The following is a 70,552-nucleotide window of genomic DNA, read 5'->3' on the forward strand; positions in this document are numbered from 1 at the left end:
TTCCCAGGCCAACCCTTCTCCTATAAATAGAACCCTCATTCCCTTCATTTTATTCATTCCACACAAGTTAGAGATTGAGAGCTTCTCTCTCTAGACCTGGTGGTGGCCAACCCCTCTCTCTCTCTCTCTCTCTCTCTCTCTCTCTCTCTCTCTCTCTCTCTCTCTCTCTCTCTCTCTCTCTCTCTCTCTCTCTCTCTCTCTCTCTCTCTCTCTAGTTTTCTTTTCCTTTTTATTTTGGCACCTAGGTCCACACTTGACCTAGTGTTTTTAGCTCTTCGACTTTGAGACTTGTTCTCGAGTCGTCGTGTTTAAAAGTGCCCACACACTAATTCCTTTCTTTCTCGAGTGATTTTAGTGATAGAACCTTTCGTGGTTGCTCGAGTTCCCGAGGAAAGAAGAGAGACGTGTTGTGAGGGGAGACGAACGTTTCAACCATTCTTCAATGGTGCCCACAAGAAGAGTAGTAGTGTCTATTTATGTACATTTGATGTCATATAGTCTTACGAAGACTCTTGCTTGTAATTGCTTATTCATTTAATAATAAAGTTGAAACGTTCATTCATTCTTTCTTTGTTTGAAGCTTTATGATAAAACCTTAGTCTTTTTAGTCCATAAACAAACTTAACAACTAACGAAGAGACAAATGTAGATTTGCATGAACAAACTCACTATGTGAATAAATGAGACATGCCATTTCACACCTTAGTATTCTCATTTGAGAAAGTCAAAGTTCGGACTCACTATGTGATTCCGAACAAGGCCTATTGGTGAAGTACTAAGTTGTGAGTCTGTCATGAGTAACTTTGTGAAGTTCTCATAGATATGGAATTCATGTACAAGATTGCTGAAATGCAATGTATGTCACCTCATGCTTTGTTCCTTGGAGTGTGAATAAATGAACTGGCCAGTGTCCAAATTGAGTCCTGACTCTTTTGGATGAAACAATGTGACTTGTTAGCTCCTCGTCAATACATTGTTTCTAACTTATTCACAAGCGACAAAGGAGTTGAGGAAATAACAGCTAGAAGGGTAAAATGGTAATTTAGTAAATCCCGACTAGCTGATGACATTCATGAAGGGTAAACATAGATAATATTCAGTGGATCCGCTCATCATAATTTGGTTGAATTCTTGAGTAGAAAATAAATTCATTTGAACCGAGAGATTTTCAGTGTCAACTCTTTAGTGGAGTCAGTTGGCATTAAGCTAAACTTGGAAAAGGTTTGTGAACTTTTGAGTCCAAGTGTTTAGCTCAAGCTTTGTTCATTTGGATCCATGAGGTCACTGTCACGAATCACATCGATTAGGAATAGTTAAACTAGAAGCTAAGTCAAAACAAAAACGAGACAAGTTTTACGAAAATTGTCAAAAGGGTATTTTAGTCTTTTTGGACATAGGACGAAATGAATGTCAATAAATTATTTTTGACATTGTCATATGATGACAAATGAAATAAATATTACTCAGCCATATTAGTGTAATTGGGCCTTGAGGATTAATTTCATTTCATAGAATTTTACTTGAAAATTCTTAATGGGCTTTTCTTATGTTGTCATGAACAATTGAAGAAACATCTAGAAGCTCCTTCTAGAAGCTCAAATTTCGTCCAACCCAAGGAAAATAAGGCTGAATTTCGTTCATGCCATAGTGGGAAAGAGAGTTTATTTTGTGCATTGATGTATGAAGATACTTGCCAAAAGAAAAAGAGGAAACAAATTTCCTTTAGAAGGAAAGTGCATTTTCGGCCAACTAAGAGAGAACAAATGAGGAAACAAATCCAAGGACTTGCATGACATGTCATGAACGTCCAACATGGGTAGAAAAGAGGAAATAAGATTTGCTCATGCCTCCCCTATAAATAGAGGCCTCATTCCTCTCATTCTAGTCATCCCATCTAAGTTAGAGATTGAGAGCTTCTCTCTCTAGACCTTGTGGCCGATCCTCTCTCTCTCCCTCTAGTTATTTTCGGTTTTTCTTTTGGCACCTAGGTCCTCATTTGACCTAGTGGTTTTAGCTCTTCGACTCTGAGACTTGTTCTCGAGTCGTCGTGTTTAAAAGTGCCCACTCACTAATTCCTTTATTTCGAGTGATTTAGTGATAGAAACTTTCGTGGTTGCTTAAGGTGCCGATGAAAGGAAGAGAGACGTGCTGCGAGGGAGACGAGCGTTGCAACTTTCCAAAAGCTTCTCAAAATTCAAGCTTCAAGAAAGGTTAGTAAACTTCTTAGCTCATATTAGTTTTTAATTACATGTACTTGCACTTGTCTAGGTTAGTAAAAACTGTTTTTACTTGAAAAAGAAAATTTTTAAAATTCCGCCGCTTCCCGAAGCGTTAATTATTTTCTTAAACCCTAGATCGATTCCAACAAGACAGCCACCGACCCCAATGCTCAGCATCATTGTCCCGCCACCATTTGCTAAGTGGGGCGTGGACATCATTGGCAAACTCCCTAAAGCGCCAAGACAATATGAGTACGCCATAATTGCCATAGACTACTTCACCAAGTGGGTAGAGGCCGAGCCGCTCGCCAGAATAACTGAAGCGAATACGACGAACTTCATCCGAAAAAGCATCATATGCAGGCACGGTATCCCCATCTCGATTGTGACCGACAATGGCACACAATTTGATAACGCGCGAGTAAGAGATATCTACGATCAACTAAAGATCAGCAAGACATTCTCCTCGCCGCGTCATCCTCAGGCCAACGACCAGGTCGAAGCAGTCAACAAGACTATTAAGAGCAATCTTAAAAATAAGCTCGAAGACAAAAAAAGGTGCTTGGGCCGAAGAGCTACCATTCGTCTTGTGGGCTTACCGAACGACCGCGCGAAACGCCACCGGTGAGATGCCATTCTCCCTCGCATACGGGATCGAAGCCGTGGTGCCGATCGAAACCAAGATCCCCACATTCCGAGTTGAGACATTCAACGAAGAAAACAACGACGAGGCCATGCGCCTGGAGTTGGACTTAATCGACGAAAAGAGGTCAGAAGCGCTCAACCGCCTCGCTGCACAGAAGCGCAAGGTCGAAAAATACGACAACTCCAAGATCAAAAGGCGAACCTTTGCCTTCGGAAGCCTCGTACTCAGACGGGTGTTTCAGAATACACAAGTGCAAGGCGCCGGCGTCCTAGGCCCAAACTGGGAAGGCCCCTACAGAGTCCGCAAGGTCATTCATGACGGGGCCTACTACATCGAACACACGGACTGAACTCCGATCCGCCACCCGTGGAATGCGGAACACTTGAGACAGTACTACCAATAGCTAGCATTTCCCCCATTTTATTGCTTTAATTTTCCATTTTCAATAAGGCCTACGAGCCAATGTTTTAGGATTTTAAATTTTTCGCAATCATAATAAAGTTCGAGATTTCCCTTTCAAAATCCGCTTTATACAAGTTTTCCGATTATCAAAAGTAAAACTTATAACCCAAAAAATCGAGGGGCTAGCAACAGTAAGGAAACCCTCAAGAAAACACGCTCCACCAAAAAAAATTTAAGTCTCAACCCGAACACAAACGGGAATAAGGACCCTAAGACGCCTACATGGCGCACTTAAGACGCCTACATTGCCCACGTAAGACGCCTACATGGCGTAACCAAGTCGTCCATCGGGGCGCACCTAAGACGCCTACGTGGCGCACATAAGACGCCTACAAGGCGCAACCAAGCCGTCACTCGCGATCCCTACATGCGCACTCAAGACGCCTACATGGCGCAACCAAGTCGTCCCTCGGGATGCACCTAAGACGCCTACATGGCGCAATTAAGACGCTTACATGGCGCAACTAAGATGCCTACATGGCGCACGTAAGATGCCTACATGGCGCAACCAAGCCGTCCCTCGCGGCGCACCTAAGACGCCTACATGGCGCACTCAAGACGCCTACGTGGCGCACGTAAGACGGCTACATGGCGCAACCAAGTCGTCCCTCGGGACGCACCTAAGACGCCTACATGGCACACTTAAGACGCCTACATGGCGCAATTAACATGCCTACATGGCGCACGTAAGACGCCTACATGGCGCAACCAAGCCGTCCCTCGCGGCGCACCTAAGATGCCTACATGGCGCACTCAAGACGCCTACATGGCACACGTAGACGCCTACATGGCGCAACCAAGTCGTCCCTCGGGGCGCACCTAAGACGCCTACATGGTGCATGTAAGACGCCTACATGGCGCATGTAAGACGCCTACATGGCGCAACCAAGCCGTCCCTCGCGACGCACCTAAGACGCCTACATGGCGCACTTAAGACGCCTACATGGCGCAACTAAGACGCCTACATGGCGCACGTAAGACGCCTACATGGCGCAACCAAGTCGTCCCTCGGGACGCACCTAAGACGCCTACATGGCGCAAACAAGATGCCTACATGGCGCAACAAACACGCCTACATGTCGGACGTAAGACACCTACATGGCGTAAGCAAGACGCCTGCATGGCGCACTTAAGATGCCTACATGGCGCACTAAAGACGCCTACATAACGCGCATAAGATGCCTACATGACGTGACTAATTCGAAGTTGAAACGCTTAAAGAACGTAAACCATACAAACGGTCGGTGTATCTAAGGCAAAACCCTGCTAAGACAAAATACCTGCCAAGACCAATGGTAGAAGATGCAGTCCATCAAAACATGCAATCACCAAAAAAATGAGCAAACATGTTCATAAAAGAAAGTAATGTTTCATAAAAAGAGGGCAACTGCCCCAAAAATCCTAGAAAGCAAGCACTAAAACAAGTGCGCTGAAAGGAAATTCCTAAAAGAAAGCATGCGCTAAACACTTGCGCGAAAAAATAAAAGAAAAATAAAAAAAAATATTTTCACTCGGTGAGATTGTCACCAAAGGGCTCGACCTCGTCGAGCGGTGGGAACAAAGAGTCGAAGAAGTGGAAGGTGACCCCCCGAGAAACATTCTCGGTAGCAGTAGCGTCCCGACACTCCACCACCGCCGCGTGCCTCGCCTCTTCGATCCCGACGTCGAAGTTGTCTTGTAGGTCAGACGCGAGCTGTTCCGCCGCAGCCTTCTCCGCGGTGATCCGAGCCACTTCCTCTGCCAAAGAGTCGCGCTCGTGCTCTGCCCGGACATGGGCAGCCTCGCTCGATGAGAGCTGACCCTGAAGAATGCCCACTTCTTCTGTACGTGACTCCAACTGGCGTCGAAGGTCCCGCACCTCGCTCCGGAAAACTTACGTCGATCGAGTCGCCACTTCAAGAGCTTGACGTTCCGTCGTTAACTCCTCAGCCATTTTCGCCACTACTGACTGAGCACAGTCACACTTGCCTTGGGTGACTCCCAGTTCCACGCGAGCCTCTTGGAGCTGCTCGCGGAGACTCGCAAACTCTGCCTTTGAGTGAGAACCTCGCTCAGAATGGGGTAGCTGAGATTTCGCTTGAGCAAGCTCCTTTTGGGCAAGGCCCATGCGTCAAATGAGATCGTGAAGAATCTTCTCGCCCTGGGTCGCGCGTGCAAGCACCTGAGAGGGTGAAAAGACAAGTCAGCAAAAGACAAGATCCTAGCAAAGCAAAGTGAAAGGATAAAACAGAGGGAACTTACTCTCTGTGCGTCGGAGACGCCATGGCGGAAGAACTCCACATCGCTGCTGGCCACGATGCCCTTCCACATCTTCATCGAAGATTGCGCAAGCCCCTGGGAACATTCCCCTCTGACCTCCACAGCCTCCAGCTCGATCATCGAGTTCGCGCGCTTCGAATCCGAAGATGTGTCTGGAAGGGCATCGGACTTCTCCAGCCTCCGCCGAATGACTTGCGTCGGACTTCTCCCGGACGTTCCGCGCCGCGATCCGGGAATGGATTGCCGCCAACGACTTTGGGTTTCGAGAAGACTTTGCCAGGCGCGCCCGAGCCCTCGCCCTAGCCGAGGAAGCTACAAAAACAACAAAGTCAAAACTCTAGACTAAAACAAAAAGAAGAGCAAATGCCAAAATTACCTGGAAGACCGCTGCTCGAGGACGGTGACACGGCGCTAGGGGCACTCTCCGCCCGCTGACTGTCGTCACGGTTGAGAGGAAAAAGCGGGAACCACCCGGTAGACGCCATCAGCTCAGGCGAGTGGAATTGCTCACCAACTTTCCAAGCCTCCGACATTCCCCAGATCTCCTTCACAAAGTCGATATCGTCGGTTCCCGCATCGGCAAAGAATTCGGTCAAGGGACAAAACCGGAGTGGCGCATCTCCAAAGGCCTCGGCTGAGACCCACACCCACGCTCTTCGGTTGCGCTTCTTCGAATCCGTGATGAGCTTAGTGTTCCGGCGATCGCGGGCCTTGAAGAAACTGGGTTGTCCGGGCGCAGGGAAGACCGCGACAAGGTTGCGAAAGTCGCTCACGGTCATCGCCCGCTCAGTCAGGCAATGCCACTCCATGTGACACATCGCCACCATGCGGTAAAACGCCGGGCTCATCTGACAAGCGTGCACCCCCAATCGCGCGAGGAGCTACTGGACGATGGGCTGAAACGGCAACCGCAACCAGCAGTTGAGACTTGCGACTGAAACTGCGGCGAATCCACGACGTGGACAAAAAGGACGATCGTCCGGCAAGGGACGGAGAAGCGCCATAGACGACGGAATGGCGTATGCCTCCTTGAGGTTGATGAATGTTCGGTAGATGAGCGAGCTCAAAGCATCAATCCCCGAACAATCGAAGCCCTCGGGAGCAGCAAAGCCTTCCTCGGGATACCACTCCGTCCTAGCAAGTGACCTCGCCGACACTATCGTTTTCGCGTCAGGGGTCTCGGACCGAGCACCTTCTGGCTCGAATAGAGTCCCTCCGTCCTCCAAAACGGTCGCGGCAGTCGCCAGTAGCCCTTCGGGACGCTCCGGTGCAGGGCCTTCGGCCCTCGGGCTTGACTCTAAGTCGCCTCCGGGATCTTCAGACTCTGGCCCAAAGTCGTCCACGCAGTCGATCTCGTCGAGGACCGATTCTAGCAGGGTCGTCATAGCCACGCTAACAACCTCTCCCGGCGCGCCGCGAACGTCCAAGTCGGACTTTGGCGCATCAGGCCGGGGTACGTCGCGCACCCCATCACCAACCAAGTTTATCACGAGGCGATGCACAGCTTCCCCGGTCTCAGGTTGACCGGCACTCTCGTCCGTGCCACGCCCAGTTGGCGCGCACTCCTCCCGAGGCTGAGGAACGGGCACAGTCGCGCCCAGCTCGCCTTCTTCAAACCACTGCTCCACTCCACTTGGATTCTCCTCCATGTGTAAAGGTGTTGGAATCGATCTAGGGTTTAAGAAAAAGTTTAACGCTTCGGTAAGCGGCGGAATTTTAAAAATTTTCTTTTGATAAGTAAAACGTTTTTACTAACCTAGACAAAGAACAAGCACATGTAAATAAAAACTAATATGAGCATTAAAGATTACTAACCTTTTTAGAAGCTTGAACGTTGAGAAGCTTTTGGAAAAGGTTGCAACGTTCGTCTCCCCTCGCAGCACGTCTCTCTTCCTTCCTCGGCAACTCGAGCAACCACGAAAGCTTTTATCACTAAATCACTCGAGAGAAAAAGGAATTAGTGTGTGGGCACTTTTAAACACTACGACTTAAGAACAAGTCTTAAAGTCGAAGAGCTAAAACACTAGGTCAAATGAGGACCTAGGTGCCAAAACTAAAAACAAAATTGAATAGAGAGAGAGAGAGGAGTCGGCCAAGTCTAGAGAGAGAAGCTCTCAAATCTCTAAAACTTGGATGAATCAAATGAGAGGAATGAGGTGGGGTATTTATAGGGGTAGCATTACCTTCAAAAGGTAGTTCCCTATTTTCTATACCCCTTGCACGTCCAAATGAGCTTCTAGAAGCCTTTGGATTTGTTTCCTCATTTGCTTTCTCTCTTAGTTGGCCGAAAATGCACTTTCCTTCTAAAGGAAATTTGTTTCCTCTTTTTCTTTTGGCAAGTATCTTCATACATCAATGCACAAAATAAACTCTCTTTTTCTCTATTGGGCTGCACGAAATTAGTCTCCCATTCTCTTGGGTTGGACGGCCAAAGGGCTTCTAGAAAGCCTTTCTAGATTTTTCTTTATTTGTTCATGACAACATAAGAAAAGCCCATTGAGAATTTTCAAGTAAAATTCTATGAAATGAAATTAATCCACAAGGCCCAATGAACACATCATGGCCAAGTGATCTAGGCCATCATATGACCATGTTAAAAAATTTATTAACATTCATTTCATGCTATGTCCAAAAAGACAAATTTACCCTTTTGACAATTTTCGTAAACTTGTCTCGTTCTTGTTTTGACTTAGCTTCTAGTTTAACTATTCCTACTCGATATGATTTGTGACAGTGACCTCATGGATCAAAATGAACAAAGCTTGAGCTAAACACTTGGACTCAAAAGTTCACAAACCTTTTCCAAGTTTAGCTTAATGCCAACTGACTCCACTAAAGAGTTGACACTGAAAATCTCTCGGTTCAAATGAATTTATTTTCTACTCAAGAATTCAACCAAATTATGACGAGCGGATCCACTGAATATTATCTATGTTTACCCTTCATGAATATCATCAGCTAGTCGGGATTTACAAAAATTACCATTTTATCCTTCTAGCTGTTATTTCCTCAACTCCTTTGTCGCTTGTGAATAAGTTAGAAACAATGTATTGACGAGGAGCTAACAAGTCACATTGTTTCATCCAAAAGAGTCAAGACTCAATTTGGACACTGGCCAGTTCATTTATTCACACTCCAAGGAACAAAGCATGAGGTGATATACATTGCATTTCAGCAATCTTGTACATGAATTCCATATGTATGAGAACTTCACAAAGTTACTCATGACATCTTCATAACTTATTACTTCACCAATAGGTCTTGTTCGGAATCACATAGTGAGTCCGAACTCTAACTTTCTCAAATGAGAATACGTAAGCTATGAAATGACATGTCTCATTTCAGGATTAAGGTAAGCATGATGCAATTCATACGTAGTGACTTCGAGACATAAGAGGTTAAATGGTTTGTTCTTATCTTATCTCTAGAAGTGCACTGGTCAATTCAGTACATTCGAAAGATACCTAGAAGAACTATAGAGTCTCCAACTCTCAATGCAACATAACCAGACATCATAGATTCTCCTAACAATCATACTGAGGTCAATAGTCCTTTGACCCTTAGATTGCGAATATATTGTTTTAAGCAAACTACGAAGAGTTTGTTCATGCAAATCTACATTTGTCTCTTCGTAAGTTGTTAAGTTTGTTTATGGACTAAAGACTAATGTTTTATCATAAAGCTTCAAACAGACAAGGAGGAATGAATGAACGTTTCAATCTTTTTATTAATGAATAAGCAATTACAAGCAAGAGTCTTCGTGAGACTTTATTACATCAAATGTATAAAATAAAGACTACAACTCTTCTTGTGGGCACCATCGACAACAAAAGGAACCTCCCCGAATCCCGCGAAGAGGTCATCCTCTACATGCTTAGACTCCTGAAACAAGAGAGAGAAATCAATCTCGGGATCCTCGGTAGAGAAGGGGGAAGGAATATCCATAATGCAAAAGTGTAGAGAAGAATAAAAGTGTAGAGAAAGAGAGAGAAAAAAATAAAGTGGGAGAATGAGAAAGGGAGGCCACTATTTATAGACTCGTGGGGGTAGGAGTACAAATCCTACTCCCACAAGGAGAGAAAAGGAGAAAAACCTCCAAAAAGTCAGATTTTCCCCGCGCACGAGGCGCGCGCCGCGCGGTCGCCTAAAAAAAAGAAAAGAGAGGAAAAAATACGGGTGGCGATGAGACTTTGAAATGAAGTTTCCTCAAACACCCAACCGAAAGAACTTAAAGTTCATCGCTAGGAGCCTCCCGAGCAACGAACTTGGGGGGCTAATGTTGTCGGTCGTTTTCGGAAAACCCGGAGCACCGAGTAGACACACCGCTCAAAGGGCCGATGGTCAGACCGGAGGTCTTGAAGAGTGGCAAGCCTTCCATCACGAGTCGCTGGCAAGCCTTCGCGCCGAGACTCTCAATCCTTCGAGTCAAGCTTCGCTCCTTGAGTCGAGTCGAGCCTCGTTCCTCGAACTGAACCTCGGGACATTCTCTTCGAGTCGAGCATCGCTCCTCGAGTCGAGCCTCGAGTCACGCTCCTCGAGTCAAATCTCGCTCGTCGAGTAGAAACTTTCGTATTTTGCGCAACAAGCGCAATATCCGAAGCCCAATAGAACAAAGGCCGCGAAGGCTCACGAAAATTCAGCCAGGCGTGCACTACGCCTGGCTGAGCTCGCACACCGCGCGGTGCGGCGCATCCCGCGCGCCGCGCACACACTACGCACCTCCTCTTGACGGTGCGCTCACCCCTAGTCCCACATGGACGAGAAAGGAGCCTTCTAAGGCCCTCAAACAACTATAAATACCCCTCTCATTTAGGGGGAGGCAACCTAGTTCACTCCAATCGATACGCTCGAATTCTCGCTCTCCTTTGCTTCTCTTGATGCCATTTATGGCCTGAACCGCTTTCTACAAGTCTCTCTTTCTCAGAGGTTCCGAAACACTCTCGGGGACTCCCAGACGTTGCTCTCTCTGATCGAACGCCGAGATTAGTGCCAAGGCACGCTCGTAGGGTTTTCTACCGAAAATCCCCTACGCGTCTAACACACTAGACGCGTCCGCGATTTCCGAAGTCCTGAGACGCCGCCGAGGACTCCTCCGTGCTTCGTCTCCTTCGTTGAGAACGCCCTCTCCCCAGGCTCCACGCCTCATTCTACGTTACATATGCCTTGAACTATGTTCTGACCTGATCTCATACACGGGTACGTAGGCAGCCTATACACAAAAGGCACGGTCACTACTCCTCCTCCTCACCCCTTCCCTCCTCTGAGAGGTGGGTTGATCGGAGAAAACCTAGCTCGAGACTTTCGAGTTCACACTTTTGGCCCGGGTGCGATCACTTGGTCCGGCCTTGGATCGAACCGCCCGAGGCAGTTAATCGTTATTCATTTTCGTGCGACAACATTGTACATGAATTCCATATCTATGAGATCTTCACAAAGTTATTCATGACATCTTCATAACTTAGTACTTCACCAATAGGTCCTGTTCGGAATCACATAGTGAATCCGAACTCTGACTTTCTCAAATGAGAATACGTAAGCTATGAAATGACATATCTCATTTCAGGATTGAGGTAAGCATGATGCGATTCATACGTAGTGATTTCGAGACATAAGAGGTTAAATGGTTTGTTCTTATTCTGTCTCTAGAAGTGCACTGGTCAATTCATTACCTTCAGAAGATACCTAAAAGAATTATAGAGTCTTCAACTCTCAATGTCCCATAACCAGACATCATACACTACTAGAAATCATGCTTTTCACAGCACATGTTTTCACGGCGTTCGGCAAAAAAACGCCGTCAAAACATCATTTTTTTTATTGTCGAATCGTAAGAAGACACGTGGCCTGTGAAGAGAAACGCGGTGGAAAACATAAGACAGCGCTTATATATAAGCGCTTTCATTTTATTCCCTCGAATTACAAGAAGCCATGTGGAGAAGACGAGGTTTGAAAAAAAAAAGTTTTGACAGCGTTTATATACAAACCCTGTGAAAAGTTAATTTACAATTATAACTTGACACGTGTAAGTTTCAGAATTTAATTTAATTGTATTTGTTTTATGCATTTAGTTTTTGTTTCACAGCGTTTATGGGAAAACGCTGTCAAAGTTAAATGGATTTATTTTTGTGTATGCGGCAGTTTATTCTTTCATTCCATTTCTCTGAGTATAGAAAAACACCCTAAATCTGAGTATATACTCTTCTTCTCCATTTCTCCAAATACTGGACCACGTTCTCCACGGACGCGCACCCTCTTTGCTCACTCTTTGTCGAGTAATGTCAAGCCATTGACAACCATTGAGTGGTACTTGTTGTTTGCCTCCATAGCCACCCTCTTTGCTCAGCTTCCTAATCTCAATTCCATATCCATGGTTTCGATGGGAGGCTTGAGGAGAAATTCTCCGGGATGAGGCTAGGGTTAGGGAGCGAGCCGTCGTCTTCTTCGGCGGCCGCGGCGGCGCTGATCGAGTCGGCGTCGGAGAATCTGAAAAATAGTCTGTTTCAGGTCATGAAGGCCGTTGAGGCCGCGGAGGCGACGATCAAGCAATAGGTCGAAGAGAACAACCGTCTGAGGCTCGAGCTGCAGAACAGGAATCTTCTGATCGAGAAACTCGTGAGTCCTCTTCCTTCCATTTCGCTATCGATTTCTCTGTGTTTGTTTTTAGTGTTGATAGGTTGAGAGTTTTTGGCGAGAGTATAGTGAGTGAAAAGAGCGATTGATCTTCGCGAGAAGATGAAATGTTAAGATGTAGATTGAAATGTTACTAGAAATTGTATGTGTCGATTGGAATTAGATGGTTTCGAAATGTGAATGCCACATAAAAAGATGAAGAAAAGCGTTAGGGATTCTTGACCTTGTAAAATCAACAGCGAGGGATTGGATGTGAACAGTGCCGGCCCTGGGCTAAGGCGAGCTAGGCCCAAGCCTAGGGCCCCCAAAAAAAAATTTCTATTTAACCTTCCCTCAGCGCGACCTAGACGAACGAACGAGTAGCTCAATCCCTGGCGCGACCCAAGACGTCCCTCTCCTCTGCGCCGTCTCCTCTCCTCCGGCTCCGCGCGACCCAAACGACCCGCTCCGCGCGACCCAGACGAACGCCGAACGCGCCGTCTCCGCCCCGCGCGACCCAGATGAACGCCGAACGCGCCGACTCCGCCCCGCGCGACCCAGACGAACACCGAACGCGCCGTCTCCGCCCCGCACGACCCAGACGAACGCCGAACGCACCGACTCCGCCCCGCGCGACCCAGACGAACGCCGAGCGCGCCATCTCCGCGCGACCCAAACGAACGAGTAGTGCATCTCCGAGTCCGACCGAGTCTTACTAAATCAAGGTGAGGAAAATTAGGGATTTGGAATATTGAGAATTGATTTTGAAATTAGGGATTTGATTTTGAATTTAGGGATTTGAATATTGAGCAGTGCATCTCTGGTTGTATATGCAGGACAATTAGAATTTGCGTGTGAGCTTGGCTGCTTGGATTTGAGTTTGAGTATACACAGGACAATTAGAATTGGTGTTTGAGTTTCAGTGTAGATATCAAGCGATTAGAATTTGTTTTAATTTCGTTCGTCAAGTGAGTATACAACAATTAGAATTTGTATTTCATTATGTTTTTTTTTTCATCTTATATATTTATTAACTTATTTTAATTGTTTTCAGCAGTTAATTTAATGAGTTCAATTAGAAGATACAAGTCGGGCGCAGAAAAAAGAAAAGAAAAAGAGAAAAAAGAAGTTTTACATAAGAGTCAAATTGGTTCTCTCGATAAGTATTTTAAAAAAGATGTGGTTACGGATAAAACAAGAGCTGAAGTCGGGATTGAGAACGAGAACGAGAACAAGAACGAGAACGAGAACGAGAATGTGAATGAGAACGAGAATGTGACCCCGAATGAAGAACACGATAATGAAATAGGTTCCATTTGTTTTGACAAGGATGATCCGGCGAATTGGAAGCAAATAAATCAAAGTCTTATCGATTTTCTTGTTTAAAAAGGTCCTAAAAGAAACGTTGATATGAGATTTCCTAAAGATGAGTCTGATAGAAGTTTCTCTTCAAATCATTATTGGCGAGTTTTACCGAATGGAGAGAGACAAGACAGGATGTGGTTAGTGTATTCAACTTCAGTCGATAAAGTTTTTTGCTTTTGCTGTAAGTTATTTGCAACGAATCGTCATAATGTAGGCCTCTTAGGTGATGGAGGTTTAAATGATTGGCATAATATTTATGCACGACTTTATAGCCACGAGAGAAATAAGCTACACGTTGACACTATTGCTAATTGGGTGGATTTGGAAAAAAGGCTTAAACAAGTGTCAACCATTGATTCGAGTTTACAAGAACATATCAACAAAGAAAAGGAGCATTGGAAACAGGTTCTACAAAGGATACTAGCTGTTGTAAAAAAGCTTGGGAGAAATAATTTGGCATTTCGCGGGGATAATGAAAAAATATATGAAGAGAGGAATGGGCTTTTTCTACAGATGATAGAATTGCTTGCAGAGTTTGATCCCACGATGCAAGAACATGTTCGCCGTATCTCGAAAAAGGAAATTAATTACCATTATTTGAGTCACAAAATTCAGAATGAATTGATTCAATTGATGGCAAACGAGGTGAAACTCTCAATTGTTTCTACAATAAAAGAAGCAAAATATTTTTCTGTTATACTTGATTGTACGCCGGATGTTAGCAATGGAGAACAAATGTCTCTAGTAGTGAGGTGTGTGAATATTTCCAAAAATCCAATTGTGGTTGAAGAGTTTTTTATAGAGTTCATAAAGGTAGATGATACTTCAGGACTTGGGCTCTTTAATGAACTTCTTCATGTTTTGGAGGCTCTTCATCTTAATTTTGATGACATAAGAGGGCAGGGATATGATAACGGTGCTAACATGAAAGGAAAAAAATAAAGGTGTACAAAGTAGAATGCTTGAAAAGAATCCTAGAGCATTTTATTCACCTTGTGCTTGTCATTCTCTGAATCTTATGCTTTGTGATATGGCTAATTGTTGTCCCAAAGCTGTGTCATTTTTCGGTGTCATACAACGAATATACACATTATTCTCAGCTTCTACGAAGAGATGGAAAGTCTTTAATGATCATGTGAAAGGTCTCACTGTCAAGCCATTGTCGGAAACACGTTGGGAAAGTCGCATTGATAGCGTTAAAGCAATAAGATACCAAGCCCCGCAGATAAAAGAAGCTTTAATGTTTTTGGCAAATAGTAACGAAGATGCCAAGACAAAAAGTGATGCTGAGACTTTAGCCGTATACAATATCCAGAATTATGAGTTCTTGTTGGCATTAATTATTTGGCATGATCTGTTATTTGTTGTTAACAACGTGAGCAAATTTCTCCAAACTAAAGATATGCAAATGGATGTTGCCATCAAAGAATTAGAAAGTCTACTTGGCTTTTTGAAGCAATACAGGGAAATTGGATATGATCAAGCTAAATTGCAAGCTACAACGATAGCAATTGAGATGGATATAGAGCCCGTGTTCATTGAAAAACGAAGAGTACAGAGGAAAAGACAATTTGATGACAACGCTAGTGACACGCTCTCACAATCCGAGGAAGAGTCCTTCAAAATTAACTATTTTTTCTACATTGTTGATCAAGCTATATCGTCATTCCATAGCAGGTTAGATTATTTAATCTTATTATTCAACACTTATTGTATCAACAAATATTTTTGTTCATAATTTATTGTCATAATTATCTTTGTCAATAGGTTTGTACAGTTTCAGGATTTTGAAAAACAGTTCGGGCTTTTATTTGATTTGAAGAAATTAAAGGTCGTCGATAAACACACTTTAAAGAGTTTCTGCGACAATCTTGCATCATCAATGGAGCATAATGAGATTTCAGATTTAGACAAGAATGATCTCTTCAAGGAACTGGAAATGTTGAGCCGTAGTGTCCCGGAAGATATAAACAAAGCAATCGATGTTTTGAATTACATAAAGGACTTGGATTGCATTTATCCAAATGCGTGGATCGCTTACAGAATTATGCTAACTTTACCAGTCACGGTTGCCCATGCAGAAAGAAGCTTCTCAAAGTTAAAATTGATCAAGTCTTATCTTCGTTCAACTATGTCGCAAGAAAGATTGAGCGGTTTAGCTACTTTGTCTATTGAAAAAGATATGGTCGAGAAACTTGATTATACGAATTTGATTAGTACGTTTGCATCTAAAAGTGTTAGGCGTGTTATGTTTTGATGAATGAAAAACTTGATTATAATTTTTTGTTTTATATTTAATTTTTTATTATGGCCCCCAAAATTTTTATTCGCCTAGGGACCCGGATGAGATCGGGCCGGCCCCGGATGTGAACTCCTCCGATATGTAAAATCTGATAGACCGGGAAAGTAAGTGAGGACTGAGGAGTTATGGACCTCTAAAACTCGAAGGTGCTATATCGCGTTATGGCTTGTTAAACAAAAAAATAATCTATTTTTCGAAAGTAATGAACAAGTGCCGAGTGAATAGTGTTCATTTTCTCTAAAAGCTTAAGTATCCAACTTTTTTTAATGAAACATCTGGAAAATTCATTATCGGCAGAAACAAGATGAATCAATGTCAGAAAGGCCTATTTCACTCCAAAATCCACCGGAGAGGATGAAGGGGGATAGTGATGTTTCAATGGCACAAAACCTGACGGAAAATCGCTTTGAAGGTGGCAAGATGATGAATGGAACGATTAAAGGGATTCCCGGTGGTCAACAAACTGCAGATAGTGCTGGCTTCTCTTTTCCCTCCACGGGTTCTTTCTCTCCGAGAAGGTACTCGAATTGGAAGTGAATGGTGTTTCTTTGTATATTCTGTTTCATGATAAAGAGTATGAACATGTTAGGTACTATTGTGTTTGTGTATTAGGTTGGATGGAGAGCATGATCAACGTTTAAACTCTGGACAGGGGTTGATGCCGATAACTGAATTGAATCATCAGAATAGCCTCTGGAAGCAGGTAGTTTCTGTGTGTGTGTGTGTGTTTTTTTATTTTTATTTAATATAGCGCTGTTGAGGATAAAACTTTTTTTTTCATCCTTTTTCGTTTTGTAATGCACCAGTTCCATTTTAACTTGTATTTTGTAGGATCTTGGTCATAAGGTACAGGAACATGAAGAAGAAATTATGCTATTGCGTAAACACCTGGCCGATTACTCAATAAAGGTAAATTTTAACACGCGGCAAATATGTCTTTTTTTTTAAAAAAAAAATTATTACCATCGAAATAAATGCATGTTTGAAGACAAACCCCTCTTAAGCGAGGACCTTTGGGTTTCGATAAATCGTTCGATTTCTCTATGGCTTTCAGCATTAGTTTCTTTCCTTTTTCATATTTCTCGGGCAGACTTCATTTGAGAATGGGCACAACCCTCTAGTTTGTATTTTGCTTTGGCTTCCCCAAAGCTTTCTTTTTATTTTATTTGAGCGTCTTATATACAAAAAAATGTATTCTTTGTATCACACTTGTATCTTATTTTTCTTTCTACTCCTGTGGCATTTTGGTCACATGTTACTCAGATTGTCTAATGTCTAGCTTATGACAGGAAGCACAAATACGCAATGAAAACATGTTCTGGAAAAGCGAATTGCTTATATTCGTTTGGTATGGAAGACAGCTTCTTTTTTTTTCCTTCACATTTATATTACTGTTGTCCTCTTTGTTTTCCGTAGGTTTTTCAACTAGCAATATAACTATTCTAAAATTCAGGCTCCTCATTAATAATAGAAGAATTCAATTCCTCTGTATTTGGCTTATCTTATACTTTGGGATATCCATTTAATGGGTTTTATCATTATGCCATCAGGCCTTTGACCAGCGGCAACAGGACCTCGTTGATGCCGCATCAAAAGCTCTATCGTACAGACAAGATATTATTGAAGAAAATATACGTCTGACATATGCATTACAGGTAGTCTTTTTTTTTTTAATTAATGTGGTTTTAGTCCTTTTTTTTTTAATTAATGGCTTTGTTAGTGATACTGAAAGTGAAGTTACAAAAGCTTTTGCTAATTCACAAATGCTTTTATTTGCTTTGTTAGGATGCTCAACAAGAAAGATGACATTTGTTTCATCATTGTTACCCCTTCTGGCAGAGTACTCTCTGCAGCCACCAGTTATTGATGCCCAGTCGATTGTGAGCAATGTTAAGGTCAGCCTTAAATAGCTTGATTTAAATTGTAATATATTTATAAAACAGCTGGATATTTTTATTTTCTGTTATATTTTTTGTAATAGGATTTCGTAGGTGAATTTCACCTAGATGTTACAAACATAGCTCATCTTATACGAGTAGAAAATAAGATAACTGAATACAAAAATAGATTTTGTACTTTTGAAAGGTCCGCTCTCTCCCAAAAGGGAACTTCATTCCCTCCCCACCATTCTCTTACAATTAGCATACCTTCCTTCTAACAGGATAGTTCTATTCGTAGACCAACAACTTTACCTATTCTATTTTAACCCAATAACACTCTACTAATTCTTATAACCTATATTTCGTAGATCCTAACGCTAGATCCCTTGGCACAAAGAGAGCCAGTTATGTACAAGCTGACTTTCTAGCATATATTCTCCCTCGGTGAGACGCATAAAAAGGCCATCACTTCAAATTCTATTCAGATTTGCTTTTTCTTGTGCGGACTGGCCTAGTGCTCTTGATGGATTTTTTAAATATAGATTTGATTGAAAATATCCACATGCCAATGAAGTGCAAGTCTGTGTGCATGTAGAAAGTATAATTTTTATCCACATGCCATTGAAAATATAATTTTTTTCTGTAACCCGCTCTGAATTGAGCTGCTTCTGCAATTTATAGCTGCGGATGATGATCCTTTACCAGCAATAGAAAGTCTTCAGATTGCAGGCGAACCTTATCCAGGGCGAGAACTTCAAGCATCTGGATACTCTATCAATGGGACGACCAGTTGCAATTTTGAGGTGTAGTGTTAATAACTTTTTCTTTTTTATTAATAACGTTCTCTGATACACAACTAAACCAAAATAGTGAATACCATGGTAGGTTTTTGTTTTACGTACTAAGTGCGTACCTGTCGTGCTTGTCTGCACTAAGTGAGTAACACGGTAGTTATATTTATTTTTGTATAACTTTTATATACATGTGTAGAGCATTCGATAGGTTTGTCGGTAACAAGAAGTTTTCATGAAAAATTCCAAAGGTATATATACGCACAATTAAACTAGTATATCAATTACTATATATTTCAGTCTAACATATTTTTTACAGGTACCGAAACAACCTTCGACAATTGAATGTGGCTATTTTGTTTCAATGATGATAAAAAACATTGTTGAAACTCGAGATTTTCATAAATGTTTGCAAGAGGTATGTACACATTTAAATACACATATTCAATACATAATATATTGTTTCACTCACAAACAACTCGTTTTTATATATTATTAGTTTGAAAAGTTGAAGAGTTATACGGATGAGGCAATAGATGCGTATCGAGAAGAATGGTACCAAATGGTGTTAAACTTTATGGACACGGAAGTCAAATCGTCAAATGTGAATGTAAAGTGAGTGTGTTTCCGGTGCATGAATATTCATTTACATGGTTTGATATGTTTCCGTTTAAATATACGGTACAAAGTACGAATAATAGAATTTGATTTTGAAATTATTGAATGGATTATTAAAAATTCGTATTGGTATGTTTAGGATCGGATTTTGGAATATATATTGAAACTGTGTGCATGAATTTATTGTAATATTCAAATATATATATATATATATATATATATATATATATATATATATATATATAAATTACATTACACAACGCTTGTAAATAAACGCCTTTAAAATTTATCACCTGCCAAAATGACACGTGGATGGCACTTTTAAAAAGAATAGACAGCGTTTGTATATAAACGCTGTGAAAACTTCTCACCCACCATGAAGACACGTGGATGCCACGTTGGAAAAGAATAGACAGCGCTTATATACAAACGTTGTGAAAAACATTAGACAGCGTTTATATACAAACGTCGTGAAAACTTTTTCGCCTAAATTCTTACGTGGCTCCTACGTGGCACCACTTTAGACAGCGTTTTTTTTAGGCGTTGTGGAATACTTTTAACCTCATGCGATACAACAGCGTGCAAAAAATGCCTTCAATCATATTTCACAGCGTTTAAAAAACGCTGTTAATCAATGTTTTTGTAGTAGTGATAGATTCTCCTAACAATCGTACTGAGATCAATAATCCTTTGATCCTTAGATTGTAAATATGTAGTTTTAAGCAAACCATGAAGAGTTTGTTCGTGCGAATCTACATTTGTCTCTTCATATGTTGTTAGGTTTGTTTATGGACTAAAGACTAAGGTTTTTATCATAAAGCTTCAAACAGACAAGGAAGAATGAATGAGCGTTTCAACTTTTATTGATTATTCAACAGTTACAAGCAAGAGTTTTCGTAAGACTATATGACATCAAATGTACATAAATAGACACTACTACTCTTCTTGTGTGCACCATTGACAACACATTTGTCGATCCTAAAGGCCTTTTTATAATGGTGATAGCTTTTGAGTTTTGCATACCAGGCTCGGACCCGACCACTTGGTCTGGCTATGGGTCAAACCGCCCGAAATCTTTCATCGTTTAATTTTCTTCGACAACAATAAGTAAAAAAAAATCATAAATATAACTAAAAAATTTGTTGAAATAATATATAATAAATTTGTTTGAAATAATCTAATGACTATTGCCTTTATTTAAAATTATTGTTCAATTATATAACATATTAAAAATATAGCTAGAAGAGTAAGTATCTTCTTAGTTATTGGATTATATACGGTTTAGCTTACGTTGTTTTTTTTTTTCCAAAGCAACTCGTGTGTGACGTTTCTTCTTAGCTGACACAAGAAATTTGCAAAGTCTAATGCTGAACATCGTTTATCTGATTCCACTTGTGTGATTTCTAGTGATTTGTTTTGTGCACACACTTGAATTCACATATCAAGATGACTAGAGATGTATTCTTTGTGCTCTTTATAAAGATCACGAGTTACTGCTCTTATTGCTAATTGATTTTAAAATGAAACCCATAATACTTTAACATGATATCAGAGTCAAACTCATTTTTGATGCTAGGTCACCCGTTTCTACAAATTTCACGCAACAGTTGTTCAATATTAGGCTCTAGAGAGTGTATCACAAAGTCTCATATCGATTGAAAATGTATTGTTTGTACTCTTTATAATGAATTAGTTTTAAGATGAAATCCGTACCGCTTCACATCACTACCTCTCTCTCGATTACTGTGACGACAAGATTGAGAGATCCTATTACTGTATCAATTACCTTTTCTCTTTAATTGTAACGCTAAAATGTTAAATTATCAACAATCATCTTTTTTAAACGCTTTAACCTACAGTCATACACAACCTAATCATTCGCCCCCCACCACAATGTCGCGCTTTAACTTTAAACTGATACATAATCACAACAAAGAAAAGAAAACAAAAGGCAAAAGAAATAAAAAATAAGAATACAAATAAAAATACAAAATCAGAATCAATCTAGACTGACCAGGTCTCTCTCTCTCTACATTTTTTTCATGATATGGCCAACAAACATCACCACCCTTTCTTCAGATTGCAGCCTCTGCCTCCCATTGGCAACCTTATACCAACTCACTGATACATGTCCCCAAAAGAAAGATTAACAATAATTGTTCTCTTTTACTTTTTCCTGTTTGAAGTTAATAATAAAAAGGAAAGGAAAAATTGAGTTTAATGGATTTGAGCAGGAGATCATCAATTGTTGGCGGAAGAGAAACGCCATTGCCGAGCGTAGTCGCTGCCGGTTCGGTTTGGGAGAGCAGAATGAAGATCGACGAAGTCAGAGGCGGTTTCAAGGTCTTCAATGGCGACGAAAATGGCGGTTCGAGTGTTGAAGAGACCATAGCCACAATTACTACTCCAACGAGGCCTAGGAAGGCTCAGCAGAGCAATGCTCAGACTCCGAAGAGGAAGCAATGGAGGTCTGGCACTTCCGAAGGGCTTGAGAGAAGTCCAATCGTCCATGGCGTCACGAAGAAGAGTCCGATCACTCCGGCCAAGTCGAAGAGAGTCCTCAGATCTGAGGTGAGCAATGACATCGAGAGAAAGAGTCCGGTTCCTAGGAGGATCGTGAAGAAGAAACCGGATTCAGATCTTCTGAAAGAGGAAATTCCAGATGAAATTGGATCTCCCGAAAAAGAACACGAAGAAGAAGAAGAAAGTATTTGCAAGGATTTCGAGGTGAGTCGTGAGGAGGAGACCATTGCTGATGATGACGTGGCAGTCGAATCTGATAATGATGATCAAGTAATGGTGGTTGATGAGGAAATCGAGATTGTTGAGATCAAGGAAATCAAGACAGAAGAGACGAAGCCAGAAAAAGATGATGATCAGATCAAGGAAATCAAGAGAGAAGAGACAGAGCCAGAAAAGGGTGATGATCAGATCAAGGAAAACAAGGCAAAGGATGTGAGCGAAGTTAAGAGGGTTAATTTTGAGAGGAAATTGGAAGTTAGGCTTCATAATAAAAACATTAATAATAATGTCAGTAATAAGAGCAAGATATTTCATATAAGACAGGCTGAACCTATTTCCATGAATCTCAGTAGGCAACCTCCGGTGATTAAGCGTGCAACTGTTCACTCCAGCTTTCCCACTAAATCTCAATCAAGTAAGAAAATTCCTCTTTTTAATTACGTAAAATTGTGCTGTGTCAATTACGATTATTTTTTTCATAATGAAAAAGAATATGCAGATTCAGATGCATATCCAAATTTCCCAGAATCCCATAGCAGATTGCAGAGTTTTGGTCAGCTTTCTATGAATTACCCTTTTTTTTCTTTTTTAAAATTATGACACCCAATTCAATTCAATTATGTTTATTTTCTCCTTTCTCTTTATCAGTGGATTTAATTATGTGGAAGGACATATCAAGATCAGTTTTCATATTTGGGATTGGAACATTCACAATTCTCTCATCTTCCTACACAAAAGATCTCAACATCAGGTATTAGCGCATATTTCAGTTTCCAAAAAAAGAACAATAATATATGATAATTCGTTTATTTATATATTTTCTCTCTTTTTCTATAGCTTCATTTCCGTGATCTCCTATCTGTGTCTTGTATACCTGGCTGCCATTTTCCTCTTTAGGTCAATTGCCTGCAGGTATATTCAATATAATTAAATAACATCTTATTTAAACGTGACAATCATAAACACCTACATTTAAATAAGTTCTGACTTTCTTTTTAATCTATTATTAATTCCTCATTATTTAATTATGCAAATATTAGAGGAGTGATAGACATGGACTACAGAGGTTATGTCGTGGGAGAAGAAGAAGCAATTTGGTTATTAAAATTGGTACTTCCTTACTTGAATGAGTTTCTATTAAAGCTCAAAGCTCTTTTTTCTGGTGACCCTGCCACTACAATGAAGGTAATTTGCTTTATTTTGCTTTATTTCTTCTATTAAATATCTTTTTATTGAAAAAGAAAATATCTATAATCGAAGACAAAAGGTTATAATGAAGGATTGATGTTCGTGTGACAATGGCAGTTGGCAGCGTTGCTCTTCATTTTGGCCAGGTGTGGCAGTTCTATAACCATTTGGACAACGGCTAAATTGAGTAAGTTTTTTTTTCTCTCTTTATATTATTTTATTTATGAATTAATTAGGCATGTTTCGTTTAGGCTTATAACCGACACTGGTAACACAAATCTCTTATCCAAATTGGTTTTTCTGAATAAACTAATTAAGTCTCTCTCTTTTTTTTTATTACAAAATTAATTCATTAATTTAAGGGCATTGTAATTTAATAACCAACAAAAATATTCATGTTTTGAAAATAGCCAACGTTTGCAAACTTTTGAAAAAATAGCCAAATAGCATATGTGGCATAAGTGATACTTAATGAAAATTACATTTATAACCTTAGATTTTTAAATCGTCACTTTCTCTCTCCTGGTTTTGAATTTGTCACTTTCTCTCTCCTACTTTATTTTCTACATTTTTTTCTTCATAAAAACATAAAAAAAAATCAATATCTATCTCATATGAACTCGAAATTGAGTGATTTTGAATCCTACGGATTCATGGCGTCGAGATATTCGAAAATAAATCCATTGTGTTTGATGAAAAATCATACTTAATGCATCATGTTTATGTGTGTTTGTAATGATTTTTCAAGAAATATTCAATAAATTTATATTTATTTACAGATGATTTCCGAAATTTTTTTGTTATTTTCATATCTAAGATAGTAATGTGATTTTTCTATATCTATGGCATTAAAAATTATTTTTCATCCAACATAATGGGTCTATTTTTGAAGATATCGGCGCCATAAATTCGTAGGATTTGGAATTACTCATTTTCGAGTTCATATGAGATAGATATGGATTTTTGAAATTTGGATGAAAAAAAATGTTTGAAAAAAATAGGAGAGAGAAAGTGACGAATTTAAAACCAATAGAAAGAGAAAGTGACGAATCTAGAAAAAAAAAAACCGCTAAATTGATTTAAGAGCACTTTTGGAATTTTATCCCATTACCCCAACTGTCACCTCATACATTTGGCTATTTTACAATAACTTTCTAAATATTGGCTAAATCTCAAACATTAAGATTAAGATAGCTTAGTTGATTAGCAATTTCTTAATTTAATCTTTACAACAATATTATATAATTGAATGAACATTTAATTCCTTGTTGTCCCTGAGAATTGATTATTACTATAAGTGGCCATTTAAACTTCAAAATGTCTTAAATCCATGCATTAATGTTGACTGTACTATAAAATTTAATACTTTTATTAAATAAAAGAATAAAACTCAGTCACATAAAAAGTAATTTTTTTGTTACATAAAATTAATAAACGAGTCCAAGTTAAACTAATTTTATGAATTACAATGAGTTTAAAAAATACGAAATTTAAGAAAATTCAATTTTTATTTGAATTTTACACTTTTGACAAGATGTTTTGTTGAAAAAAAATATAGAAAAAGCATATATTTTTTTTTTTAATTTTAAATTTTCCCCTGAAAAAATAAGTCATAAATTCTCAAATTCAAATATTAAATAATGATCTTATAAATTGTACTTAATAAATCTAACTTGATGAAAAAATAGGTTAAATTTAGTAGCGTATTTTAAATTTATCCTCGAATCATTCTTAAATTTACAATCTTGGTCCCCTAATTCCCGTTTATTTGCCTTCATTTTCTGTAGCTAGTTTGGGATCATGTCTTTGAAGTACTAATCATTTTCATAAAGTAAAAAGTACAATCAATATATCAATAAATTGCTAGTTTAATTAAAAGTTAATGACGGCAAAAACACCCAATGTTTACCAAAAAATGGTATTTATTCTTTTTTCACGACGATAATAATACTTAATGTTATATTTTAGTTGCGCTGTAGCTACTTTCTCCGTTAAGTTTGATGAAAAAATACGTGACACCTTCTAATTTGATGAAAAATTAATATTTTTTTTTTAAAAATAGCTCAACATTAAATATAGATATATAATATTTATAAAATACAAAATTAAAAAAAAAACTCTCACCTTATGAATATAAAAAAAAATCTACAAATTAATTAAATATTAATTATATAAGTTTATAATACAAAAACTTTAATAACTATATTTCTTAAAACTAATAAAGATTATTTATATTATTTTATAACACAAAAAAATTATTATGACATTTTCTTAAAAAATAATTAAACGTTTATTATATCATTTTATAATACAAAATATGTCAATAATTTTTTTTAACAATAGTAAAATATTTCTTTTAATATGTTTTGTATTACTGAGGAAACATATTTTTTCTTTTTAAATTTTCTTGCATTATACAGTGATATGATAAATGTTTGTTTAGTTTTAAAAAGAATTAAAAATTTGTGTATATTAGTGAGGATAATTTTTTGAGATTTGTAACTAATTACGCCACTTTAAACATGTGATTTTGGATCTAGCCTATGTTTGACAATTTTTAGGGATATAGCCAAATGACTTATGTGATAATAATTAAGGTCTGATTTGCCCTTATTTATTAATAAATTCGTCACTTTCTCTATCTTATTTTTTTCAAATAATTTTTTTTGCATCAAAACTTCAAAAATTCGTATCTTTCTCATACGAACTCGAAATTGAGTGATTTCAAATCCTACAAATTCGTGGCGTCGAGATCTTTAAAAATAGACCCAATGTGTTTGATGAAAAATTATGTTTAATGCATCATATTTACATTTCCATTTTTTTTATAATTTCAAAAATTTTCCGTTATTTCCATATTTAAGGTAGATTTTTCTACATTATGGTATTAAACATTATTTTTCATCAAACACAATGGATCTATTTTTGAAGATCTCGGCGTCACGAATCCGTAGGATTTGGAATCACTCAATTTCGAGTTCATATGAGATAGATATGGTTTTTTGAAGTTTTTATGTAAAAAAAAGTGTAGGAAAAAAATATGAGAGAGAAAATGACGAATTTATTAATAAATAAGACCTTAATTATTGACACATAATCATGTTGGCTATTTCCCTAAAAATTGTGAAACACAGGCTAAAAACAAATTTCATAGTTTCATTTTGGCTATTTCGCTACAATGCCCTAATTTTTTTCTCTTTTACATTTTTTGTATTGTAAAATGATATCATTAATGTTAAATTAATTTTAAGAAAAGATAATATTTTTTCATTAAATCAGAAGTTATCACGTGTGTATCCAACTTAACGGATGAAATATTTACAGCGCAACTAAAACGAAACATTAGATATTATTAGTGGCGTAAAAAATGAGTGAGTATATAAGTATGATTTTGGGTAAATATTAAATATTTTTGTTACTATTAACTTTTTAACTAATTAACTGAATTCTTTTTATGATAACGAAATTAAAAGATTGCTGGGAAAGATATGACTTTCTGTGATTAAAAAAAAAAAAGAGAGAGAGAGAGTTAAATTGTATGTTTAAGATACTTAACCACACCAATCATTCTTGTAATTAACAACGAAGTATATGTGTTGCCTTTGTCGGCAATGAAATATATTATTTTCCACTCTCAATTTGTTTTCCTCTGTTGTTAGTTTACTATCAGCAGCCAAATATACAATTAAAAAATATATATAGAAACCTGCCAAAAATTCTCTGAACGTAAATACACACTATTTTGTCACAATACTCAGAAGCTTTGTTGTGCTAAATGTGACAGGCTTTTTTGGCGTATTCACAGTGCCCAAAGTCTGCTGTCTCTATTCCACACACATCACTGCATACGGTAAAATTACCTTTTGATCTCATTATTATCCTCTCCTACTCAATTGCATGGGCAACAATTTCTTTTAGTACATAACAAATCTTCTGACACGTGGCCCACAACTTGGACCTTCGGGATTCCATTCTAACATGTAGAGTCAAAGTTACCTTAGCTGCCTGGCCAATATCGGCCCTTTAAATATTTTGGGTGAACTCTTAGTTAGGACCGACTATAATTTTGAAGTAAACCATTTATTGAAAGCGAAATCGAAGAGTATTCAGACAACAAAAAATGAAATCGGTACCGATAGTAAATCACTTACCGCAGAAGAAACCGACAAAAAATATAAGAAATAGAAGAGTATTCAGACAAATATTTTGTAAAAATAAATATATTTTTCATAGTTCAAACTTCATAATTCATACAACAAATATATGATATCAATTCATCATTATAAATCATCATATTCACCATCAAATCATCATATTAAACTCTAGAACACCATTAAACATCATAAGCATCATATTCATCTCAAGAACATCCACTCAAGAACATCATATTCATCATCAAATCATCATCTACAACATAAAAAAAAACTCAGATTCGGATTAAAAATCAACATTTTAATTCGGATTGAACCTAAAAATACATAAAAAAAACCATACAAAACAACCAATAAACTCATATTCATTGTTCAAATCCTTAAAATCATGGATTAAAGTAAAAACTGATAAAAAAATGAAAAAAATCCAAAAATTGGAGAAATCCCCGAAACTTACCTACCGAAAACCAATGAAAGTTGACAAAAAAAAAAAACTTGCAACGAACGAAAACCCCCAAAAAGCACCGAAAACCAAAAACCGTCAAAAATCACCGGAAAGCACCGGTAAATTGGAATGAAAACGGTAAATATCGAACCGGTACCGGTACTCTGTGATAAGGCGGTTTTCGGCCCGTTTTCGATCGGTTTCCCTGAAAAGTCAATCCTTGATTAGGACTTTTTATTTTTGAGAATTTGAAGTTCTTAATAAAAAAAAATATCATGTTTTTTGTTTCTTTCTTCTTGCTCTTGCGGAAGTAGGAACAAGAGAGTGAAGAAGAGAGTGAAGAATGACATAACGGCTCTTTTCTGTGTGGTCATTTAAGTAATTTAAGTGATTTTATTTATAGGCCAAAACGAATGAAAATGTGGTAGGGTCACGGGCTTTTGCAGGGTTTACTGGGTTAATAAATTTTGTTGATGAAGTAAAAGTTTGTTTTACAACAACTTGGAATGGTGAGGGTGGCCATCTTAAAACTATACAGCGATAAATAATCTATTTGCAACAAGAGAAAAAAAAAAACCATTGAAGAATTCCCAAAGAAATTAATTTAACATTAATTATCAATCAAGAGTTTATGTGTTGCACACTTTGTTAGTGTGCAGTCACGGTCAAACGTTATTTTATTATATTAAATAATTTGGTTGGCCTATAGAAATGGGCCATAAATTTATCTCTGACAGCTTTTGGACAAATTAGTCCACCGAACTTCTTGGGGACTATTCTGTCACCCTATAGTTTTTCTTGGGCCATTAGGAAAAAAAAAACAAATATCTGTTTTCTACCGGATGGATGGAATTAGTATCTATTTAATGGGGCATATGAAATTCTTCTTTAGTTGATCAATTTGAATAATAAAAAAATAGTACGCTTCCGTACAACTGAAACAAAGTGGGATAATCATTGGAGTGAAGTCCTTTGAACTTTAGCTCTGTTTCATCATGAGTTCGCTTGGTTCCGGTCCTCTTTCGCCGAAGGTTGGAGGGAATTCGGACCAAGAGGATGTGATGGAGCTCACAATGTCTATTTATGCCTCAGATGTTTCACTTGATGAAGCTTCCTCGACTCAGACCATCGTGATGAGGAGGTGTTATTGGCAAAAGTCCTATCTAAGAAGCCGGTTAGTAAGTAAACTATTACGGCGGTCTTGTCCAAGGTGTGGAGGAGCTCGGGTAAGCGGTCGGTGAAGGAGATTAAACTGGGAGTCTTTATGTTCCAGTTTTCCCGGAAAGCTGATTGAGAGGTGTTTCTTGCGAGACGGCCTTGGACGATCAAGGGAGCCCTTATGGTGGTTTAGGAATGGCCAAAGAATCTGAACCTTGACGAGATTGATTTCACTCGCACCCCCTTTTGGATCAGGCTCTCAGGTCTCCCTCCTGACTGCATCCATTCCCTGAGCATTCAGCGCTACGCAAGTCTGTTTGGGAGAGGTCTGGACTGTAGGCTAAACCAGGACCGGTTTGGCCTGGCGGTTCGCTTTCAGGTGGAGATTTCTACAACGAAGCCCCTGTTCCCCGCGTTTTTCCTGGACCGGAAGGAAAAGCCGACCCTCTGGATACAAGCTAAGTATGAGAATTTGGGATCGTTCTGTTTTCGTTGTGGATACCTGGGACATAATACTTCGGAGTGTCTCCGGAAAGTGGATCGTCTTGTTCAGAAGGAAGGCTTTGCAGCGGTTCCGATCTACGGCGCCTGGCTCGATGCAAGGTCCAGAGTTGAGAGCTGTTTTTCCGGCGGAGGAAGGACAAGGTTTGAGGATGGGAACGCGTGGCCTGAGACCGAGGGGTAGCCTGATGATCCGGCCAAGGGAGTTGTGGCGGGGCACACACGCGCTGGAGGTCCTGCTGAAACCTTAATTCGCGACGATTGAGGTGGGGGGACTTCGAGAGAGAGTGGTTGCGCGGAGCTGGCAGATCTTCAGGACAAGAGAAAGACAAAAATTCCCCATACTGCTGATTTGACTAAGGAACCACGTCCAAAACGGAAAAAGGGAACAATCAGACTTGCCTTTCTGAGAATCCATCTCTTCCGGATTCAGCTCTGAACAATCCCCAAGCTTTGACGCGTTTGGCTCGAGGAGAAACAGCAGGGAGAACAGTTCATATAGGGGATAAGTCAAAGGAGCTGGGCCTGGGCCCATTTATGAATCCAAATAATAGTCTTGGGCCATCCCAATTCCCTCCTTTGGGCCCGGACCCATGCTTGATCCCTGGACAGGGACTGCCCTCCCCTGATCACCAGGATGAGTTGGGCCGTTCGGGAGCTAGGCTCCGGATTGTAGGTTGACCTCTCCCTGACCCAGCAGAACTAGCAAAGGTGCAGGACTCCTTTCGGTTGGCCTTTTCCCCGACTAGCCTTGGTCCTCCCCTGGCTAAGTGCAGTCCTACGACCAAGAAGACAGGTAGAAGCGCCTAATCCAAGACTTCGCGGAATTCCTCCGCGAAGCGACGCAGGGTCTCGTCCTCTGGTCAACTTTCCCCCGAGACACCTGTGAGGGTCGGAGCAGGGTCCCCAACTGTTTCTCTCGCCTCTCCGCCGGTGTTTCCTTCCCATGGGGATTCAATCGACGAAATTTCTCCAAATGTATCGGCGGCCGGCCAGGGGCGGGCTGTCCGGGACCAATGAAAATTATATGCTGGAACGTCCGGGGATTGGGAAATCCCCGGGCGATGGGCCGCTTGCGGAGATTCATTCGCGAGCGGCGTCCGGACTTCCTTTTTCTTTCGGAAACGAAATTGAAAGGAGGCAGGATGACGAGATTAAAACGGAGGCTTGGTTTCACTAATGGTTTTGGAGTCAGCGCAGTTGGTTTGAGCGGAGGCCTATACATGGCTTGGTCAGAGGATGTTGATGTGACCATTCGAAGCTCCAACAAGGGGCACATTGATGCGGGAGTTCAGGACGCGGAAGGTAGGCAATGGAGATTTACGGGCTTCTACGGTGAGGCCCATGAGTCCCGGCGCCACCTTTCATGGGAGTTGCTGAGAAGGCTTCATGATGATGGCAGTATGGCGTGGCTGTGCGGGGGGATTTTAATGAGGTCCTGTTCGACTTCGAGCATGCCAGTTCTACGAGGCGCAAGCCCATCGATATGGCACGCTTCGCGGAGGTTCTTGAAGAGTGTGGGCTGAACGATCTTGGCTTCAAGGGAGAGCTCTTGACCTGGAATAATAGGAGGAGCGGGGACGGAAATGTTCAGTGCCGGCTGGACCGGGCTTGCGCTAATTCGGCCTGGAAATCCCTTTTTCCGGTTGGGTTCGTTGAGGTCCTTGATTTCTGGGGGTCCAACCATCGAGCTCTCTTGATTGATACCGAAGAAAGACCACCGGTGCTTCCGTTCCGCACGCTATCCAGGAAGCGCTGGGCTTTCGAACCGGGATGGCTCACGAGCGCCGATTGCGAGGGTCTTATCCAAAGGGCGTGGAACGGTACTTCGGGCCGGCAGCGGGGCGAGACGTGCACTGCGAGGCTGAATGCGTGTCGTGGGGCGCTGAGAAGGTGGACAAGGCTCTCTTTCGGGCACCGGGAGTCCCGAATGAAAGAGCTTTCAGCGAGGCTTGAGGAACTGAACAATGAGGTATGTACTTCTTCCATTTGTAGGGAAATCAAGCGTGTGGGTGGTGAGCTGGAGTCCCTAATCCTCATCGACGAATACTATTGGAAGCAAAGAGCCCGAGCGGACTGGCTTAAGGGTGGGGACAAGAACTCGGCTTACTTCCACTCGAGAGCCTCAAGGAGGAAGAGTCGAAATACCATCCGTGGGGTCTTGAACGAAAATGGAGAGTGGGTTTCGTCCGAAGAGGAGGTGAGGGGGGGTGTTTGAACGATACTTTTCCACGATCTTTAGGTCGAATGGTGCTACGGAGGAGGAGTTTCGTTTGATCACTAGGGAAGATGTGAATTGCCTCTCACCCCCTTTCTGGGAGGCGGCCGAAGAACTCTTTACTGTTGACGATGTGAACCGGGCTCTCTTATCCATGGGTCCGAGGAAGGCTCCGGGACCCAATGGCTTCCATGCGCTCTTTTTTCAAAAGAATTGGAGTGTGGTGGGTCTGGTGGTTCGGGAGGAGTGCCTAAACGTGCTTAACAATCGGGGGAGGGTGCGGCATTGGAATGAGACTAACATTGTGCTTATCCCGAAAGTTAAGAATCCGAGACGGGTTGCGGACTTCCGACCTATAAGCTTATGCAATGTGGTCCTCAAGATAGTCACGAAGGCGATCGCCAATAGAATTAAGGGGCTGCTTCCTTTCATCATCTCCGAGTCACAGCCTTCGTCCCGAGTCGGCTCATTCCGGACAATTTTGCGATCGCGTACGAACTCCTCCACTCTATGCGGATGAGGACAAAAGGGAGGCGGGGGGTTCTTGCTCTCAAGTTGGACATGAGCAAAGCCTACGACCGTGTGGAATGGGGGTTTTGTCGTGGCTATGTTGAAGAGGGTCGGTTTTGGGCCAAAGATTATGTCGGTGATCTCCGAGTGTATCTCGACTCCCGTCTTCTCCGTGGTCATTAATGGGAGGGTGGGAGGATCGATCCGGCCGAGTCGGGGCCTTCGCCAAGGTTGCCCTCTTTCCCCTACCTCTTTCTCCTTTGCGCGGTGGGGTTCTCCGCTCTTATCCGTGGACAAGAACGCTAGGGACTTTTGAGGGGTTTCTCGTGCTCCACCTCGGCTCCTCCGGTCTCCCACCTACTCTTCGCCGACGATAGCCTCCTTTTTTGTGGTGCTAATGGGAGTAGTTGTGAGGCGATTCAAATGGTCTTGTCGGTCTATGAGAGAGGCTCGGGGCAAATGGTTAACCTAGAGAAGTCGGTCTTCACTTGTTCGAGCAATGTTATGGAGGAGGACAAGGCGGGTTTGGCGGATGTGCTTGGTATGGTGTATACGCCGGAGCTAGAATCCTATCTTGGTCTTCCCACCTGGTTGGGGAGGAACAAAATGATATCTTTTAGCAACATCACGGATCGTGTTCAAAAGCAACTCCGGTCTTGGCGAGCTAGGACTTTCTCGGTGGGAGGACGGGAAGTGCTTATAAAGGCGGTAGTCCAAGCTATTCCCACCTATACCATGAGCCTCTTCAAACTTCCCAAGGTTCTTATTGACGAGCTTCACGGTATGATTGCCAAGTTTTGGTGGGGGGGCTCGGAGGATAAGAAGAAGATTCATTGGAAAAGATGGGAGTTCGCTACGGCCCCGAAGAGCGAAGGGGGGTTGGGTTTCAAGGATCTTGGAGACTTCAACCAAGCACTAGTGGGAAAGCAAGTGTGGCGCATCATTCATTCCCCGGAGTGCCTCATGGCTCGGGTTCTCAAAGCGAAATATTTTCCTTACTCCGGGATTACCGATCTTCATAGCAAAGACCATTTCTCCTTCTTGGTAAAGAGTCTTTGTTGGGGGTTGGATCTTGTGCGGTTGGGGATTAGGTGGCAAGTAGGCCCCGAGAACTTAAGAGCCTTCGCAGCCCCGTGGGTACCTAGACCGGGTGCGTTCAAACTCACATCGGAGGAGCCGGACGATGGGTTCCCGTGGCGAATAGCGGACTTCATGGCCGTAGGAGGAGGCTGGAACCATGACGTGGTCAATGCTCTCCTAAGTCCGTATGATGTCGAGGCCGTGTTGCGGTTGCCGGTGGGCGATGGGACTGGGATGGATCGACTCGTGTGGCATTTTGAAGAGAATGGCGTTTACACGGTGCGCTCGGGCTACTGACTGGCTAGATCTAGGGGCCATAGCGGCCCGTCGTGCTCGAATAATTCGGATTCTCCTTGGTGGAAGAAACTGTGGAATCTTGCAATCCCACCGAAGTTGAAACATCTTTTGTGGCGGTGTTGGTTCGAGGCTCTCCCCACTATGGGGAATCTCAGGCGAAAAGGGATCCCGTGCCTCCCCTTTTGTATGTTCTGTGGAGCGCTCCTCCCAGAGGATGTGCTTCATGCTACGTGGTCTTGCGAGCGAGCTAAAGCGATTTGGGAGGGATCGTCCTTAGGGAAGTGGGTGGAGAAGACCGGTGTGCTACCGTTTAAGGAAGTTTGCCTCCGTGCTTTTCAGTGTCTCTCGACGACGGATCTAGAGTTGTTTTGCCGGTTGGTCTGGGCTGCGTGGTCGGATCGAAACCTGCGTATGTTCGAGAGTGTGGTGAAAAGCCCCGACGCGTGGGTTACCAATACGGCGAATTGGCTATCGAGTTTTAAGTCGGTCTCAGCCAAGCTTGACCCGAGACCGAGCCCCGCTGTCTCTTCTCCACAGTCTTGGGAGAGGCCACGTGCTGGGCTGTTGAAGCTAAACGTCGACGCGACATGGGATGTCGACTCGCATCGGGCTGCGATTGGAGCTGTGGTCCGAGACCACCTGGGAGGGGTGGTGGGGGTTTTGGCGTTGGAAGTTGCCGGTGTGGATTCGGCGTTGACGGCAGAGTGCCGTGCGATCCGGGAAGGTCTCCGCTATGTGCGTGAGAATGGTTGGCAAGTCACTGCGGTGGAATCGGATTGTCTTCGGGCAGTCCAACTGGTCGGGAATTCCCACACTCTCGGCCTCCAGGGACCCACCGTCGCTGATATTTGCACCGAGCTCCGGATCTCCTCTACTTCGACATCTGTTCGTGGATTCCTCGGTGGTGTAACACTGCTGCCCATCGGGTTGCAAAAACTCGTCTTAATCGTGTAATTTTGGATTGTTGTTTAACATCTTGCCCTGCGTGGTTAACTGATTGTAATATTGGGGACCTTCCTCCCCCTGTTTCTGGTTAATGAAGTTCTTTTCCCTAAAAAAAAAAAAATAAATAAATAAATAGTGGGTCATCAACATATTCACAATGCATCTTTAATATATAAATATGTATGTATATATACACATACACATTATGAAGAAAAAAAAGCAAATATCTGTTTTCTACCGGATGGGGCATATGAATTTCTTCTTTAGTTGATCAATTTGAATAATAAAAAAAATAGTGGGTCATCAACATATTCACAATGCATCTTTAATATATATATATATATATATATATATATATATATATATATATATATATATATATATATATATATATATTTCTGGAACTCCCATAAATTATATATTGTTTCAACTAGTAAAACCTTCTCACTCACACATATACTCCTAGATTTCATATCCATATAATGCCAATATGAAAGACACCTATTTATATTGGCTAATGGATTGTCAAGTTCTGGTAAATCATATCCTAATTATCTCAAGACATAATTCATATTTTCTTCATCAAAATAAATTACTCAAATTAATATAATTTTATAAACATAAAATTTTGATAATTTTATAAACATAATCCTGATAAAATAATTACAAACAAGTTCCATTTGGTAGCCGGTAGTAAATTTAGCAAGTTACTCTGAGATCAAGACAAATTTTTATTCATTTACTTATTTAATTATATATACGTGAGCATAGCAGTTTTTCATATTTTTGAAATGACCATTAAATAGATTATGTGCAGCTAATTTTTGGGTTCGACGCTTTCGGGATGCTTGGGACTCTTGTTCTCACAAAAAAGGCGTTACCGTCTCCGTCTTTCTTCTCGTTTGGAATTTATCATCGATCGTCGCTCGAATATGGGCAGGTAAACACAGGAAAAAAAAATGAAATAATCATGAAAATTAAACTAAATTTAATTTTAAGATAATGTACATATAGCTCCATAAAATATAAATGTATGGTCCTAATATATTGTGATTTGAAACAATTTTTTTTCAGTGTTCATGTTATTTGTGGCCTTCCGATATTATCAGCAGAACATGGTGGCAGATGATTGGGTAGAAGATGGCCCAGAAGGTGAGGAAACATTGGATGAGCCCATTGGCTTACCAAAATATGGGCCTGAGTCCATTTCTGTAGAGCATACTAAACAAAAGAAAAGATCTTGAGGATATCATTTGATTTCAAAGTTTCCTTTTATTATTTTATTGTTTCGTTTTTTCCACACTGTAAATAGTTCGAGTTAGTGTCATTTTTATACTCCCTACCTCTCGTACTTGATCACAACGTTTTAATACAATTATGTTTCCAACTCTGTAATTTAATATGAATGAATAATTTGATATTGTATGTCGAAAAACTTAAATTCATCATACAAGTTTAATTATCATTAACGAGGTCTGAGCATTTTTTTATGGATGGTCCGCACATTTTCAAATAAATAAATAAATTTTTATAGGCACTGTGATAACAATTTTATTATCTTGACAAAATATCATTCAGATATTGATTTATAAAATGAACTGGATTAGCGTTGCTATTCTAACATCGTTTTACATTACACGGATAGAGGGCCTTGCTCGGCCGAAGACTGACCAAAAACTCGTCCTACCAATGGCCTGGCAAGCTCAGTCTTCTCTCGGCCATTGGCCGGCCCAAGTCTTGCCCAGCCAATGGTCGGCCCAACTTCCCTCGGCCATTGGCCGGCCTAGGCCTCACCCGGCCAATGGCCGCCTTGTCTTCTCTCGGCCATTGGCCGACCCAAGTCTCACCCGGCCAATGGCCGGTCCAATTTCCCTCGGCCGTTGGCCGACCCAACCTCACTCGGCCGATGGCCGGCCAGGCACACTCGGCCAAGTCTAAGACGTTTGAAGCCCGAACGCGACCACTTGATCTGGCCTTGGGTGAACCGTTATGGGTGTTAAATAGTTGTCCGAAAACGGCGACAACACCGTAAGTTTTTCCTAATGACTCTTCAGTTTAAATCGGTTGCTTGATATTGCTCTCATGCTTATATTAATTAAAGTAAATCTATATCTTGTTACATATAATCAATATTAATTAGTTCCTGTTAGTGTAATTAATTTTCGCATGGTTATATGGGTGCATAATCACCAAAATCTTATTCCTAAGATCTCTAATGAGTTGAGACTGAAGGACTTTCGGCCCGATTAGCCTATGTAGCGTTGCGTATAAAGTGGTGTCGAGGTGTCTTCAGAGCGACTAAAGAGATTGATGTGTCTTGTCATCTCTGAGAACCAGAGCGTCATTCATAAGGGGTAGGATGATTACTAATATGTCATTGTGGGTTTTGAGGGTATCCATAATATGCGTAGTGACAGATTTGGAAACAGAAAGTTTGCGGCGACATTGCCAAAGCTTACAATTATGTTGAATGGGACTTCCTTCGACGGATGTGAGGAATAATGGGATTTGCGGAGGAATGGGTCTCTAAGGTGATGAATTGTATTACGTCCGTCTATTTCACTTTCAACATTAACGGGACCACAAGGGGACATATGGTGCCACAATGGGGACTCTGGCAAGGGGATCCGTTGTCGCCATTCCCATTCTTGTTCGTATCGGAGGGGCTCCCTAGCCGTCATTTGACAAGCGGATGAGCATGGAGCATGTTACCGGTCCGTCTCGGTCCGGTAGATCGACGACGGCCACGCTGGCGGCCGTCCTGAGCCCGGCGCTCGTCCGGGGCCGGCGCTCGCCATGGCCGGCTCTCCAAGGCCGGCTCTCCATGGCCGGCTCTCCATGGCCGGCTCTCCAAGGCCGGCTCTCCATGGCCGGCGCTCCAAGGCCGGCGCTCCAAGGCCGGCTCTCCAAGGCCGGCTCTCCAAGGCCGGCTCTCCATGGCCGGCTCTCCAAGGCCGGCTCTCCAAGGCCGGCTCTCCAAGGCCGGCGCTCCAAGGCCGGCGCTCCAAGGCCGGCTCTCCAAGGCCGGCTCTCCAAGGCCGGCTCTCCATGGCCGGCGCTCCAAGGCCGGCTCTCCAAGGCCGGCTCTCCAAGGCCGGCGCTCCATGGCCGGCTCTCCAAGGCCGGCTCTCCAAGGCCGGCTCTCCAAGGCCGGCTCTCCAAGGCCGGCGCTCGGCCAAGGGGTTCCCCAAACACCCCTTGGCCGCCTATAAATATGGGGGTCTCTCCCTCGACCCAGGTAATCCGAATTTGAGTACTGAAACGCTGTCGAACTCGTGCCTCGCTCGTTTCTCTCAAGTCTCGGCCTCTAAACACTAAACCCTCTACAAACCACCTCAATCCTACTAATGTTGAGCGTCGGAGAGGTAAACAAAGGCAACCCCTCTGTTTCCCCTTTGTAGTTCACACCTTTTCTGCTTGCTTTTCAGGTGCCTGGACGAGACAGATACCATAGATAGCTAAGGGAAGACTTGGGATACCAAGTCCGACACGCTCGAGTCGAGACGAGACCACTTGGTCTGGCCTTGGGTCTAACCGTCTACGACTCCTAAATCGTTGTCCGAAAAACTGCGACAACATTTTGGCGCTAGAAGGAGGGGTTCTCTCGACCTTGACGACGCATTCCCTCTACTAGTTTTCTCCCTTTGTTCTCACGACTCTCGAGAGATGAGTCACATTCCCACCACCTCCGCGGGTACCCGAGCGACGAGCTCGAGGTACGGTCTTCGACGCCTCGCACATCGTCTTGAAGGACAACCTCGCGATAGAGAGAGCCAGCCCCAAGACCCGATGAATGACCCCGAGGCCGAGCTCCGAGAGGACACGGCCCGGCGGCTTACGGAGCTCCTTGACCGTCCCGGCGTCGACGGTACGCTCATAGCCGATCTCCTCGGCTATGACATCGAGGATAGGTCCGCCCAAGACGACTCTGACCCCGAATATGTGGGAGAGTCGAGGACCAATGAGGCAACGCCCAGCCTTGCCCCTTCGCGGCCCGAGAGGTCTAACAATGCTTTGGCCGGGTCGTCGCACCTAGCGCGGCAGCAGGCACGGTCGCATTCCCGGGGACTCGCCCCTTCGGTTTCAAGAGGCGGCCGGACACGGCCCCTCGCCGAGGAGAGAGCGACTCTGGTAGATGATGGGGCCGATAGCCGAAGCGCCCGCCGGACGGTTCGACCAAGGGCGACCTCGCCTCGCCCCGCACCAAGCGTGGACCTTAGAGAGCGCTTGACGGCGCAGAGAAACTCCCGATGGGAGGATCTCCGCCAAAGGCTAAACTCTCGAAGGGACGCGCTCCCCGCCGCAACTCTCGGCCGGCCTCAGGCCAATGTCGTGGACCAAGCGTCCAACGAACGCCAACCGGTGACTCCCGTGGCCCCGACGGTCGGCCCCGCTAACGGGCTCGACATGGTCACGATGATTCAGAGCCTCCAAAATCAAATCATCGAAATGAGGGAGTCAGGGAGGCAAAGGCCGTACGGAGGGATAGAGGAATCATACTCTCCCTTCGCCGCACAAGTCCTCGCGCAGCCATGCGTGGGAAACTTCAAGTTACCGTCCATTCCCCCCTACGATGGACGTACGGATCCCCACTTCCACGTCCAACACTATGAGACGTGGATGACGATGCAAGGGCAGACGGACGCCACCCTCTACCAAGCCTTCAGCCTGACCCTCACAGGGTCGGGGTTTGAGTGGTTCCGAAGTTTGAGGCCGGGAAGCGTCTCGTCTTTCCGGGCCTTACGAGAGGCGTTCCTTGCCCGATTCGCCACCCTCGTGGCGCAAAAGAAACCAAAGACCCACCTCCTCTCTATCCGGCAAGGAAGAGACGAGACGTTGAGACAATACCTCGCTCGCTTCACCGAGGAGTCTCACAAGGTCGAAGAATTCGATGACAGGGACGCCATCACGGCGATCACTGAGGGAGTCCGCACGAGCGACTTCCTCAAGTCTATTGTTGGCCAAGTCCCACGAGACATGGCGGAGCTAATGGCGAGAGCCCGCACGTATATGGGAGTCGAGGACTATCTCGATGGCCGAGATGGCCGAAAGTCAGGATGACAGGGGAGTCGCCGCCGCGACGATCGAGATGAAGATCGTCCCGACCCTCGGAAGAGGAGGAATAAGGGAAGCCAAGCCCCTAACGGCCGCTCCCTTCCCGGGCCAAGACCGCCACATGTCGATAGCTTCCGAAAGTTCTCGACATTCACTCCTCTGAACACTTCGCCGGAGCGAATCCTAGCTCTGCACTGTGACAAGCTGGGGAGTCCAACCCCTCTCACGAAGGATCCCGCCAAGAGGGATCAAAGCAAGTATTGTGACTACCATCAGGATCACGGGCACCTGACATCCGAATGCTATCAACTCAAGCGTCAGATTGAAGCCCTGATTCAAGATGGGAAACTAAAAGAGTACGTCCTTAGAACTATCGGGACGGCCGCGGCGCACGGAGGCCGCCCGCGGCAAGGAAAGAAAGGTCCGGCGACGGTGACTGTCACGGACCGCGCGGCAAACGAAGAACCGGAGAGCTCGCAACTTCACGTCGTGGGCGCGATCTTGGGCGGCCCGGAGTTCGGAGACTCGGCTACGCAAAGGAAGAAGTACGTGCGCGAAGTTTCCCAAGGGAAAGTAGCGCACTACATCAACCATACGTATTGACCCGACCCGCCTCGCGTCTGGGATAGACGAGGAGGGCGAAGGCAGCGTCCCGATCGAGGTATTGACCCGACCCTACGTCTCGAGAGGCGACGTGGGGGTAGTTGACGAGACTCCGCCTCCCTCATGGATGACTCCGCTTGTGGAATTCCTTAGGCGAGGAGTCGTCCCCGAGGACAAAGAAGAGGCCAGAAAGCTGAGAAGCTTGGCGCCGAAGTACACAATGAGGGAGGACAACTTGTTCAAGAGAGGCTACTCTATGCCCCTCCTTCGCTGCTTGACCGAAGTCGAGGCGAGGAAAGCGCTCCGCGAGGTGCACGAAGGGGTGTGCGGGAACCACGCCGCTGGGCAATCGTTGGCATTGAAGCTACTAAGACTTGGATATTTTTGGCCGACCTTGAAAAAGGACTCCCACGAGTGGGCCAAAAAGTGTGATAAGTGCCAAAGGTTCGCCCACATCCCGCGTCAAGCACCGGCCCCATTGTGTCCGATCATTGTGCCGCGACCTTTCGCGAAGTGGGGAATCGACCTCATCGGTGAGCTACCTACGGCCCCAAGGCAATACAAGCACGCAATCGTGGCCATCGATTACTTCACAAAGTGGGTAGAGGCTGAGCCGCTAGCGAAGATCACTGAGGCGAACACGACGAGCTTCATTTGGAAAAGCATCATCTGCCGCTTCGGGATCCCCGCGTCAATTGTAACCGACAACGGGAAACAATTCGACAACGCGCGCCTCCGAGAAATGTGCGAACAACTGCGCATTAGCAAGACTTTCTCCTCTCCCCGCAATCCTCAAGCCAACGGTCAAGTCGAGGCGGTTAACAAGACAATCAAAGAGAACGTGAAGAAGAAGCTGGAGGAAAGAAAGGGGGCTTGGGCCGACGAGCTCCCCATGGTCTTATGGGCGTACCGCACCACCGCTCGAAACGCGACCGGCGAAACCCCTTTCGCTCTCGCATTCGGCGTCGAGGCCGTGGTACCCGTCGAGACCAAGCTACCAACCTTGCGCATCGAGGAGTACGAAGAAGCCACCAACGACGACGCAATCAGGCTCGAGTTGGACCTCATAGAAGAAAGGAGGTCGGACGCACTCACCCGACTTGCTGCGCAAAAGAGGAAAGTCGAGAAATACTACAACTCAAAGATCAAGCTGCGGAAGTTCGCCGACGGAAGCCTCGTTCTTCGAAGGGTGTTCCAAAACACCAAGGTGCAAGGCGCGGGAGTTCTAGGCCCCACCTGGGAAGGCCCGTACCGTGTGCGCCGAGCCATCCACAACGGCACGTACGAGCTCGAGAACATGGAGGGACTCGTGTTCACACACCCGTGGAACGCGGAGCACCTTCGGCAATATTACCAATAGATGTTCGTTCGTCCATTTTGCGCTTTGTTGTTTTCATGTAATTTTCGATTCTAGCAAAGACAATTTAAAATTTCGAGTTCGGCCAACGGCCTGGGATGTAATTTTTTTATTATTTCAACATTATAATGAATTACATTTCGCTTCAAAGCATCGTGTTATAATTTCTAGTCTCCTCTACAAGCACCCAAGAAACTCGGGGGGCTAAGGAGGGTAGAATTAGGGTAACAAGCTCATTTACCCCATTTTTCACGCTCCACCTTTCACGCACCGAGAGATAGCGAAAGGTCCACAAATCGGATCCGCGCACCGGACCTCCGACCCCGCGCTGAGAGATAGTGAAACATCGACAAGTTGGATCCACGCACTGGACCTCCAACCTCGCACGTCTTTCGCTGTGACGCTCTCGCGCAACGTCGCGCCTTGCACACCGATAGGCAGTAAGGCGTCGACGGATCACATCCGCGCACTGGATGGTCGATCCCGGCAGTCAAAACCCAAAACGTGACACGCGTACCGACATGTACCACGCTCACTGGGAACAGCGAGCTCGTCGCGATACGCACGCCGATAGGTAGCGTACTCGCTGGAAAATGAGCACGATGGCCACCCGGCTCGCGCGCCGATAGGCAGCGAGTCACGAATGGATGGCCGAGAATCGCACCCGCCGGATGAAACTGGTCTAGCCAGCGCCCGCGGGAAACTTCGCCGTCAAATGCGGCAGTAAGCCGTGCCAACCGGTTACGCTAAACATAGTAAACCGAGTTCGTAAGACACGCACCAGTCAAATTGCGCAAATCGATTACACTAAGCATAGCAAGTCGAGAAAATAAGACGCACAATAAAAAGAAAACTTCCATCAAAGCAAAACGATGTTACACAAACAACCCGACGAGAAAAGTATGAAAGTACGACACATGTCAAACATAACAGAAATCCGAAAGAAAGTGTAAAGCGAGCGCTAAACAAATGCGCAGGAAACCAAAGAAAACTTGGCTACTCTGAGCCATAGTCGACCTGTTCTTCGTCGTCTTCAGGGCGAGGGGCGCCCGACCCGCCAACGGTTTCTCCTCCGGACCGACAGTTTGACGACTGGGCGGCCTCCGTAGGGACTTCGGGAGGCAGGTCATCCTCAGGCAACTCGTCCTCCAGGGGAGGAAACATGGCGTCGAAGAAGGAAAATGTGATCCCTCGAGATGCGTTCTCCTCCGCGGTCGCGTCTTTGACCCGCATGGCCACCTCGTAACGAGCCACCTCCAGCGAGAGATCCCAGTCCTCCTCCAACTCCGTCTTGGATCGCACGGCGTCATCCTTCTCCTCGGCGAGGGTCTGCACCTCCGCTCGCAACGTTTCCCTCTCCCTCTCGGCCTTGACCCGGGAGATCTCGCTCGCCGACAGTCGGGCGTGGACGATGTTCAGCTCCTCGTCTCGGCTCGAGAGTGCCGCCTGGAGTTTCTTTGTCTCCCCTAAGAAAGTATCGGCCGCCTGCTCAGCCTTCTCCCGAGACGCCTTCTCGGCCACCGCCTTCTCACGAGCTCGCTTCAGTTCCTCCTCAAGCGCCTGAAACTCTTGGACGGTGCGGACCCCCGCCAAAGCGGCGACATGGGCGGCCGCCGTGTTCTCCTTGTCTTTCTCCAAGATCTGCATGCGACGTAGCAAGTCCCGGAGAATACGATCGCTCCGTTCTTGGCGCACGAGCATCTGTGGAAACAAACAACGTACATGCGATCGAAATAAGCACAATAATCACAAATAAGGCAAACAAGCAAATCGTACCTTTCGGGCGTCGCCGATCCCGCTCTGGAAATGCTCAAGGTCGCTCGCCGTCAGGATACTCTTGAAATCCCGTAGAGAGGTTTCAAGGATCCCTCGAGAACATTGGTCCCTCAGCTCCGCCGCCTCCGCCAAGAGCATCGACTCCATGCCGTCTGACGTCGCCGACGTATGAGCGCGCTTGTGGCCGGAGGACGAGCCGGGGAGGATCGTCGATGATGGTCGCTTATTCGAGGAGTTCGCCTCGGTCCTCGCCCGCGTTGGAAGCCCTCCATGGCGGGCCTCAGCTTGTGGTTGAGCCGCGGTCACGGCCTCAACGTCGGGCGCCACCCTCGGTACCTGCGTGCGTGGTCGGTGTCGCCGGGTCATGGTATCTGAAAAAGATAAAGAGATGACAGGTTAGAGTACAATACAACGGAACGTGCACTAACTGGAAGCATGTGTGTGGTTGGTACCCCCCACGTCAGGGGGAGGGGCAGACGAGCCCCCCGCCTCTGATTCAGGGTCCTCCGTAGCCTCCGCGCCGAGGCCCGAGCACGGAGGAGCGTCGTCTCCAGGCGTGAACCACCCAGTCCTTGCCATTAGGTCTGGGGATTCGAAGTGCGGCCCTTGCCGCCTCGATTCCGGGATCGCCCTGATCACCGCATGGAGCTCAGAACCCTCGATATCGCCCACGGGTGGGAAATCAGCCGCGAGACCGAAGAAGAGAGGCGCGACCCCGAAGGCTGACTCGGACACCCATATCCAAGGATATCTATGCTTCGAGTTAACATTGCTGACGATGACGAAACGCTTGCGATGTAGCGCTAGGTAGAAGCCCGGCTTCCCCGGCACCCCTCGTATCGTCATGAGGTCCTGGATGTCGTCGGCGGTGACGGCCCTCTTCTTCGCCCGATAAAGCATCATATGGCACGCCGCGACCAGCCGGTAGAAGGCCGGGGACATCTGTAAAGCGTGAACCCCCAGTCGAGCTAACAACTCCTGGATAACCGGCTGAAAAGGCAACCTTAGCCCCCCGCGAAGACTCGCCTCGTGGACCGCGGCATACCCCTTTCGAGGGCGGGACGGAAGATCATCGGGCAACGGTCTGAGGATTGACACAGAATCCGGGATGCTGTAGCGTTTCCTAAGGCTCTTGAAGCTGACGATGGAGATCAAGCTCGGGACGTCGACACCCGAGCAGTCGAGGTTGCCCCGCACGACTGACTCTCCTATCGGGAAGGTTGACGTCCGCATTTCCTCCCGCGCGGTGGAAGAAAGTCCCCTCGCCGTAGGTGCTGCACGATGGCTCGATGAGTCGCCGGAGCGTTCGGAGCCCGGGATGTTACCCGAGCGCTCGACTGGTTGCCGGCCGGCCGGGTCACTGCCCTCGGGCCGGGCCATCCTGTGGCCGGCAACGCTCCCTCCTGTGTGCACGTCAAGCCCGAGGACCCAGCCCGTCTCCTGGCTGGGTGGCTCCTCCACGCGCGGTCCAGGCGACCTCCGGCCTTCGGCGCGCGCGTCAGGCCCGTCGGCCCGGCCCGGCTCTCGGCCAGTCGGGTCTCCGGCACTTGAGGCCTGCCCGGGCGTCCCAGCGCTCGTCCCAGGCGCGTCCGGCCCATCGGCCCGGCCCAGCTCACGGCTTGCTGGGCCCTCCTCGCGCGCGCACAACCCAGCGGCCCCATCCGACCTCCAGCCGGTTGGGCCTTCCTCGCGCGCACCGGCCCGGCCCGGCTCCTGGCCGGCTGCACTCTCCTCGCCCAGGCCCGGCCCAATGGGGCCTAAGGTTTGCCCTAGGGCTGGGCAAGTGGCCGCCCCCTGGCCGGCGCAACCCGGCGGCGCCACCTCCTGCCCGGTGCCGGCCCCCCCCTGGGCGGCGTCTCCCGGCACCGGCGGTCCTCCAGCGGCGCGCACCATCGCCGGCGCGGCCGGGCCCGGCGGGCTGTGCTCCCGCGCGTCATCTGCAGGCCACCCGGCGGCCGCCACCAGCCGAGCAACGGCCTCCCCCGCGTCAAGACCGGCCCAGACAGCGTCGAGACCGGCCGGCTCTCCAAGGCCGGCTCTCCATGGCCGGCGCTCCAAGGCCGGCTCTCCAAGGCCGGCTCTCCAAGGCCGGCGCTCGGCCAAGGGGTTCCCCAAACACCCCTTGGCCGCCTATAAATAAGAGGGTCTCTCCCTCGACCCAGGTAATCCGAATTTGAGTACTGAAACGCTGTCGAACTCGTGCCTCGCTCGTTTCTCTCAAGTCTCGGCCTCTAAACACTAAACCCTCTACAAATCACCTCAATCCTACTAATGTTGAGCGTCAGAGAGGTAAACAGAGGCAACCCCTCTGTTTCCCCTTTGTAGTTCACACCTTTTCTGCTTGCTTTTCAGGTGCCTGGACGAGACAGATACCATAGATAGCTAAGGGAAGACTTGGGATACCAAGTCCGACACGCTCGAGTCGAGACGAGACCACTTGGTCTGGCCTTGGGTCTAACCGTCTACGACTCCTAAATCGTTGTCCGAAAAACTGCGACAACAGAGCACTCAATGGGCTTCGATCTAGGAGAGAAGGTATTAGAGTTTTGCACCTATTCTTTGCTGATGACAGTCTTATTTTTCTCAAGGCTAGATATGAAGAGGCAAAACAGTGAGAGAATGCTTGAGGATTTGCTCTGAGGCCTCAGGGCAAGAGGTATACTTCTCGAAATCGGATGTGTGCTTCGGCAGATAGGTGGAAGCAGATCAGCAAGAAAGTGTATCATGTCGTCTTGGAGTTCCAGTGACCGAGTGCCACCAAAGGTACCTCAAAATGCCGACTTTTTTATCGAGCATAGGAAGAAGGAGATCTTTGCTTTTTCTTTGGGAATGAGTGTGGAACAAAGTCAAAGGATGGCGTGGCTCATTGATCTCTCGAGCAGAAAGAGAGGTTCTTATAAATGCGGTTCTCCAAGCCATACCATCTTATGTAATGAGTTGTTTCCGCCTTTTGAAGGGTCTCATTGACAACATCCACCACATCATCGCCAGATTTTGGTGGGGAGATATGGGCAAACACTAGAAGATCCACTAGGGAAACTGGGTGCTGCTCTGTTAGAGTAAGGTAGAATGAGGAATGGGGTTCCTGGACATCGAGTCCTTCAACAAAATATTGCTAGCCAAGAATGTTTGGAAAAAGACCCTTTCACTAGAAACCTTAGTGATTAGGGTACTCCGGGCAAGTTACTTTCCTGATGGTGATCTTTGGAATACTATGTGCAGGTCCAATAGCTTGAGTATATGGAAAGGCCTAGTGTGGGAGATAGATGGATCCCGAGACCACAAAATTTTTGTCTCATTGACCCGCTCATACTTTCGGAGGGGCTGAAAGTCTGCGATCTCAAACGAGTGACCGGCGATTGAGATGTCACTCTCATTCAGGCGATGTTTGCTGAAATAGATGCCGATGCCATTCTTCAAATTCTGTGCTCCCAAAACGACCTTCCTGATTCTATCGTGAGGTACTATACATATGATGGAGAATATTTCGTGAAAAGCGGATATTGAGTAATAATGGACTCCATCAATGTCGCTAGCTCCTCAAGTATGTCGGAGAGCATTAGGTGGTGGCCAAGACTTTGGAGACTTGAGGTACCACACAAAGTGAAACTCTTTGCTTGGAGGGTATGCAAAGGTTGGATCTTGGGTCGCACAACCCTCATCCGACGGGGTATGGAAATTGATGCTCGCTACCCTCTATGTGAAACTCACTATGAAACAATATATCATGCCTTATGGAAGTGCAAAGGTGTGCAGAAAATCTAGAAATCGATGAACCTTGGTCCATGGATCTTTGGAATAAGTTCGGAGAACCCGGTGAACATCATTTACTCCGCCGTCACCACTTTGAAGGTCTACGAAGCTCAGCTATTTTTGGTGCTGCTTTGATCAATATGGAACAATAGGAACTATGTGCTCACGCAGAAGCGGAGAAGACCTCGAGAGCGAGGTGGTAGTATGTGCCAACAGTTATTTGGAAGAGTATCACGAAGCCACTATGAATCCAAAAGTGAGCAGGACACCCGACGCAGCTCCTCAGAGATGGCCACCACTGCCGCTGGGTACTTTGGCGGTGAATGTCGATGCTGCAATCCCTGATCACGGGCAATCCTTCAGAGTAGGTGGAGTCAGTCGAGACCATGATGGGAAAATTGTGTTGTCTCGGATCTTGTTTGTAAGGAGAGGCTTCTCGCCACAACTGGCGGAGGCGACATCGATCTTGAACGGGTTACATGCTGCTCTGGAGACGGGATGATAATGGGTGAAAGTCCATTCAAATTGTCTTGGAGTTGTCAACACCATTCGACAAGGGACTATTCCGAGTACGGAGTTGGGAATAGCTGTCGCTGATGTTTTGTCCATTCAAATTGTTGATGTAATTTTTATTCCTAGGCTATGTAACATGGTTGTTCACTGTCTTGCTAAACTCTCTACCGAGGTTCAAGCTTCTATAACGTGGGTGAACTATGTTCCACCTTTTGTTGAGAAGACTGTCCTCAAAGATCTTCTCAATTTTCTGGTATGGAATGCTACAACATTTTTTTTTTTAATAAAAAAGCTATAATAACCATGGTAGTAATTTAAATAGTTTGTTTTATATACCACCATTACAAATTCATTACGACTAGCTTATCAAATATAAACTTATTATAATGGATTATGGATCTATCCGTTAATGATCAACATTAGCTTCAAAATAATCTTCTTGTGAGGAGTTTGATGTAAGAAATTGTGACCTAAACCATTAGTCGGTGATAACTTGAATATATAAGTTTTGAGGGGATTGTTAAGTAAATATATAAGACACAAAAAGTATAATAAGGGATGAAAAGATATTTATTAAAGTTGTGGGCTTAAAATAAAATTTCAACAAAACCTTGTTCTGGCTGTGTAGTAGTAGGGTTTAATAAGTTCGATTTCTCCACCCAGAACTCCTCCTTTTTCGCAGAAGCTCGAAACAGACAGCTTTCTGCATTATCTGTTCACATCAAAACCCTAACCTTAATCTCCCATCAAAGCTTCAACATAAATTCAAACCGAGCCTAGGCGGCGAGCAACGGAACGGTCGATCTGCTAGAATCGTCGTTTTCAGAGCCTCCGTGTATGGCCGCAAGTACAGTCCAGCGAAAAGCCTCTCTTGAAGAGCTTTCCGCGGACTTGTCGAACGGATCATCAGCTCTGTTCCACCGGAGGATCGAGTTTCATCCGGCGAGGAAGCCTTACAGAGGTTTCGTCAATGGCGGCGGGGATTTCCGTATTGAAACGCTGAACCCGAGCCAGGACTTGGCTCGGTCTGGGATTAAGTCGGGCCAATCTGGTTTAGTCGGGAAGAAAAGCGAAGCCTTTGAGGAGAGCGGGTTGGATCCGGAGCTCAGTTTTGCGATTACATTTAAAAGCATTGTGAGCTTTTCGACTTTGTTTTTCTTTGTTTTGTATGCGTGTGGGTGATTTTGGAGTTTTAGTTTGCGTTTTGGTTTCTGATTTGTTTATGTATTTCTATGCTATACTCTTGTCATTGTTTGAGTTTGGGGATTTTGTTCTTGAAAATTTAGATTTCTGTTTTTTAAGGTTTCACCGAGTTTTATGAACAGAATGTGGTCATAGTGTCTTATGAAAATATTTTCGTATGTTTTTCGTTTCAACTGAATACTTGATGCTTGTTTTAATTGATCGTTTTCTCCCTATATTATTTTGTTTCTTGCTTGTCTGAGGTTTATAGTTGAGTTTAATTCTGAATGCTTTGCAATCTCGCTTGAGATTGCTTTCTCGTTATGTTTCTGGTATAGTTGATTTTGATAATATGAAGGACGTTGGTCTTATTTGATAATTTTTGATGTTTTGATGTATGAATTCATAACTTGAATGTGTTCCTTTGCTGTGCTTTTCCATAATGAAATTGTTGTTTTTTTTAATAGCTGTCTGAGTCGGTAAGATTTTTGTCCAATGATCTATTCTATTTTAGTTTAACTCCAGTAATCCTAAAGTTTCTGGTTCTAACTAGGCTAAGAACTTTCTATTGTGTTTTATGATTAGAAAAAATTATTGGAAGAAGCTAATTGTCTGGATTGAATATTTTCAGGGGGCTGGTTTGGAAAATATGGGGAACACTTGCTATCTCAATTCTGTTTTGCAATGTCTGACATACACTGAACCTTTGGCTGCATATCTGCAAAGTGGCAAGCATAAAAATTCATGTGAGTGAATATCTTCTCCTTTTAGGTAAATTCAAGCGGGGATGATATCAGTATTTGTGCATGTGCGTAGATCTTTGGATATTATTAGGTAAAATTTTACAGATTGAAAATGGTGTTTCTAAGCTGACATGCACATGGGTTGCTTATACATCCCTATATTTAGAGTTGACATAGTGATTGAGTTTCCGAGTCTTTTGTATGTAGCTCGAGGGACTAGTGAGGCAAATTGAGAATCTGTTTTGAGAGATGCTTGGTGGTTGCTTAGTTTGGTAGTACGGAAACTTTTGCAGCAGTTATTGCTCTCTGCTGCAAGGAATTGTTTTTGGAAAAAATCTAGCTTCCTTGATCAAAATTGATAGAAAAAGTGCTTCAAATATTATGCACAGCAGCAAAAGAAAATGCTGCTAAAGCCCACCAATTTTACTGGCTATGCTAGTGGGAAGATGTTGTATCAATCATTTACAAATGTCTCTCAACTACAGAGGTTCCTACTGATGGATGTAGCAAAAAAAATCCAGTATTTAGTACCATGGTGCTTTTTTGTTGTTGCTAAGTACCTAAAAACAATATGCCAAAAACAGTGCCATACCTACCCACCACTATACCCCCACTGTCTTATGCTCCTTTTTAATTTGTCCACCTCGTTTAAACCTACAAACTTTGGGATGAGGCTTTTTTTTTTTTTTTTTTTTTTCCCATTTTATCCACTTCGTTTTACTTTACAGACTTTGATGAGCCGATGAGTAAACTCAAGTATATTACCTGGTAGATAACTCATGGGGAATGAAACCCCATACCTCATGAGAGCAAACCCTGTTCTCGACCTTCGACTTTTAGCTTTCATGGTTCCCGACGTAAAGTCCTTACATTTATATTTTGAAGACATTATAGAATTTCCCTATTAATTGAGAACTTTACTTGTTCTCATTACTTTTGTTATGTGTTTTTTTTTATTTCGTCAAGGTCGTATTGCTGGATTTTGTGCGTTATGTGCCATCCAGAAGCATGTTAGTCGTGCGCTCCAATCAACTGGAAGGTGTTTATCTCCTCATGAGATTGTGGCTAACTTGAAATGTAAGTTTATTGCTCATGTGTTGACCGGACTTCAAATTATCTTTAGCTATTGGTTCCTACACTCTAGCCTACCAGAGCTTGAACATCTCATAATGCATGTTGGTTTCCTATTTTGGATTTCATATTCCTCATTTTAGGCATATCGAGGAATTTCCGAAGTTGCAGACAGGAAGATGCACACGAGTACATGGTGAATTTGTTGGAATCCATGCATAAATGTTGTTTGCCATCTGGAGTTCCTAGTGAATCTCCTGGTGCCTATGAGAAGAGTTTGGTACACAAAATCTTTGGTGGGAGCCTTAGAAGTCAGGTAGGTTTTTATTACAGTTTGGTAGGAATTCCTTGTGAGATCGTATTTCCAATTTGCTTTCGTCTAAAGCTACTTCATCCTCTAGAAGTATGGTGACTCTGTACATGGTGAAGTTCGGAATGATCAACCGATATTTTTCAACATTAATTTGTAATGCGTTTTCTTTAGTTTTTCAGGTAAAATGCTTGCAATGCTCCTATGGCTCCAACAAATATGATCCATTTTTAGATTTAAGTCTTGAGATCAATAAGGCGGACTCATTGGATAAAGCACTTTTGAATTTCACTGCTGCGGAATTGCTAGACGGAGGAGAGAAACAATACCAGTGCGAGCGATGCAAACAGAAGGTTAGAGCTCGCAAGCAGCTCACTGTCCACAAGCCGCCTTATGTTCTTACCATCCATTTAAAACGCTTTCGTGCCCACGATCCTGGCCAAAAGATTGACAAGAAAGTTAATTTTTCTCCGACACTGGACTTGAGACCATTTGTCAGCGACCCCCAGGTGAATAAATGCTGACACTATGCTTCTAGTGCAACCTTTATTTATCCTATTATTAGTAGCCTATTTGTCCAGATATTGAAAGATCGTTTGGCAATCTACATATGATATCATAATGTTTTTGAGTTCCAATTGTAAGAATGTAATGTGGTCACGCTGTTCTGTGGTGGCTACAGAAGTGTACATTTTGTTTTGCTAGTTTCATGATCAGTGATTGAAGTGAAGATGTGTCACTTTTTTTGGTTCCTTTAGCTTGAAAATAAAAGAAAAATAGGGAAAAAGGTGGTTAGAAAAATAATAATATAAGCACACACACACGCTCGCGCGTTTCCTTGATGAAATTTGATATTATCAAATTGCTTACCAATCATTGTCTAGTCAAGTGTCAGATACATTCATTCTATGACATGACTGATGATTCTGAAGGCTGTTCACATAGTTCTACAAATATAGAATTGACAAATGTCTAGCCACGTACTTTATCCAAATTTGGTTAACAATTTAGTATCTGTGGAACTTCTCCACAAGTATATATTAAAAAGGTGCAAAACAAAGTTGGATTGTAATTAAAATTAAAATTATCTTGTGAAATTAATGCTGCAATAAAGCTGACATTTGTGTTCATATATTCATTATAATTTGTTGTCAGTTCCATGTGTTATCTGACAAACCATTTGTTGTTTTTTTAACATTTTGTAGGGAGGTAATCTGAAGTATACGCTGTACGGGGTTCTAGTTCATAGCGGTGGGAGCACGCGTTCGGGCCACTACTACTGCTTTGTACGCACATCGAGTGGCATTTGGCATTCCCTTGATGATAATAGGGTAAGAGTGATCACATGCAATTTTGCTGTCCAGTCTTGTAAATTTCTTGCTTAGTGAGATGATCTATGAATAATATTTTATGGAAATGAATTATATATATAATTGCAACCATGAGTCTGGAACTTTAGTGTTACTTTTGTACGTAATACATGCACCGGTTCTTTTCATACAATTTTCCATCTAAAAGCATCTCATGAAGTGTAGATAATAGGTATTGATAGAAAATGATACAGAATATAGAATAGTTTTGCATCTTAGGTGTGCTGCAATAACATGATTTTGGTGCATCAGGTTTCTCCAGTTAGCGAGAAGAGGGTCCTGGAGCAGAAGGCTTATATGTTGTTCTACGTCCGTGACAGGAGTAATATAATTCCGAGGAAACCATCAAATATCTCTATCAAAGAGAATGTTAAAGCAAATGACCCAGGAAAGATGAACAGTTCTGAAAACGGCCGAATATTGAGAAAACCGGTTCTAAATGGATCAAATGATTCCAAAATGAAGCATGTAGACTCTTCTGCTGTTGTGGTTCAAAACGATGTAGCAGGTGTTGTCCCCACACCAATGATTCCCATTATGAGTGAAAGGTTAAATCAGCCAAAATTTGAACTATCAACAACAACCTCACAGCCTAAGAACCCATCAGAATTGGTTTCTATTCCACAAGAAACTCCAGAAAAGAACTTAGAACCTGTCCCTGCAAGCAATGACAGCGGTACACCAAATGTTCCTGTTAATAATACTAATGAGTTAAATGATAAAGGAAGTTTAGATAAAAGTTTGAAAGTCTCAGTACTCACATCTACCGACCCTAAGGAAGTCTGTTCTTCAGCTAAGGAAACTACAACTGGGCCCTTGCAGGAGGTAAGATGATGTTACATTTTTCTTCTAGCGTTGTACTACTTTCTAGTTACTGCTACCAGGATTTTAAATCTCTTTCTTCCGTGATTTGATGCTTTCCCATCAGAATCGTCCTGCCTCATATGTGGAGGGTGCAATCTTGGATTTGTCCAAAGCCACCGCTACAGTCATTGAGAAAATTGACACATTCATACTACCAGACCAACCCGGCTGTCAAGATAGTCGGGTATGTTTTGCTTCGTAGTGTTCTTTGGCTGTAGGTTCTTTCTTTCATCAACAAGCATTTAGTTGCCTGTGCTGATTGAGTATTATATCTTACTGCCAGGCTGAGATTACGACACATGGTAGCGCTGGTGATATTTCCTTGCATAAGAAGACTGATGAATGTAGTCAGATTTTGGTTGTTGAAAAATCAGTTAAATTACCTGATTTATCAAATACACCAAGTAGATCCACAAATACGGATGCTTCTGATTGCAAGCCCTTTGAGAACTCAAAAAAGAAGATTGGCAGTGTTGGTGATAATTCCTTGCTTGAGAAGTCTGATGAAAGTAGTCAGATTTTGGTGGTTGAAAAATCAGTTAAATTACCTGATTTATCGAGTGCACCAATTAGATCCGCGGATACGGATGCATCTGGTCGCAAGCCCCATGAGAAATTAAAGAAGAAGATTGCGAGGCGTCAAGTCGCAAGCTTGGGTTTCAACCCGAGGTTCTTAAGGGTATCCTTGGCTATACAGAAGAAAAAGAAGAATAAAAGAAGTACAAACAGACCAGTGTCTGGCTCTAATAATCTGACTAAAGAACTTCTAGTGGATAACAACTCGGTACCAGAAGTTGTGCCGTCAACATCTGAGATAACCAACATGGTTTCATTGAATTCAACTCATTCTCAGAGAAAGGAGAGCAAATCTGCCTCAAGAATAGAAGCAAGTGGTACCACTTCTCAAGATAAAATTATTCCTGATAGCAATTCCTTGAAGACTGTTGTAGATGATGGGGAGTTAATGAAGAGAACCAGTCAAAATGGTTCCGAACTCGCCCAAGATGACCAAATTTCGGCCCAGCCAGACTGTAGGTTTTCGGTGAACCAGATGATTGGTATGCTTACCCAAGGTCTGGGGGATACAATTGGTGAGTAGTTGATCTGGAAATATTTTTTTTTGTAGCCTAGAAATAATTTTTGTTAATTGAGATTGGCTAGTTTATTGTTCTTGCTAATGTATTGTATAGAGATTGGCAAATTAACCTTTTTTTTCAATCAAAGTTTTCTGGGAAAAAAAGGATTTACCAGTTTTATTATTCGGGGTTAAAAAAAATAGTTAACCAAAAAGTTTGCATTAAGGTTATCCGTAAAATTAAAAGTTAAGGTTAACCGAATTCCCATCTCTAGTGTCATAAATTGAATAAGAAAAGGTTCACTGCTTTTGCAACCCATCATTGAAGTAGTTGCTAAAGAATTGATTGTTTTGTTTCTTGCAGTCCCACGTTGGGATGATGAAGAACTTCCTTCTAGAAATGTAGAGTCTGCTTCTGTGCAGAGTGCTACTATTGGTTACATAGGAGATGACTGGTAAGTTGGAATATATATCGTCTGATTATTATCAATAAATTTTATGTCATAAGTTGGAATATATCTCGTCTGCTTTACTGGTATAATATTGCACGGAGAGAAACTAGTTCAACTTTGAAGCAACGAATATCTGCTGTCCAAGATATTTCTCTCTGTGCAAAATTAGACCACTCTCGTCGATAATTTCCTCATTAGTAACGCTGTTCATTGGTGAGCCGCATCAAGAATCGGGCTTTTTACGATCGATTTTCTCTTTTGCAGGGATGAAGAATACGACAAGGGGAAGAGAAAGAAGGTAAGGCTGGCCAGGTTTGATTTTGACGGAAAAAACCCGTTCCAAGAAATCGCAAACAATAGAGCAAAGAAGGCAAAGATAGACAGATCTCGATCTGGAAACCAGCCATTCAGGATAGGACATGGAAGGTGAATCGAAACCATAATGCAAATTTTGACATATATTTGCCAAATCCTTGTTTGTTGAGCTGAAACTGTGAAAAAGGGTGAGTTTTGATATTTTTCACACATTTTGGTTTGGGTCTCTGTCTGTTGGAGTGAAGAGAGTGAGGGTAAGAGTGAGAGTTTGGACATGCTGTACTTAGGGTAAGGTTAATTTGTCTGAGTGAGTGAACTGAACCTATTGTATCTTGAATTCTGTATTTATTTTCCAAGTTAACTATACTATATTCTTCGTTCCTTCTAGTATGAATTTTTTTGAGTTTCCAATAATGGCCAACTGTTCTATACTTTGATGATATTAATGATTTTTTCTTACATTTGGTTCATGTCTGCTCAACAAACACAATTGCAGTTAGTGGTTTTCAGTTTGTCGCTTGTAAAATTATATACGAGATTTTAAAGCTAAAATTTATAGCTATTGGCCACATTCTTTAGCTTTGGGAATTTGCCCGGGAATTGGGAAGCTTGATTTGTTTCATAAAATAATCTCTAAATTATATTAGTTACTTCTTTCCTCGTTAAAAAGGGTCGAAGGAGTAATGTGCTGTGCTTTACCCACAAGTGCAACTGAAGCTGTGGATTGAGGTAGATGCCACCACCTACACTAAGGTAGAAGAACTCATGTATCTCAAACTAGGGCTCCAGAGATTCTTAAATATTCAGACCATTACGTCGAGATAGAATGCATTAGAAGCCTCTGTGTAAATGAGAAAGAGTTCCACCACATGGAACAAGCATTAAAAATTTGAGCTCCTTATATATATTTTAATTAATAATAATTATTAAATATTATAGAGCCTAAAGAGTGTCACTTGTCACTGTCACTCTTTGTCGCCGTCGGACGTAGAAGCTTTAGTGACTCTTTATAGGCGCATGACGTCCCGTAGACATCGTGGCATGGTGGTTATTTTTAGTGTCCATTTGAACAAACAGTAATGTCGTTTGTGATTATAACTGTCGTGCAAACATGCATGTATGATTGTTCATCGTTATCATTCGCAAATAGGTACAAATTCCTATATAAACCACGCTGGATTTTTGGAATTTGTCACTTGATTTTCAAACCTCCATCTCTCTCTAAAACATGTTCTCCATAAATTTGTTCTTGCTTACATTTGGATTTAACTGTGTCTCGGCGCAGTCAAAATACAGACTAGTCGTATTCTGCGATATTATTGTTCGTGACTTTCAAGACTTTTTTTGGTGTTAAAAAAATATTATAAATAAAACGCATCTCATGCGTGATTCAAGCCCAGATTTCTTCAATTTCGAAGAATTACACAACAGGTTCTCTAACTAGGATATGGAGATACGACCAGTTAGTTCACCTGTGGTCACGCCATGATTGACCTAATGAGAACAACATGGCTCCTGCGCAAGGTATGGGACCTGAGTGCAAAAGTTACTCCCTAACTTGGATATCTGCATTCATAATTTCTATCTATTGGCCACATGAATTCATCTAAAAAAAGTAACACACGACTGTTTCTCGTCCTCTTTGTTTTCTCTTCGTCACGACATTTTGTACGTATTCAAACATAGGAAAAAAAAGGTCCACCGTAGAGTTATTATAAGGTATACGGATCACAGAGAAAGGCTGGGCCAGGCCATTGTCTAGTAATTTAATGTTATCAAAAGTTGGCCCACTAAACGAGAAAATTTGGGAGAAATTTCACAACTAGCATATTTGGAGATGGTGATTCTCTAAATGTTTCAAATTTTAAATGATTCTATAACATCTAATTTATAAAAATTAGACATTGCCATTATTCTAAATAAAACTTTAAACGGTAAATAAAGTTAAAATAAAATTATAAGCATCAAGAAAACTGTAAAAACCAAAGAAATAATAAAGAGCTATTCTCTTAATAAATATAAGAAGTGGAATAACATGATAGCTTGACTATTTTCCACTAGTTAAATTGGCTCTTTTTCCGGGACTCATATATTTTTTTTTTCACCACTTTTGTGGTCATTGCTCATGGTAGCCGTCTTTTGTACTTGATCCCAAGAATAGCGTACTTAAATATTTTATTTCGAAAATAGTACTTCTTAAGTTTTGAACAATCATTTTTCTTGATATGTATAGACTTTTTTTTAAAAAAAATATTTTTTTTGGGCTTTATTTAATTTTATTTACCGTTTATAATTTCATTTAAAAGGAAAATAACTATTTATCGTTTAAAAAAATGTTAATTTTGAAAAGATTTAAATAGCCATTATTTTGAAACTAACACTTCAAAAAGTTATTTTTGTAATTTTCCCTAATAATTCAACAAAATTTAAGAGTTCGTGTTAGTTTGAGACAGATTAAGGATGTAGGTTAAGTGACAAATAGTAAACAGATAAGAGATGGTACACAAGAAGAAAATAAAAATAAAATAAAAAGAGGTAGGGGGATTATGATTAAATGTCCTATAGAGGATATAAATGTAGCATTTCATCATAATATACTGAATAAATGTAATATTTTTTTTTTACAAATAATTAGCTGTTTAGCCATCTAAAACACTAGCAATTTGGTTTTAGCCAACCTTTCGTTAATTTCCCGTAAATAGCCATCTTGCTTACGTGGCAGCTTATTAATTGAATTTGTTTTACTTTTTTGTCCTTACGCTATTTTAATTAGGCATTTTTTTAAAAAAATTTCGAATTAAATATTGAAACCGAATAGGGAAGTTTTCAAATTTGAATTTTGAGCAGATTTTGAAAGATATCAGCCATTAATTGTCATAATTTCCAGAATTTTCGTGCTCAAAATATTTACATAATTTTTCAGTTTATTTACACGAATACACTATAAATAGGCTTTGTATTTACAGTGAATATACTGTAAATAAGCTTCGTATTTACACGAATATACTGTTAAAATGATTTCTATTTACACGAACATACTGTAAATAGGTTACCTATTTACACGAATAAATAAGCAAGCACTTGCACGGGCTTGGCGTGATTATAGACGGACTCGAAGGCGTTCATACACACGCTCGAGAACCCGACCATGCCCTCGAAGACGTGAGGCAAACCCATCTGAAGATTGTTGAGCGTCATCGTCCTCGTCACGCCCACGGACTTGTCGTGCCTAGTCCTCTCCTCCTCGGCCCTCGCCCTCAGCGCCTCGACCCGGGCCCGCTTCTCCGCCACCGGGCTCCTCTTCCGGGCGGGGCCCGTCGAGTACGGCCCGAACTTCCCCTCGAGCGTCCTCAGCTCCCCGGCTCTCCGCTCGAAGTCCCTCGACACCGACTCGGCTCTCTTCCTTTGCTTGAGCTCCTCGGACTGTTGGACCACGATCGCGTGGATCACGGTCAGGAACGAGTTGATGGCCTCCGAGGCGACCCGGTCGGGGATGAAACCAGAGCTCGTTTTTTTTTTTGGGCTTTCGTTTTTGAATTGTGTTTGAATGAGAGAGAAGATGCGTGTATATTCAGTATTAATTACAACGTTAATGAAGGCCCTTGAAATACGCGTCAGTTATTATCCAAAGATTTGCTTTAATTGATTTTATTTTCGTTAGGGGAACGGGCGGGAACAGTTGCGAGGATATATTGGTATTTTTAACTATGTAAATAAATTCGCCCGGCTATTAACACAAAATTAACCAAATGTTGGCTAAATTCAAAACTGTATATTTTTAGGAGGCTATTTAGCTATATAACCCTTTTTTTATACCATGTATCGTCTTAATTTATGAAATTGATCACACAAAAAAAAAAAAAAAAAAAAATCCCCTGGAGTCAAAAGACTAAATAAAAAATCTAATTACTGAAAAATTGGTTTACTTATTCACATCATTAGTGAGATTAATAAACGAGCTAGGCTTGTACTAAAACCCAAGGATTGCGTCGAACATAACTACATTCAAGTCAAATAAGCTCGTGCACATTCTCTTTAGAAGCTCATGTTTTTATGAACTTTATTAAAGAATTTACAAAATTACTTCTTAAAGAGCTCAATTATAACTCGTATAACAATATATTTATTTATCGTGCTAATTTTGTTTTTTGTAATCTAATATTGTTGAAATGTTACAAATTGACTTTGTTTCTTCCTACCTAAGCTCTAAGCTAGCTAATTTATGATTTCTAATTCTAAATAACTTCGGTTCAACTCAAGCTTCTAGAAAATTCTCTTAAACTCTAACTGAACACTTTTCTCAGTCTGAAACGTGCACAAACTTGAAAACGCAACAAAAACTCAATTAAGGTCTTCAAAGCTAAATTACCCCGACTCATTCAAAGTACATTGAAAAATACCATTATGAATGATATATAAAAGTCTTGTGGTTGATAGTGCATTTATAAAATTTTCACATGGAAGAGATATGTGGATTTGTAATACTTATACATGCAAATTTTGCACAAGTCGTCGGGCTCCTTAGGGTGACCCAATTTTGTACCGGACTCAACTCTGAACACGCATTTGTTGGGATTGAGCTTCATTTTGTATCGGCGGAGGATTAAGAACATCTCCATTAGGTTGTCTACATGATTAGTAGTCAGTAGGTTTTTAACGAGCATGTCATCCACGTATACTTCCATTGTCTTGCCAATTTGATCGGCGAAGATCCGGTTTACCAATCGTCGGAAAGTAGCTCCCGCATTCTGAAGGCCAAAATGCATGTCCTTGTAACAGTAGAGGCATCGATCAGTGACGGAAGTTGTCTTTATCTGATCAGACTTGTGCATTCGTATCTGGTTGTAGCCCGAGTAGGCGTCCATGAAACTTAGTAGCTCATGTCCAGCCGTGGCGTCAACCAGTTGTTCGATGCGCGGAAGTGGAAAGCAATCTTTTGGGCAGGCTTTGTTAAGATCTTTGTAATCTATACGAATGCGCCACTTCCCATTAGGATTTTTAACCATGACCACATTGGCCACCCACTAGGGGTTCTTGGCTTCTCGTATGAAGCTAGCGGAGAGAAGTTTTTTAACTTCTTCGTTTATAGCCAGGTATCGTTCAAGGTTGAATGCGCGTCTAGCTTGTACTTTTTCGGAGATATTCTTATCATCGTTCAAACGGTGCACTATCACATTGGGGTCTCTTCTAGGCATGTCTGCATGAGTCCATCGAAAGACATCCTTAAACTCTCGCAAGAAGGACGCGAGTTGAGTTTTGATGGTGAGAAGGAGTTGTGCACCGATCTTCATAACCTGGTTAGGTTTGGCTTCGTCGAGAATGATCGAAGTGAGATCATCGGGGGTGTCAACCTGTAGTCTCTCGATCTCATCACGAGGATCTAATTCCCCGAACTGCCGTGCGTCTTCTAGCTGGTAAATCGTGTTAACCCTTTTATCAGCGGACTTGCCGTCCACTCCTTGGACGTAGCATTTCCTTGCTTGGGTTTGATCTCCAGCCATGACGCTAATTCCCTCTTCGGTAGAGAATTTCACCAGTAGGTGATATGTGGATGTGATAGCCCTTAGTCTGTTCAGTATGGGTCGCTCAATGATAACATTGTAGGGTGACTCCTGGTCAACCACAAGAAAGGGGACCATATGAACGACTTCAATACCTCCGGCAGTTCCGAAGGTGACCGGAAAATCAATGTTTGGGTAGGGACGGGGTGGAGCCCCCCGACCTTCATACACTCTAGGGTAGTCTTAAAGATTATATCGGTTGTGCTTCCGTTATCAATAAGTACCCTTTTCACCAAGTTGTTAGCCACTTAGGCTTTGAGGACTATTGCATCATTGTGTGGATGCACAACTCGCTTAGCCTCTTCATTGGTGAATTATATTGTCTTGTATGGCACAGACAGAGGTTCCTCATAGGTGAGATTGACATGTCTGGCAATGCCTTCAAGAGTGGCAGTCCTCAAGAGCTTTATCCTTTGTCGGGCTAAATCCCCGTCTTGTGGGCCACCCAGTATGGTGGTAACGACGTCGAGTTGTGTATCGGCTGTAGCCGCGACCATAGTACGTGTTGTCAATGGTGCCCACAATAAGAGTAGTAGTGTCTATTTATGTACATTTGACGTAATATAGTCTTACGAAGACTCTTGCTTGTAACTGCTTATTCATTAATAAAAGTTGAAACGTTCATTCATTCTTCCTTGACTGTTTGACGCTTTTTGATAATCTACAATCTTTAGTCCTTAAACAAACTTAACAACATATGAAGAGACAAATGTCAATTTGCATGAACAAACTTTTCATTGTTTGCTTAAAACTGCATATTCACAATCTAAAGATCAAATGACTATTGATCTCAGTACGATTGTTAGGAGAATCTATGATGTCTGGATATGAGACATTGAGAGTTGGAGACTCTATAGTTCTTCTAGGTATCTTCTGAAGATACTGAATTTACCAGTGGATTTCTAGCGACATAATAAGAAGAAAGCATTTAACCTCTTATGTATCGAAGTCACTACATATGAATTGAATAATGCTTACCTCAATTCTGAAATGAGACATGTCATTTCATAGCTTACGTATTCTCATTTGAGAAAGTCAGAGTTTCGATTCACTATGTGATTCTAAACAGGACCTATTGGTGAAGTACTAAGTTATGAAGACGTCATGAGTAACTTTGTGAAGCTCTCATAGATATGGAATTCATGTACAAGATTGCTGAAATGCAATGTATATCACCTCATGCTTTGTTCCTTGGAATGTGAATAAATGAACTGGCCACTGTCCAAATTGAGTCATGACTCTTTTGGATGAATCAATTTGACTTGTTAGCTCCTCGTCAATACATTGTTTCTAACTTATTCACAAGCGACAAAGGAGTTGAGGAAATAACAGCTAGAAGGGTAAAATGGTAATTTTGTAAATCCCGACTAGCTGATGATATTCATGAAGGGTAAACATAGATAATATTCAGTGGATCCACTCATTACAATTAAGTTGAATTCTTGAGTAGAAAATAAGTTCATTTGAACCGAGACATTCTCAGTGTCAACTCGTTAGTGGAGTCAGTTGACATTAAGCTAAACTTGGAAAAGGTTTGTGAACTTTTGAGTCCAAGTATGTTAGCTCAAGCTTTGTTCATTTGGATCCATGAGGTCATTGTCACAAATCATATCGAGTAGGATTAGTCAAACTACAAGCCAAGTCAAAACAAGAACGAGACAAGTTTTACAAAAATGGTCTAAAGGGTATTTTTTTCTTTTTGGACATAGGACGAAATGAATGTCAATAAATTTTTTGACAGTGTCATATGATGACATATAAACACTTGGCCAAGCTAAATAATTTGGGCCTTGTGGATTAATTTCATTTCATAGAATTTTACTTGAAAATCTTGAATGGGCCTTTTCTTATGCTGTCATGAACAAGTGAAGAAAATTCTAGAAACACCTTCTAGAAGCCCTATTCATCCGTTCAACTCAAAGAGAAAGAGAGACCAATTTTGTGCATTAATGTATCTAGATACTTGACAAAAGAAAAGAGAAAACAATTTTTCTCCATAAGGAAAGAAGGGGATCGGCCAAGGCAAGGAGAAAAAAGCAAAAGAGGAAACAATTTTGCTTCTAGAAAGCTTACCTTGCACGTCCAAATGAGAGAAGGAAATAAGGAATATTTGCTCATGAATATGGTGATATTCTATAAAATAGGAAACTATCTTGTTGAAGGTAATTCCTCACCTATAAATAGAGCCATCATTGCTCTCATTTTATTCATTCCAAAGTTTTAGAGATTGAGAGCTTCTCTCTCTAGACATGGCCACCCTCTCTCCCTCTCTCTCTCTCTAAGTTCTTTTCGTTTTTGTTTTGACACCTAGGTCCACATTTGACCTAGTGTTTTAGCTCTTCGACTCTTAGACTTGTTCTTGAGTCGTCGTGTTTAAAAGTGCCCACACACTAATTCCTTTCTTTCTCGAGTGATTCATGTGATAGAAACTTTCGTGGTTGCTCGAGTTCCCGAAGAAAGAAGAATGACGAGCTGCGTGGGGAGACGAACGTTTCAACCTTCCTAAGGATTCTCAACGTTCAAGCTTCACAAAGGTTAGTAAATGAGTAATGCTTTTAATAGTTTTAAATGAACATGTACTTGCTCTTTGTCTAGGTTAGTAAAATCGTTTTACTCGTTTAAAAGAAAATTTTTAAATTCCGCCGCTTGCTCGAAGCGTTAAATGATTTCTTAATCCTAGATCAATTCCAACAAATGGTATCAGAGCTATGGTCAAAGATATGCATGTACATGTAATTAAAACTATGAGCTTGAAAATCGTTTTCGAAAGTTTACTAATTTTGTGACAAGTTTCTTAGATTTTTTTTTTAATTTAATGCTCATGACTTTAAATTAAAAATCATGTTGATTTTCTATGTCTTTGGGATGTTATTAAAATAGATTAGAATGGGTTCTAAAAGTTTTTAATTTTTGATAATGAAAAACGTCTTTTTAAATGTTGAGAAAATTTCGAGTAATTTTTGTGACTAGTTATATTGTCTTGCTAGTTTTGTTTATTTACTCGTTTCGTTTTATGTTTGTTGTTATTTTCTTTTATATCATGTTATTATCATGTCAATAAAACACATATAAAAGGTTTAACAACTTCCTAAAACGTTTCGTTACACTCAATCCTTTTTCCCACTCAAAATCCGAACTTTAATTATTTCAGTTTTCTTCGAGCTCGAGAAAAGCCCGTAGTAAAATTGGCATAACTCTCAGCTCAGAATTCAAAATTTAATAATTCTTGAATCAAATTAAAGGTATGTTTGTCTTCTTTCCAATGCAATTTGTTTCAGGTCAAAAGGACATTGGAGCCACCAGTTATGGCGATTTAACTCCAAAGTGCGCGATTGTTCAAAATGTCCAGTTTTTTAGAATTATTGAATTCCGAATTTAGGACCCCCCTCCATGAGTTATAGAACTCTAATGAGAAAATTTCCTTGAGAAAAATAATTTTTTATAAGATTATAAACATAATGTGAAAGATTAAAATGTTTTGATTTCTGAAAGTTTAATTGAAATTGAATTTTTACAAAACTAGTTTGAATTTTGAAAATCTCGTTTTCACTTTCAAACTTGAAAATATTTTGTCATCCAAATCAAATAAGTTTTCAAAACTATATCTATGTCACATATGTTCAAAATCTATATGCTCTTGAAAATTTGAGTGGGAGGTCTCCTCGTAGACGAGCCGAAAAATAAAAGATGTGTAATATCAAACTTTCAAGTGTTCGAGTGAGTTGAAGTTCACACTTTTCTCATACACTTTCCCGAATAGAAAATAGGAAAATGTTCGAGGATGTACCTTGTGCCTTTATGCGCTAACACTGCTCTTCTTTGAACATGAAGATCTAGGATTCCTTTCTAGAAGTCCACTCTATCGCTCTATAACTAGAAAATTTGTTTCCGAACTTATAAGAGACGATGTGCCAACTCTAAAAACTAAGTGGGAGGGTTATACTTGTTGTTTGTAACCCGCGATCCCAAACACTAATGAAAGAAGCAATTAAACATTTGACTAAGAGTAACTCTTGTGGCCCTCTCTTCAATGAGAGTACTCTATGGTGTTTTGCTTCGATCATTGCTCAATGGGTTACGTCCTGTAATATACAAACTTTTGTAACGCTCAACTTATGAATTTGAATAAAATAAACGAGTTTTATTTTGAATCAAATTCTTGTTGCACATGAGACGTCCTTAAATTTTAAATATCTTGAAAAAAATAATAAATATATTTAAGGTTGACAAAATTTCGGAATAAGGATATTCGAGTAAACTCGATATTATTTTCCGAATAAATTTATTCGGAACGTACTTGGAGACTTAAAATCTCAAGAGTGAAAATAAATTCCGAAATCCATTAAATATATTTAAAATAACGAGAATTAATTAGAATTTCTCGGTTATTTTTCAAGATTATTTTTTTATTAATTAAGGACGAGTTTGAGAGGATTTATTTGGAAAGGACTTAAGTGCAACAAAGTGAGGGACGAGAGTGAAAGAAAAAGATTTAAGAGGGGTTGTTTCAAGAGGCATGTGGTTCAATGGAGTGTCGCCACGTGGAGATGTTATCTCTTTTTCTCTCCACTCTCATTCGGCCACCTCACCCCCTTTTCTCTTTCTTCTTTCCTTCTTCTTCGGTCTTCTTTCTTCTTCCCCATCTCCACGCGCGATTTCCTGAAAAGGATAACAAAGAAGAAGAAAAAAAAAACTTCAAACCACAATCACCTCAACCGTCTCTCTCGGCCGATCAACCCCAGCACCGCCCTTGCATCTCTCTTCTTCCTTGCTTGCGCTCGTCCAGCCGCCCCATCACCGAGCCACGCGCGCGCCATCCAGTCGAGACCGAGCGCCGCCGCGCACGACCGCCGTGAGCCGCCGAGCGCGCCGCCCATGAAGAGACGCCGGTGAAGAAGAGGTTGAGCGTTGGAGAGTTCAAACCCACCCAAAACAAGGTGAAACTCTTTCACCCATAATCAAATTCAAGGAAATTAGGGTTTCATGAAATTGATTTGGGGCTTTTTGATTCCGGGTCAAAATAGTGGAATTGATGGGTTTTATTTGGTTGTTGGACTTGATTAATGATGTTCCTAGCTCGGATTTGTGTAATTGAGTCGATTTTGAATTATTTGAGGATTTTGAGCTCTCTGTGAACAGCCTCTGTAAATTGACGTGGACAGTTCGGAACCGATTTAATTTGGATTTGTTGATGTTTTTCATGGATAATAGACGTTATGAGGTTTCTAAAATGACCAAGAACGTGTAAATCCGTTGAGAATTGAGTGAGTTATGAATTTTTGAAAACAGCGTATTAAAGCTGGAAATTCTGAAGCTTGGATGTTGAAATTGTTTGGTTTGAAATTGGATGTTTTGGCCGTGTGATGTTTTTTTGGGCCGTTGTGCTTCGTGATGTGATTTTGAGCCTCGAGTTGAAATTTGTGATTTGTTGAGGTTGTGATATGGATTTGAAATTAAATTTGGAAATGGATTTTTGAATTGGTCCGGATTTTAAATCGAGTATGTTTCTGGGCTCGTTGAATTGTCTCGAGAAATTTAGTTTTGATTTGAGAAAATAGATTTGATTGAATGATTCGAGAGTTGAATTTTGAAATCGATGAGTAATGTTTGAGATTGATTGTTCGCTCGGGCTCGGGTTTTTGAAATTTAAATTTTATGACGAGTCTAAAATTTTTAAGACAAGTCTAGAAATTTTTTATGACAAGTCTAAAGTTTTTATGACAAGTCTACAATTTTTTATGACAAGTCTAGAAATTGTTATGACAAGTCTAAAGATTTTTTGACAAGTTAGTTGGATTCGTGTTGGGTTGTTGACTTGCTTGGTTGGGCTCGGGTTCTGGGGATCCAAAACTTTCGAGATCGGAAAAGCCGGACACTGTCTCTCTCTCAAGCATCTATACAAGACTCCAAGAAGGGTCAAACACCCTTTAGGCATGGAGTCTCACTCTCTAAGGACTAGTCTCCCAAGACTGCACAAGAGATTGAAGACATGAGAAAAATTCCTTACGCATCAGCCGTAGGAAGTCTCATGTATGCTATGCTTTGCACTAGACCTGACATCTGTTTCGCCGTTGGCATAGTTAGTCGTTTCCAATCCAACCCTGGACCTGAGCACTGGATTGCTGTTAAGCATGTTCTTAAGTATCTTCGAAGAATTAAGAACTTGATGCTTACATACTCAGGTACTGACTTGACTATGACGGGATATACCGACTCCGATTTTCAAGCGGATAAGGATTCCAGAAAATCCACTTCGGGATCTGTGTTCATCCTTAATGGTGGTGCTGTTGTGTGGAGGAGTATTATGCAACTTGCATTGATGACTCCACAATGGAAGCAGAATATGTGGCTGCTTGTGAAGCATCCAAAGAGGCTGTATGGCTTAGAAAATTCCTTAAGTATTTGAAAGTTGTTTCAAACGTCGACGAGCCCATGACCCTTTATTGTGATAATAGCGGGGCTGTCGCTAACTCAAAGGAACCTCGAAGCCATAAGCCATCTAAACATATTGAGAGGAAATACCATTTAATTCGAGAGATCGTGCAGCGCGGAGACGTGGAAGTGAAGAAGATCTCAACGGTGGACAACCTGGCAGATCCATTCACCAAGGCCATAGCGAACAAGGTCTTCGACCAACATCGAGAGGGATTAGGCATGAAGGACTACACACATCTTCTTTGAGTCAAATGGGAGTTTGTTGTCAATGGTGCCCACAAGAAGAGTTGTAGTCTTTATTTTGTACATTTGATGTAATAAAGTCTCACGAAAACTCTTGCTTGTAATTGCTTATTCATTTAATAAAAAGCTGACACGTTCATTCATTCTTCCTTGTCTGTTTGAAGCTTTATGATAAAACATTAGTCTTTAGTTCATAAACAAACTTAACAACTTACGAAGAGACAAATGTAGATTTCTGTTATCGGCCCGACGAGGACCGACGACGCGACCGACCTTCCGGGCGGCAGGACACGCTCACCCGGCCGATGTGCGGCCCAATTCACTCGGCCGTTGGCCGGCCCAAGCATTTCACTCGGCCAATGGCCGAGTGAACCTTCAGTCGGCCCATCAAGTTCACTCGGCTAATGGCCGAGTGAATCCTCAGCCGGCCCGTCATGATTCACTCGGCCAAGGGCCGAGTGAACCCTCAGACGGCCCATCGGGTTCACTCGGCCAATGGTCGAGTGAATCTTCTACCGGCCCAGCGCATTCACTCGGCCAAGGGCCGAGTGAGTCTCCTGCTGGCCTAGCGCATTCGCTCGGCCAAGGGCCGAGTGAACACTCAGCCGGCCCAGGCTTTTCACTTGGCCAATGGGCGAGCGAATCTCGTTCAGCGACCAACGATTCACTCGGCCAATGGCCGAGTGAGTCTCGCTCGGTGTCTAGGAACTCACTCGGCCAATGGCCGAGTGAGTCTCCCTCAGCGACCATCACTTCATTCGCCCATCGGCCGACCAAGTCTCACCCGGCCGATGGCTGACTCAATCTCACTCGGCCAAGGGGCCTTCAAAACTTCCCTTGGTCGCCTATAAATATGAGGCTCGACCGCTCGAGACAAGTAATCCGAATTTGAGTACTGAAACGCTGTCGAACTCGTAACTTGCTCGTTTCTCTCAAGTCTCGGCTCTCTAAACACCTAATCTCTTTTACCCACCTCAATCCTACTAATGTTGAGCGTCGGAGAGGTAAACAGAGGCACCCCCTCTATTTCCCCTTTGTAGTTCACATTCTCTTCCTACTTTTCAGGTATTGAGACGAGGTATACATCATCCACAGCTAAGGGACGACTTAGGATACCAAGTCCGACACGCTCGAGCCCGAATGCGACCACTTGGTCCGGTCTTGGGTCGAACCGTTTGGGGCTCCTAAATATTTGTCCGAAAACGAGCGACAACATTTTGGCGCTAGAAGGAGGGGATCTCCCGACCTTGGCAACGCTCTCCCTTCCAATCCTCACTCTTACTACATCTACGACTCTCGAAAGATGAGTCACATTCCCGCTACCTCCGTGGGCACTCGAGCAACGAGCTCGAGGTACGGCCTCCGAAGCCTCGCGCACCGTCTAGGAGGGCAACCTCGTGATAACGAGAGCCAGCCCCAAGACCCGGCGAACGATCCCCGAGGCCACGCTCCGAGAGGACACGGCTCGAAGGCTCGCCGAGCTCCTAGATCGTCCCGGCGTCGACGGCACACTCATTGCCGACCTCCTCGGCTACGACGTCGAGGATAGGTCCGCCCGAGACAACTCCGACCCCGACTCCGTGGGGGAATCGAGAACCAACGAGGCGACTCCTAGCCTCGCCCACTCTCGGTCCGAGAGAGCGAATGGCGCCGGGGCCGGACCGTCGCACCCGACGCGACAACAGGCATGGTCACACTCCCGGGGACTCGCCCCCTCGGTTTCAAGAGGCGGCCAGACACGGCCCCTCGCCGAGGAGAGAGCGATCCTAGTGGACGATGGGGCCGATAGCCGAAGCGCTCGACGGGCAGTCCGACCAAGGGCGACCTCGCCCCGCCAAGCGCCGAGTGCGGACCTTAGAGAGCGCTTAACGACGCAGAGAAACTCCCGAGGGGAGGATCTCCGCCAAAGGCTTAACTCTCGGAGGGACGCGCTCCCCGCCATAACTCTTGGCCGACCACAGGCCAATGCCGGGGACCAAGCGTCCAACGAGCGCCAACAGGCGACTCCCGCGGTCAGCCCTGCTAACGGGCTCGACATGGTGACAATGATTCAAAACCTCCAGAACCAAATCATTGAGATGAGGGAATCGGGGAGGCAGAGGCCTTATTGAGGGATCGAGGAGTCATACTCTCCCTTCGCCGCTCAAATCCTCGCGCAGCCTTGCGTGGGGGATTTCAAGCTGCCGTCCATCCCTCCCTATGACGGACGGACGGACCCGAACTTCCACATCCAGCACTACGAGACGTGGATGACGATGCAGGGACAGTCGGATGCCATCCTGTGTCAAGCCTTCAGCCTGACTCTCACGGGGTCAGGATTTGAATGGTTCCGGAGCCTAAGACTAGGGAGCATCTCGTCCTTCCGAGCCTTGCGAGAGGCATTCCTTGCTTGTTTCGCCACTCTCGTGGCGCAAAAGAAGTCAAAGACCTACCTCCTGTCTATCTGACAGGGGAGAGATGAGACTTTGAGGCAATACCTCGCGCGCTTCACCGAGGAGTCTCACAAAGTCGAAGGATTCGACGACAAGGACGCCATCACGGCGATCACCGAGGGAGCTCGCACGAGCGACTTCCTCAAGTCTATTGTCGGAAAGGTCCCACGGGATATGGCGGAGCTAATGTCGAGAGCCCGCACTTACATGGGGATCGAGGACTACCTCGATGGCCGAGACGGCCGGAAGACGGGGGGACAAAACAGTCGCCGCCGCGACGATCAGGACGGAGATCGTCCCGACTCTCGAAAGAGGAGGAACAAGGGAGGGCAGGCCCCTAACGGTCGCTCCCTCCCTGGGCCGAGGCCTCCGCACGTCGACAGCTTTCGAAAGTTTTCGGCGTTCACCCCCCTGAATACTCCGCAAGAGCGGATCCTAGCTCAGCACCGCGACAAGCTAGGAAGCTCCGCTCCACTCACAAAGGATCCCGCGAAGCGGGATCGAAGCAAGTTCTGCGAATACCACCAAGACCATGGGCATCTGACATCCGAATGTTACCAGCTCAAACGACAGATCGAGGCCCTAATTCAAGATGGAAAGTTGAAAGAGTACGTCCTTAGAACAATCGGGATGGCCGCGGAACACGGAGAGCGCCCACGGCAAGAAAGGAAAGGTCCGGCGACAGTAACCGTTACAGACCGAGCAGCAATCGAAGAACCGGAAAGCTTACAACTGCACGTCGTGGGCTCGATCATGGGCGGCCCGGAGTTCGGAGACTCGAGCACGCAAAGGAAGAAGTACGTACGAGAAGTCTCCCAAAGGAAGATAGCGCATTACATCAACCACACGTACGAGGCTCCTCCTCCGGCCCCGTTCGAGTCCATGTTCTTCACCAGCCAAGAGGCGGTGCGAGTTCTCCACCCACACAACGACGCGATAGTCGTCTCAGCCCCGGTCGCCAACAATCTCGTTAGGAGAATCTTAATCGACAACGGCAGCTCCGCCGACATAATCTTCAAGTCGACGTTGGTCATAATGAAACTATCCGAGATGAGA

General features: G+C 43.2%; 4 protein-coding genes across 12 annotated transcripts; all 4 read left to right on the plus strand.

The window, feature by feature from the left end:
• The first annotated feature begins 11,725 nt into the window (after positions 1–11,725).
• LOC149397595 (uncharacterized) lies at positions 11,726–19,309 on the plus strand. Of its 7 annotated transcripts, XM_089614117.1 has the most exons (13): positions 11,726–12,198; positions 16,160–16,380; positions 16,475–16,565; positions 16,694–16,771; positions 17,152–17,210; positions 17,413–17,517; positions 17,648–17,757; positions 18,111–18,186; positions 18,285–18,340; positions 18,424–18,545; positions 18,733–18,784; positions 18,853–18,951; positions 19,033–19,309. In XM_089614117.1, exons 2-6 carry the CDS (start codon positions 16,175–16,177, stop codon positions 17,501–17,503), a joined length of 525 nt encoding a protein of 174 aa, XP_089470243.1. In that variant the 5' UTR covers positions 11,726–12,198; positions 16,160–16,174; the 3' UTR covers positions 17,504–17,517; positions 17,648–17,757; positions 18,111–18,186; positions 18,285–18,340; positions 18,424–18,545; positions 18,733–18,784; positions 18,853–18,951; positions 19,033–19,309. The 7 variants fall into 7 exon arrangements, with proteins under 7 accessions (XP_089470243.1, XP_089470240.1, XP_089470242.1 ...); XM_089614114.1 differs by lacking the exons at positions 18,111–18,186; positions 18,285–18,340 and having other exon boundaries at positions 19,033–19,307; XM_089614116.1 differs by lacking the exons at positions 18,111–18,186; positions 18,285–18,340 and having other exon boundaries at positions 18,745–18,784; positions 19,033–19,307.
• Positions 13,261–15,839, plus strand: LOC149397596 (uncharacterized). The gene is made up of 3 exons (XM_089614279.1): positions 13,261–13,504; positions 14,661–15,237; positions 15,328–15,839. The coding sequence occupies exons 1-3, from the start codon at positions 13,261–13,263 to the stop codon at positions 15,815–15,817; spliced, it is 1,311 nt and encodes a 436-aa protein (XP_089470405.1). The 3' UTR covers positions 15,818–15,839.
• A 1,754-nt stretch (positions 19,310–21,063) lies between the features above and the next one.
• On the plus strand, positions 21,064–35,831 carry LOC149397597 (Reticulon family protein). 3 transcript variants are annotated; one of them, XM_089615004.1, is made up of 9 exons: positions 21,064–22,308; positions 22,384–22,446; positions 22,542–22,644; positions 22,731–22,805; positions 22,934–23,078; positions 23,199–23,268; positions 26,866–26,931; positions 35,193–35,326; positions 35,461–35,831. In XM_089615004.1, exons 1-9 carry the CDS (start codon positions 21,372–21,374, stop codon positions 35,521–35,523), a joined length of 1,656 nt encoding a protein of 551 aa, XP_089471130.1. In that variant the 5' UTR covers positions 21,064–21,371; the 3' UTR covers positions 35,524–35,831. The 3 variants fall into 3 exon arrangements, with proteins under 3 accessions (XP_089471130.1, XP_089471127.1, XP_089471129.1); XM_089615001.1 differs by having other exon boundaries at positions 21,073–22,308; positions 35,204–35,326; XM_089615003.1 differs by having other exon boundaries at positions 21,078–22,308; positions 22,393–22,446; positions 35,204–35,326.
• Positions 35,832–48,093: 12,262 nt separating this feature from the next.
• On the plus strand, positions 48,094–55,212 carry UBP23 (ubiquitin-specific protease 23). Its single transcript, XM_089614800.1, has 11 exons — positions 48,094–48,577; positions 49,257–49,371; positions 50,335–50,445; positions 50,583–50,755; positions 50,932–51,258; positions 51,955–52,080; positions 52,372–52,944; positions 53,048–53,167; positions 53,267–54,074; positions 54,423–54,513; positions 54,775–55,212. Exons 1-11 carry the CDS (start codon positions 48,281–48,283, stop codon positions 54,938–54,940), a joined length of 2,907 nt encoding a protein of 968 aa, XP_089470926.1. The 5' UTR covers positions 48,094–48,280; the 3' UTR covers positions 54,941–55,212.
• Positions 55,213–70,552: the final 15,340 nt, after the last annotated feature.

Source organism: Urtica dioica, chromosome 5 (genome assembly GCF_054948205.1).
Source record: "Urtica dioica subsp. dioica isolate 48M chromosome 5, U.dioica_male_clone48M_v1_H2, whole genome shotgun sequence".
Taxonomy (NCBI): domain Eukaryota; kingdom Viridiplantae; phylum Streptophyta; class Magnoliopsida; order Rosales; family Urticaceae; genus Urtica; species Urtica dioica.

What these genes read in the sequence shown, in the direction of transcription:
- LOC149397596 (XM_089614279.1), top strand. Translation starts at nt 13,261, where the DNA reads ATGAGTTCAATTAGAAGATACAAGTCGGGCGCAGAAAAAAGAAAAGAA. An exon ending in AGAACACGATAATGAAATAG is followed by an intron (nt 13,505 to 14,660) that starts GTTCCATTTGTT and finishes CATTATTCTCAG; the next exon opens with CTTCTACGAAGAGATGGAAA. An exon ending in ATATCGTCATTCCATAGCAG is followed by an intron (nt 15,238 to 15,327) that starts GTTAGATTATTT and finishes CTTTGTCAATAG; the next exon opens with GTTTGTACAGTTTCAGGATT.
- LOC149397595 (XM_089614113.1), top strand. Translation starts at nt 16,175, where the DNA reads ATGTCAGAAAGGCCTATTTCACTCCAAAATCCACCGGAGAGGATGAAG. An exon ending in TGGCCGATTACTCAATAAAG is followed by an intron (nt 16,772 to 18,852) that starts GTAAATTTTAAC and finishes TATTTTTTACAG; the next exon opens with GTACCGAAACAACCTTCGAC. An exon ending in TTCATAAATGTTTGCAAGAG is followed by an intron (nt 18,952 to 19,032) that starts GTATGTACACAT and finishes ATATATTATTAG; the next exon opens with TTTGAAAAGTTGAAGAGTTA.
- LOC149397597 (XM_089615001.1), top strand. Translation starts at nt 21,372, where the DNA reads ATGGATTTGAGCAGGAGATCATCAATTGTTGGCGGAAGAGAAACGCCA. An exon ending in TAGCAGATTGCAGAGTTTTG is followed by an intron (nt 22,447 to 22,541) that starts GTCAGCTTTCTA and finishes TCTCTTTATCAG; the next exon opens with TGGATTTAATTATGTGGAAG. An exon ending in TTGGACAACGGCTAAATTGA is followed by an intron (nt 23,269 to 26,865) that starts GTAAGTTTTTTT and finishes TAAATGTGACAG; the next exon opens with GCTTTTTTGGCGTATTCACA.
- UBP23 (XM_089614800.1), top strand. Translation starts at nt 48,281, where the DNA reads ATGGCCGCAAGTACAGTCCAGCGAAAAGCCTCTCTTGAAGAGCTTTCC. An exon ending in TGGCAAGCATAAAAATTCAT is followed by an intron (nt 49,372 to 50,334) that starts GTGAGTGAATAT and finishes TATTTCGTCAAG; the next exon opens with GTCGTATTGCTGGATTTTGT. An exon ending in GGTTACATAGGAGATGACTG is followed by an intron (nt 54,514 to 54,774) that starts GTAAGTTGGAAT and finishes TCTCTTTTGCAG; the next exon opens with GGATGAAGAATACGACAAGG.